This window comes from Pinus tabuliformis, chromosome 2_1, assembly GCF_031772625.1.
Source record: "Pinus tabuliformis cultivar Carrire ecotype Pingquan chromosome 2_1, CPIR1, whole genome shotgun sequence".
Lineage (NCBI taxonomy): Eukaryota > Viridiplantae > Streptophyta > Pinopsida > Pinales > Pinaceae > Pinus > Pinus tabuliformis.
The window spans coordinates 409830382-409902470 of NC_142299.1; the positions used below are offsets into that span (position 1 = coordinate 409830382).

The 72089-nt window shown below is 36.4% G+C and overlaps 1 pseudogene; it reads left to right on the forward strand.

Moving 5' to 3' along the window:
• The first annotated feature begins 27513 nt into the window (after window positions 1-27513).
• Window positions 27514-28598, forward strand: LOC149200647 (eukaryotic translation initiation factor 6 pseudogene; annotated as a pseudogene).
• The last annotated feature ends 43491 nt before the right edge of the window (window positions 28599-72089 follow it).

Genomic DNA, 72089 nt, shown 5'->3' on the forward strand with positions numbered 1-72089 from the left:
GGGACTATTACAACTACAGGTACATCAACCAGTGCAGGATCAACAGCGGAAAAATTAGATGAAGTGATCAAAGCCATGGAACAGACGAGTATCTAGGCTATAGAATTGAAAAAGCTTAAAGAACAAATGTCAAGTTTGGAAACAAACTATGAGCTTGCACAGATTTAGAATAAAGAGGAAGAAAGAAAGAACAAAAGCATGGAGGAAAGAATCAGAGTCCTGGAGAAGGACTTGACATTAGAAAAACCATTGAGAGATATGAAAGATATTTTTTGGGCCAATATCATTGATTCCATTAATGATATTTGGTGTTCTATTCAGGTTATTTTTTAACAGACTGAACTGGTCAAGGTAGCTGTGGAAGCTATACAGAAGACCAAAGAAGAGTTAGGAGATACGCATGAAGAGGCAAATCAATTGATTAATTTTTTGAACATCAGAAACTGACATCAGCTAGAGCAACTAGAAATTGACGATCGAACAGGTACCATCCTTGAGATTAAGAAAGTTCTTACTAAGAGGAACTTAATGCTTAATCTAGAGAAAAGGTGTCAGAGTATTTAGACAAACATAGATAATTTCATGTTAAAATATGGCATTCTGAGAGAGAAAGGTCTTCCAAGCCCACTGGTCATAAATGACAAGTTGATGACACATGAAGACTATATTAGGAGACTAAACAAACAGGCCATGAGCCAAGCCAGCTCTTCAGCGGTGAAAGCACTACCTACAGGAAAGGTGCTTTATGATGGCTTGGAGAACCTATTTTACATAGAACATGAAGTGAAGCACCTATTCACCATCACACCCAATTTTTCTAAGTACACAGAAGCTGATGAAGTTTACAGGAAGATGATCAGAATGAAAATACTGGACAACGAATGGTGGACCAATATAACAAATATACTATAAAGTTACTATAGTAAATCTATGGAGTAAAAAATGTTTACTACGATAAAGTCTGGTAAATACAAGTAAAGAGTATCAGCATAGTAAAGAGTATGAGTAGGTGAAGGTAAGAGTGAAGTCTAGCACACAATTACTGAGACAACTGCAAGAGGCAAATCCGAGTTCAAGCATCCAACACGTTCACAAATAGAGGGACAACAAACAATCTATTTTCCATCTGTCTCTATCTTTGTGTGGAAGATAACTTTTGTTTCCTATAATAAATCTCGTATGGTTATGAGATATTTTGTATTAATTTTTGTATAAATACTTCAGAAATTGAAGTAATTAGGGTGTATTAAAAAGTATTTCTGGAGACATTTTGTTTTGAGCTAAAGGAGCTACCGTAATCAAGGCTGGACTGGTTTACTGGATTAAATAAAGCAAAGGACATTTCACTCTTTTCATGTGCACTGTGGGAAACAAATAATTATCATTTCCCTGAGTTTGAATATTGTTTTCCTTTATGTTATGAAACATCATATGTGTTTTCTTATAAATCTTAAAAGCAAACAAGGAATAATACTATTAGAATTAGCTTAAGTGCTCTCTGTCTTAACTGTTTGCGTATTTAATGTTTTATGCTAAATTACTTAAGTTTGGGAATTCTTAATTGCTCCTTTACTTATGTAATTCATCCCTCTGTTGGCCCTTAGTACAGGATTCTTAATTGGCCTTGCTATTTTCCAAACCTCCCTACTTCATCTTAATCCCTGTTAAGGATTCTTCATTGCCCTTGGCCCTGGTTGGGATTTCAATTCATCAAAACTTTCAGATTTGTCCCTACTGTGTTAACTTTCCGTGTGAACTCTTACCTCAGTGATTAATCAAATCCTGTTAAAACTTTCTTTCTTGACTCCATGGCCCAATGACCTGAACACCTACTCTGCCCATTTTCTTCCTTAATTCCACCAAACAAATCAAAACAAATAGTTTGAGCATTAATAACTAGCCTAATATCATATCAAAACAATGATGAATCATAAAGAGAGAGCCCTCTCTAAGTATAGATTTGCTAGGATCTGTACTTAAAAGATTGGTTTGTAGTTACCTTGGATCTTTTCCTTCTTTTAAATAACTTCTAAGGAAAATCTGAGTGATAACAAGCATACTGATGTGCTGATAGAAGAGGAGAAATCAGAGCAGCATACTGAAGTGTTGCCAAAGGAAGAAGAGGCACTGAGGCCTTATGTTTTTTATTTTAATAATTTTTTGTGGGTGTAGGTTTAGTTGTAGATGCTGGAGGAAATTTGGTACAGATGAGCAGCGAAGTAAAGATGGTAGAAGAGGATTCTATGGAATAATTTAATCCATGGAACATAGATGTTCAATTGCTAGATAGAATGTTGTAAAGTCATGATTCAATGCAAAAAGAGATAATCATGAAAGAGAGTAAGGATGAAAGGAAGGCAGAAAGAGTAAGTGATAGAATTCGACAACTTTAAGGAGAATAACAATAGACTGAAGAGTTAGTGGACAACAGCAACAACCTGAAACAAAGAGAAAGAGGTAGAAGTAAGTGCCAGAGTATGGACCAGTCCAAGGACTTGTTGGAAATGGAGATTGAATAATTATGGCAGTTAATGATGAAACGGTCCATATGGAGGAGATTGATAGCAGCCGGAAGGATGATCAATTAGAACTTGAGCCTAATTGACAAGGAGAGGAAGATGAAACATAAGACATCAGACATACAACATCAGCAAAGGTGCAAGACATTTGGGCAATTACAAACTAAATTTTGGGACCCTGGAGGTTCTCTATCAACATATGAACACACATGGTTAGGAGATCATGAATATTTTCTACTTTGGGAGTCTAATGCAGGAGCATTCAGCTCAACAATATCATTGTATTTTAGTAGACATAGGGGGTCGTGTGTTTTAAGGAATTTGGTTTCCTAAGTGTTGAACTAATGTAATTATTTAGGCTTTTGAGTGATTTTAATGAGAATATGATTTAATTAAATATTGTGAGACATATTTGTAAATATTCTCGAATGGAGGAGAATATGAGAGATTTAGGATAGTTGAGAGATTGAGAGATTTGAGAATTAATTGTAAATCTTATATTAGGAGTTAGTTCATGATTTTGTGGATTAGAGAGGATCCTTAGAGATAAGGAAGAGATTTTAGGATTTTGTTGAGAATTTTATGGATCTAAACCAGGAATTGGTTGTAGAATCCTTTTGTATAAATGTAAGCTTAAAAGGAATAGTCAAGGGTTAGAAAGTTAGATAATTAGCTCGTTAGTTAAGCTAGTTAGAGTGTGACTATAAGCCTATGGGCAGATTGTAAAATAGAGGCCACTGACATTGAAGATCAGGCCAAAGAGTGAGAGACTCTTATGTAAATACTTGTTTATTAATACAAACAACTCAATTCTGAGTTTGTGTGTGTGTGGAATAATTCAATTATAATTGGTGTATGATCTTGAGCATTCTGCATAATAGAGGTCACAGGAAGATATGAGAAAAATACAGAGAAGAAGAATGAAATAGAGGATCATAATGGATCACTTGAATCCATTTGAAGGATCAAAGTAATGTTCTAGAGTGATAGTGATTAAAGAATCATGCGGAGTTAAACTCAGGAGGGAGTTGCACAGCAGAAAAACGGAAGGAAAAGAACCCTGAAGTAACCCAAAACCACAGAAAATACTAAAGGAATGGCATAAAAGCAAAGTAAAGTGACGGACGAAGAAGTGAAGTTTTGGTGCACAGGAGCCGTTGGATCTGAAGATCAACAGACAAGATTTGTTCATGATGGGCGGCCAAGATTAAGTCGCAAAGAATGGAGTAATTGGAATCACATCACAACATATCACATGAGCGAATAAACCCCGACCTCAAGCGATTTGTGATTTACGATGAGTGATGTCATTTCTGACCATTAGATCATGTGCTTTGATCAATGGTGGAGGATCATTGATAAACATTGCACGCAACATTTCAATTGTGAATGAATTAACCTTGGGCCACAAGAATATGTGAAGTGTGATATCCAATGTGGTCGGTGATTAGTTCGCATCGCAATATTCCATGGTAGAGGTACCTTGTCACTTAACAATTGCGATATGTGATCTTGTGATGTGCGATGTTGAGGTCTTGCGATGTGCGATGTGAGCGGACCCGATAAGGTATGAATGCGATTTATTGTATTTGAAGTCTAGTTGTAGTTTATTGCATATCGGATGCGAGATAAAGGAGTCTTAGGAATGTATGTTAGTGTGACCCACGACAATTGCGACAGCCGATGGATTTGATGAATAAAACCAATGGTGTGAAATGACTGTGATAGAGGAAAGCATCAGGTAATGTGCAAATACCGAGGAAAAGTGAAAAATGTAAGGTTTACGTATGTTGTCGAATATTTCTATTATAAATGAATTGTAATAGAAATAGAGCGCGAAGAAGGTTTTATGAGGTAAGTCCATAAATATAACCAAAGTAAAGTGTGGGGGTTGGTTATATGTGTGGTGTATCAAAGATTAATCAAAGTTTAATGAAGGTTTATGATGGTGGAGTATAGAGTCCCGCTGAAAGGATTAATTAAGGGACACACTAGGGTTAATTAACAATTCATTTCCACATGAGATTTAATTAAGGGGGCCTTAAACCTTAAGTATTGAAGATTTGACTTGGCAGTGAGTATGAAATTCCTAGGGCAAATAGGTTTTCCTGCATTAGTACGTTTTCTTTTTTAAGATATTAATTAAACAATCTAAAAAAAATAAACGATTTTCCAATTCTTTAAAAAATTGTATATATACAAATATGTTTCAATGACATCTTCTAAATTGCCTTGTATAATTTTCTTTTTATTATATCATCAATTAAAAAATGTATTTGCACATACTTATTTAATTATTTTTAGAATTGAAAAGACAAGTGATATAAAAATGAATTTAAAAAAATACTAATAATATAATTTGTATTTTGATTATATTAGAATTCATTTATATATATATATATATATATATATATATATATATATATATATATATATATATATATTGATTAAATCATATATATATATATACAAAAAAAATTAAAAAAATATTGGCTTTACAAAAACCATTATATCTATGTATATTTTCCTCTAACAAAAATTTCCATAACACCTGTAAATGTCTCAAATTCATATAAACCTATAATGATTAAAGAAAAATGGATGTAGAGATACATCGAAACTATTTCATTATGATATTAAATAAATTAATGTAAGATATAATGTTTATATTTATTATATTTAAAGTTTTACCTAAATACATTAAGTATTATTATAATGGTAATTTTGTATAACTCAAAATATTATTTTGACATTTTAACCTTATTCTTCATATAACTCAATATAAATAAAAACATATAAAATATAAGTAATACATTATATAATCTAAAAGAAAAGTTATATAATTATAATAATTATTATTAAATTTTAACTAAAAATATTTATATAGGAAAGATCATTTATTTTAATTTATGTTTTGATGTAAAAATTATGATGATGATGATGGTGGTGGTGGTGGTTAACGTCCACTGAGACCAAATTGGTCTATCATACCTATAATTTCCTTAGTTTTTAATTATCTAGCTCCTCGTCTTTCTTGGCGAGATTGGTGTTGTAGCTTTCCTTTTTTTCTCTACGGTCTTCCAACTTCCTTTATCTTGCATCTCCTTCATCTCTTCTGGTTCTTGGGACATTGGTGCCTTAGCTTCACGATCTATTGTGTTCGTCTTTTTGAAGATAGTTAGAGAAGAAGTTTGGTCTAGGAGATCTGCTTTGCTGTTAAATGAAGATTTATTTTGTGCTGTATTCGAATCCTCATAACTGTTGATTTGTTGGGTGAGGCTTTCTCTCTACTTGTCTTGAGAGTTGTTTCTTTCTTGCCCGATTTCTTGTGATTCAGAGTTTTCTCTAGAGTATTCTTCTTTGATGATAGTGTAGTGTTCATTTTGTGCTCCTTCCCACCATGTAGATCTGTGGTGGTCCTTTCTAGCAGAATTTTTCTCAGAGGTTTTTGGGAAATTTTTGGCTAAATGGCCTGTCTCAAAGCAGGATCGACATCTGAAGAGGACACTTTCATAATCAAGTTATATACTACATATAACATTTTATCTATTTTTGTAAATATTAAAAAATAATTATTAATAAAGAAAAAATAATAAATGTTTTTTAATTATTTATTAATTATTATTGTTATAGATGTATTTTTTAGAATAGGGTTTTTAAAATTTTAATTTAATTATCAATAGTTATTTTTAAAAAAATAACTCCTAACCAACCTAATTCCCCCCCAAATTCTACTAAACCAACCATACTACAACTCACCAAGTGGAGAAAATGCTCCTGAATATGAGCAAGCCCAAAACTTGAAACAGGTCGGTAGGGAAATAATGTCACGTATATGAATGGTCCTTTGAACTTTTCCAAGGTGTTGCACTGATTTCACCTGGTGCCAAAGTATAACTTGTGAAGGTCTTGAACACTTTGAACATAACATCATTGATTTAACCACCAAAACATTATGTTGAGAATACTATTTGCAATGACTTTATAATGTTTTATTATTTACTGAAAAATTTGCCAAGATTGAACAAAAATTTATAATTCAATAAAAGATTTGCCAAAAAATTATATATACATATTATATAATTAAAAAAATATCTTGCACATTTTTATATTTACCATGGGGATTCACCCAATTATTATACATATAATTTCGGTGGGGTTTCTTAAATTTTTCCCTCCCTTGTCCAAGTGCTTGTTCTCCCTTCTTTGTTGGTCCTAATAAAAATATGAACCAAAAGTTGTCAACTGATTCTCAGTTGCCTTTTTATCATTGATGTCTCATTTTTCCTCATTTTCCTTCATTTTTCCTCTAATTTCACTTCCATGCAAATTTGTGTCTCTTCACCTTTGTTTTCTCCTATTTTCCTTTATTTTCATAATTAAATGCCAATTATTGCCTCTTTTCCTTTGCCAATGCCTTTGTAACATCCCTTGTGAAAATTCCATGTAATAAAAGTAAATAAAGGAAAAGTAATAACCATGGTTAATGGGACACTTATTCCAAGTTGAATGTTGGGAACAATCCTAGTGATGGGGATCACTTGTGAGTGTTTATGGCTAAGGAATTTGGTAATGGAAATGGATAAGGCTTTGGAAAGGAAAAATAGCATTTATGAAAATAATGGAAATTAGGAGAAAATGGAGGTGAAAGGTCACAGGTTGCATGTGAGGGGGAAATTGAAGGAAAATAATGGAAAATGAAGAAAATAGAGGCCTCATTCATAAAAAGGCTTCTGAGGATCAATTGGTAACATTTTGTCAATTCAGTTTTGGATCTCTCTCATTATTCTCTCTCTCTCATAATCTTGGAGACTTAAAATTTTCTTGGAACACTCTTGGTGGGTGTGGCATACTTGGATTCTTAGAGAAAGACGACAAAGGAAGAGTAGGAAAGTGCAAGAGGGCATTGGGATCAAAAACTACATCATATTTGCTTGTAGGTATCGAGTTGCATGTATTTTTTCTTCACTATTTTTGGTAGGCATGGCATATGCATGTGGATTCTTGGTTATGATCTATCATTGGCATGGAGGATTTCTTGGATTGATAGTGGATTGCCTAGCCTTGCCATTTCCTAGATAGTCATGGTGATTGTGGGTTTACTTTCATTATTTGTTTTTGGTTGGTTCTCGTATTAACTTAGCTTGGGTTGAGTTATTAGTTCCTGGAAGCCATTGTTGGACAAACGCTTCAAAATATCTGTAACAAATTGGGTTTAGTAACTAGTCCTGGAATTCTTAGTTGGAAAAATGCTCTAGAAGCCCTTGTTGGGTTGAATTACTAGTCCAGGAAGCCTTGGTTGGAAAAATGCTCTAGAAGCCTAGCGGAAGTTTTGGGTTGAGTTACTAGTCCTAGAGGCCTTGGTTGGAATAAACACTCTAGAATCCCTAGAAGTCTTGGATGCAAACCAATCTGATGATGGTTTTATGATGTCTGATGCTGAGGTGGAATCACTATTTGATGGGTTGAGGTGGATGGCCTCTAGAAGCACTGGATGAGTTTTCATTGATGTTTTCTATGATATCCCACATTCATGCTTAGAATATGGCATGGGGGTGAATGACTAAAGAGAGATTTGGCCAAACCATTCTACAGTCGAGTGGAATGTGGAAGTCCCATCCCAAGTTTGGATTTTTCATCATTAATGAAAGGTTATTTCTCCTTGGATTTATATGACCATTTTGATGGATTATATGTGGTCTATATGGTTTTACTTTTATGAGTATTTATGTTGCTATTATGTTGGTTATGTATGTGTTTTATGACATCATCCATGTATGGAATTCATCATGTTTTTAGTTTTAGTTGAATTATCAATGTATTCGTAACCTAATGGATGGAATGGCAGTTGATGTATTCAATGGTTCTTAGAGATTCTCAGCTAAGTATGAGACCTCTATGCTCAAAGCTATTATTTACGCCTGTAGATTACATATTTGTGATATGTTTGACGAAATTCCTGTCATGGCTAGTAGGGGTCTAGTCAAGGTATTCAATAATTATTTTCTTTAATACTATCATTTCCATATTATTTTACTGTTCTGAAGAAATGGTTCATTTATAGGCAATGACTTGGGCTTTGGGCCTGAAAAAGTGACTCAAATCCCAGGGTTGTTGGCATAGCACTAACAAATTTAGTCTCTAGTCACTAGCAAACAAGCATGTGAGAGTGACTTTAGGTTTTTAGATGCTATCATGCCCATAGCATGAGATTGAATTAGGCTTAAGTTGTCCAAAATTTCAGTGGGACCCAAGGGGAAGTTGTATAAAGTATTGGATTAGTTCCTAAGGGTCCTGTAGATGATGTTGAATGTATGTATGGTGTGTTTCCATTGGTTCCGCTTCCTTAACATGACTTAGGAGGTTGAATTGTATCATAGTGGCTTCTCGTCGCTTTTTTACCCCGGCTAACCGGTTGATTGGGTAGATGTGGGAGGAGGGCGTTTCAGGGTGGTAGCAGAGCATGGTTCACCCTTCAGACTAGATCGGCTATGTGTTTGTCATGAATGCATGTTAGTTTCATGTGTGTCTCTCACCCTTGCATTCCATGTGCTTGTTGCATTTTCATAATGTTGTTCATGGTTGTAGCGATGTCGTCATGTGAAATTTGAGGTTGTTATTGTGGAATGCATCGCTGTGAGTGTATGAATGGTTACATGTCGATTTATGTCGCTTACTTGTATCATCGTAGTATGCTTGGTTACATTCTTGCATGTTTGGTACATTCTTTTATGCTGGATTGTATGTATCATTCTTGTAGGTTTTATTTCAAGTATCGTTCACTCATGCTTGATCATATGTGCTTATGCATTTGTGTATTTGGTTACGTATTGCTTATGCATGTTCATGTTTGCATGTGGTAAAGAGTACAATGATGTAGTGGTTGTTTTCATGAACAAGGTCATGGTGTGTGTTGTTGTTAAGGTCATGCATTGATCACTAGACCCTATCTAGAATGACGATTGCATGGTCATATGCTTATGTATTAAGCTTCTATATATTGTCATGATTATGTTATACATGTATCATGCTGATTTGTTGATATTGGAAACAAGGTATCCTCCTCAAGCTATGCTAAGGTACGTTGGTTTGTTTTGATTTGGTTTAGCTGACATGATATACCTTGTAGGAAGAAATACCAACTGGATAGCAAGATGGTTGGATACAAAGACTCTCCTTATGAATCCAAAGAGTAGTATGGTGTCAGGAACTCTTCCGATTTGGCAGTTACACTAAGAAGCTTAAAGGAATAAATAATGAGTTGTAAGGCAGATAATGACAGAATCATGTAGGCATAGGAGAAACACGCAGAGGTAAATGTAGTGATACTTCAAAGTTTTCATATTTGTAGCAACATGGACCACATTGGATCAGCTATGAGCATGAGGATAGAACTAATGGGGTATATGGTAATCAATCACATGGTGGTCATAGGTAAAATAGAGATGAAAAAATTAGAGGCGAAAGATTGTTGGACACTTCAGATAGGAGAGGAGATAGACATAAGTATTATTCTAGTCCTGGTTCAAATAGGCAAAATGATTGTCATCGTTATCATCCTTACAGGAGGAGTAATAGGGGATATTTTCCGAATGAGTTTCGGAAATCAAAGGCACAAACATTTGATGGAGATATGAATAAATTGTAGGATGCATAGGCATGGTGGCTTGGCATGAGGAAATTCTTCAGGTTGCATGACTATTTAGAGAACATGAAAGTTAGAGTGGCTACATTCAGTCTCAAAGGTAAAGCGAACATTTGGTGGGAAGATGTGAATAATGTTAGATGCATTCATGAGGAGGATTTGACTTGGAGTAAGTTTGAGCATATATTCAAAAAGAAGTATTTGTCAGAGAGATACTTTGATGACAGAGCAAAATAATTTTGTGAGCTAAAGATGGGTTCCATGATAGACGATGAGTATACTAGTAGATTCTTGGAGTTGCTAAGGTATGTGCCTTATCTCACAAAGGAAAGGGCTAAGATTCATAGATTCATTAGTGGGTTACCGATTGCATTTAAAGACGGGATTGAGTTCAATGAGCCTAGATCGTTGGAGGAGGCCATTAGGAAGCTAAGGCATTGTTATGAACAATTGAAGTAAGGAATTGAGACTAAGCCAGACTAGAGAGGTACTGCAAAGAACAAAGGAAAATGGGACAAAAAGAGAGCAAGGCCTTAGGATATAGGTAACAAGGAGAATGTTGCACCACCTAAGAATTTCAATGCATTGGATAGAGGATATGGATTCCGATAAGGAGAATAGAAAAACAAGACAAGTTGGAAGCCTATAAAGTGTTGGATTTATGGCAAGGATCATCACAGGAGAGATTGTTTGCAAAATCATGGTGGTAGACCTTAAAAATATAGTGCGCAGGAGGCACAAACTATTGGGGATGTTGGTCAGATTATTCCACATATATATGAAACATTAGATAACTAACAAGTAGATCATGATGCATATATCATTGATATGGACAATAAACTTTGTGATCAAGTTATTTCTATCTTTGTTGACCTTGGATCTAATTATAGCTATAATAGTCCTGAATTGGTGGATAAGTGTGGTTTGAGTAAGGAATTGCATGTAGATTCTTGGTTAGTGCAGTTGGCTAGAGGTACAAAGAAGCGATTTCATCATTAGGTAAGAGCTTGTGCATTTGATTTGAATAGTATGCCTATCACAAAAAATTTGAATGTATTACCATTGGGATCATACAGTATGTTGTTGGGCATGGATTGGTTGTATCTTCATAGAACCAAGGTAGATTGTTATGACAAATCCATTAAGTTTGTTGATGACAATGGAGAACCAAGATTCTTACATGGTAAGAAGAAAGCTACATTAGTTAGGATGGTGACAGCTATGCAAGCAAAGCATAGTCACATGAAAGGGTGTAAGCAATTTGCAGTGCACATTTCTAGTGATAAGGGTAAGGAAGTTGAAGATGTAGATGTGTTGAGAAGGTACCCTATTTTACAACACTTCAAGGATGTATTTACTGAGGACATTATAGAGTTGCCACCTCACAGGGAGGTAGAATTTTCTATTGAGTTAGTGCCAGGGGAAACCCTAACATCAAAAGCACCTTAGAGGCTGAGAACACCTTAGCTGGTTGAGTTAAAGTTGCAGTTGAAGGAAATGTTGGACAAGGGGTACATTAGGCGACGTGTATCAACTTGGGGCGCACCAGTATTATTTGTAAAGAAGAAATATGGTACTCTCCAACTGCTGAAGCTACTTGGGTTATAGAAGACATGCTACAGAAACTGGGTAGTTCTGTAGATGAGCTCATGGACAGGAGCCCATGAAGAATTTTGTCCTCAGGAGTCTGATGCAGGAGCATGCGACTTGGAGGAAAAAAATCTTCAAACTTATTCCAAAAATAAAAAAAAATCTACAGGCAAAGGAGTGGGGTCCTTTAGCCATCAATTTCCATGCTTTTCTAGTTTAGGATAAGGATAGAATTTAAGAATAAGATCATGTTGTAATAATCGCTTTATGGATAAGCTGTAGTAAGCTTTATGGATAATTTCTTTAATCACTCTATGTAATTGGCATGCTTTTGTAAAGGGATAATGACTGAGAGGGATTATTATATTATTTTAAAAAGGAAATAAGGAGACTTCTCTTGCTGATTCGATCCCAGAGGCATTGTGATCTTGGAAGAACTCTCTCTGCGCATTGGAACTGACGGTTCTCTATTAACTGGTATTTCAATGTGTATTTGGTTGCGATTATTTTCTTCTGAACCTTGTTAATGGTGATTCGGCACTGTTTCCCTATTAATACTTGATTTAAGCTTGTTGGTATGGTTTTTCCCTTATATCGGCATGCCTATTTTCCTTATAAACATTGTTGAGTTCCGCAAGAGGAAACTCCGTTTACATAGGAAAATCGTGAAAATACTTAGTCTGAATGAGGTTTTGGACCTAAAATCTTATTAAATTTGGCTCATATATGTATCGGGTCTGAACCATTATTGCATCGCAAAACCACAAGTGGAGCGGAAAGAACCTTTAGAACTGCCGAAGTCCGAAACTTCGATAGCTTCGATCCGAAATGCTATAGAGCAGGGTGGATAAGTTATCAGGTCTGCGAGGCTTATCGCATCACAAGATTAGAATAGGAGGAGCCAAGCCTTTAGAATATTGGATTGCTGATTGTGATCTCCGATAACACTACGTGTTATGGCATCGGAGAAAGGAGCGTTGGAAGGGCCGATAGTAACTGTCGATAGTGTTATTTGGGTATAACGCTTTTCTTTGAAGTCTTGCGCCAATAGTGTAATTATTTGGAATCAACACTATAGTGTTTTTAAAGCACCGATAGCGTTATTCCGTTCCTTTGGAACAAAAGCCGTTGACTGTGTATTTTGCGTTTAAAACACAATTTCCTCATTTTAAAGCAACGATAGTGTATTTTTATAATTCCTTTGGAATTATAGTCCAGAAGGAGGAAAACAAGCCTATGGTTTGATTTGTGCCAACAACAAGGGTTGGGGTGATCAAAGGGAGAACTCATGAAGCAGTTAGTCTAACAATAGATGACTGATACACTTGTTGTGCCAGAAAGAGGAATTCAGCTAGAGTTAGAAGAAATTATATCAAGTTTCGGCTGTTTGTCCATATCGCTTGCACCCAGGCCAACAGTTCCCTAATCTAATATCAAACCAAAAATCATATGGAGAGAAAAATTATGTCAAGTAATCTATATTAAGACATTTTCCCACCATATAAATATAATGGAATTAGGACCTAGAGTGTTGAAGGCCTTAGCTAGACCTTCAACTGAAAATATTTAGAAAGAAGAGAATTTTTTGCACAATTAAAAGTAGAGAAGATGAAGATTTACATGCATCCTCAAACCAAGGAGAAAATATTCTATAGGGAGCTATAGTAGAACCAACGGTTAATGTCAAAATTAACTTAATGCTCACATTTTGGCAAGCCCTTATTCAATTGTTTCCATTGTACTCTATAAGAGAACTCCCTTCTTTGACATGTATTTAAGAGTGTTGCATGGAGTTAAATTCCCCCTGGGATTCCTTTGAAATCCCTGATAAGTATCAAAGAAAATATTTTCTAAATAAGTCATGAAGGTCATATTTGCAGACAAATGTTATCATTCAAATTGGAATCACTAAAGAGATGGAGTGTCCTTTAAGCATATTTTCTTCCATATATAAAGTCATTTATGTTAGAATAAGGGGGAAAACACACCCCTTTTGTAGACTTTCTTCGTAATGGAAAATTCTTGCTACGATATTATTTAAAAAAGAATACCATAATGTGACTTCACATTTAGTTGTTGCCAACATGGATCCTATATAACTCTAAAAATGAAAAGGACTCGCATACTATAGATGAGAAAAAATTATGATTGAATAGTTTAGATCTAAAGATAACTCAATGTTGAGAATCAATGAGAAGACCATAATAATGTGGATCAATAATCCAAGAGCCACAACAAAAGACTTAGCCAAAATTAGAGCTCATAGCTCGAGCTAATAGCCATAGTCATAGTTGTTGCCAATAGCTAAAAATAGAGCGAGATTAAAAAGAAATAAATAAAAGAAAAATCATCCAAATTGGTTTTAACTAAACTTTTGGAGACCAAAAATGTTTTCAATAAAATAGTGTAATCCAAAAAAATTTAAACATTAAATAATGATTATATAACTTAATACACACTAACAAATTTAACCATTAATAAAAATATAAAACAAAAAAATAATCCAACAATATAAAAAATAAATAAAATAAATATATGAAATAATTAAAAATATATATGTGAATGACCCAGAAATCTAAAAAGGAAAAAAGAGAGAAAAAAGAATTATGACGTATCCCCATTACCCATATATATTTATATAGCATATATCTTATTATAAGGTAAAGTGGCATAGAATCCTACATCATAACCAAATATTTTTACAATGAAAGCAAAGAAGCTATTCAAAATTTCCCCATTTGGTTTGGAGCATAAACATGGTGTTTGTTGTCTTCTAACGGTTTGAATATTTCCTTCGACATGTGAGAATAAAATTTATCTGAAAGTTATTTTGTGTTTCGCATTGTAGCCATTCTAAACGATAGATATATTTACATAAACTAAGTTTAAAGAACACAATAAAACTTCATAAATTATCTTAAAATGGATAGGTTTTATCTATATATATATATATATATATTAAATTTTATAATTAAAATTAGTGTTTCTAAAATGGTTTTATGCTTTAAAGTTAATTTAATATATAAAAATCATATATAATTTAATATAATAAAATCATTAAAAATATTAAAATATATATATAAATATAATATATATATATATATATATATATATATATATATATATATATATATATATATATATATATATTATTATTTTAATAAAATCATTAAAAATAAATAATATATATATATATATATATATATATATATATATATATATATATATATATATATATATTTTAATTTATTTTTAATGATTTTATTTGGGCATTTTGTATATATATATATATATATATATATATATATATATTATATTTGTGGTGCAGAAAGAAAGATAGATTTAGTGTGAAGTTTTTTTGGGCATTTTGTGAGCTAAGGAATTTGGAGATGGTTGTTTTATTGGATTTGCAAAGAAATGTTTAATTGATAGTTAGCATGATTATGAGTTATAATTCCGGTGATAAATCTTAGTGTGAGTATTCTTGGTACATTTTTAAGTTTTGAAAAGCTTTGATTGTTGTAAAAGATAGAGAATGTATTAAATTTGTTTCATGTACAAAAGTAATCATTTTTTGAGAAATATAGCTTTAGGCACTATCCAATATTTGGTTGGTGGCATAAAGAAAAATTAGATATAATGTTACTATAGACGAAGGAGTTTCGATGTGATAGGGAGCTATCATTGATGTAAATGTGTATTAGGTTGTGTTGTAAGGAGAGATTTGTCCTCAACGTATTCTCCATTTTATATTAGGATAGATGAGGAGGAGTCTTTCAAAATGTACCAAGCGAATGCACCTAGCATTACATATTTATTAAGATGTTCCTCTAAATTTCTTGGCCAATTGCTTTGGAGAAGCGCAATTGATTTATAGGGTATTTAGAGAGCCAAGTCCACGTTTCATTTTCTCTGACAATGAATGCAGCTGTCATCAGATCTTTGCAATTTCAAAGATTTCAGGTTCTAGCCATTTTTAAGGAAGCTCTAACATTGTAGTTGTAGCATGTCTACATTTCATGTATTGATATGATGTTTTGTGTGGGTAGTTGTAGCATGTCTACATTTCTTGAGCGCATTCAACAGGAGCTATGAAAATGGTTGGAATTGTTCATGTCCATCAAATAATGGACAAACGCACATATTCAGGCATGCAAAGAGGCCTTATCACACAATGTGATACCTGTGCAGTTGTGGGTCAATTTTTATTCTTTACTGCATGATCTCGATCTGATGGCCTTTTATGTGAAGACATCATATTTTTTTCTTTTCTCTGTGAGCAAATTCTTTGGAGTTCATGCTTCACCGCAAGCCTAAAAATCAGAATGTGTTTTGTTCTTGGAGGAATCTCTTCTTGACAAGGATGGCAGAGATGGATGGATCTCAAGCGTGCGGGGAGTGTTATGGCTAAAAAATACTACACTCAATGAATCTGTGAAGATACATTCAGATCAGAAATGTAACACGCATAATCACAAAGTGCTTAGTACAAGGTTGACAAAAAAACAATAAGACCACGTATGACAACATTTCTGATAAGCAGAGGCCAGAACTGACATGCAGAGAAAGGCCACAAAACAAGTGCCTCAAATTGGAGCAGGCCTAGATTTCACTCGCTCTGATACCATGTTAGACACACATGGAGAAGACAAGAGGTAACACAAACATTCGTTGCATTTATTATTTGCAATAATGTACTTTTATACATTTCCTTCTGACCCTTGGTCTTCACATACTAAGAGGTCTCTTGGACTTCAGTGACTGTTCACATTCCACACCAACCCTTAGAGGATTAGGTGTCCAACATTCCCCTGTTTAATCCAAAGGGGTATATACGAGTCTAAGAAGAGAGTTGTAATACAAAAATACAACAATGAATGACAACAATAAGCTGAATGTTCTCTCTAAGATGATGGCATAAGGTAGGAGAAATCGAGGTCTCAACCAGTAGTTTTTTATGGATAAGCAGCAACATTGGAATGCTTAGTGTAGTTCATCGAACTCTTCCAAATATGGCAAGAATATGAAATCTTCTATTATAGGAAGTGTGTTGGGTCCCTATAATACTAGTGATTACCACATTAATATTGTAGTTATACCCCCTTATTAATATTGTTGTGCCCCTATTACCCCCATATTGTTATTACTGTGCCCCATAGAATCCCTCTATTGTTATTTTTGTGGCTTTATATTATTATTGTTAGGTCGGTTGGATTATATTGTGACTCCTTAGACTCCTATTTATAGAAAGGAGGTTTTGTCATTTGAATCATCCAAGAATTGTTCATTTATGTAATGTAAAGGAGGTTGCCCCCTCGAAGAGGCTGAAATATAAGGCGTTGATCTATCTTTTCTATCTTTTCTTGAGCTGGTTTCATAACATTTGGTATCAGAGCTTTGGATTCTAGGGTTTCGCTGCTCCAAACAGGTCATCGTGGCATTTTCACTATAACATTTTTTATGTGATGTTTCAAAAGTCGCAAAAAAAACCCATTTGAGAAGAAATCGTGCTAAACCTTGGGTCAGAATTTCAGAGCTTTTCGCGCTACATTTGCGGAGATATGATCTGAGGAAGTTGGTCTTTTTGCAGACCCCTGAATTACATTCCAAACAGGTGACCTGGGGAAAATCGTCATAACTTTCTCTCTGGGGATCGGATTGAAATTTCGTAAGAAGGTACAGAAAGAGGACGGACTGTAGTTTCTTATATGCATTTTTTAGATCCAAAGATCGAAACAGTGACTTGTGGCACGTCGTACAAGTTCGCTCTACGGAACTAGTCTATAATCAAGTCACTGTGGGAGATTTCGCATAACTCTTCCTTGGAGAATCCAATTTGGGTCAGACTTGTGGTATTGGAAAGAGGACACAGAGGGCTACTACAGATCACAAATTCAGAACTAGATGATTCGAAGGTACAGAGATACATCAGAGGCAATATCGAGCTCCTATAAAGTGAAAAAAGGTGTGTAGATTTTCTTAAATTTTTGCTTAAGCTTGGTTTGAAAATTTATTTTGAAGGAATTCAAAGGGCATAGTAGAGCATTATTATCGGTAACTGATGCCCGAGGAAAGAAAATGCAAATACCTAGTAAGGAACCTGAAAGCTCTAGCATGACTCATGAAGAAGAGGAAGAAATGCAACATGATATATCAAAATTACAAGACCAAGTGCAACAACTGTCCCTTACACAAAAAGGAACAGAATCTAAGATGGATGGTTTAAAGAAAGGTGTAGAAGCTAAGATTTACTATTTAAAGAAAGGCGTAGAAGCTAAGATGATTGACGTGGAAGCTAAGATGGATGATTTGAAGATAGATTTGAAGACAAACATGGATGAATTGAAAATAAATGTGAATAAGTTGCTACAAGAAATGGGCACCAAGGGTGAAAGGGTACTAAAGGAAACTCATGATGAGAATAAAAAAAATGTTAATCATGATTCCATAGATGCTAATGTGGGATCGAAGACTCACCATATTCCAAAAATCGATATGAGGAAGTTTGATGGCAAGGATCCTGCCACATGGATATTACAGATGGAGCAATTCTTCGATCTCAATAATGTGCAAAACACACAAAAGGTATGTATGGCAACTTTATATTTGGAACCAAATCAGTTTGTATGGTATCAATGGCTTTGCTCTCGTAAACAATTTATCACTTGGGCAATTTTTACGGAAGAATTGATAGCACATTATGAGGATACAAAAAGCAACACTTTTTTTAGCCAATTGATAAGTCTCAAACAAAAGGGTTCAATAATGGAGCACATTGAGGAGTTCCAAAAATTGAACATAAGGGTAAAAGATATTCTAGAGGAGCATAGGATTGATGTGTTCATAGGGTCTTTAAAGGATAATATCCAACATGATGTTCGCCTTTGGGAACCTGATTCATTAGAGAAGGCATTCAGGTTAGCAAGAAAAATGGAAAGCAAAATTATGGCAACGAGGAAGCATACCACTCACAACTATAAAGACGGAAGTGTTGTTGCCCCTAGTCTTCCACAACCTATAAGGTTGACACCACAACAATTGGAAGAAAAAAGAGAAAAAGGGCTTTGTTACAGTTGTGATAGCAAATACACTAAAGGTCATAAGTGTGCTGAGAAGAAATTATTCTACATAGATTGTGAAGAGGAAGAAGAAAAGGAGCAAGAAAGGTCAAAAGAAGAGGATATACTCCAGGAACAAAGCCTAGATGAAGAACAAATAAATCCGACCATATCTTGTAATGCATTGGCGGGAATTACCACTCCTCAAACCATCAAGATAGAAGGACAAATCAAGAAGAAAAAGGTAATAGTGTTGATTGATTCAGGAAGCACCCACAATTTTATTCATTGTAAGGTAGCAAAAGAATTGAATTGCTTCCTATATCCAGCACCAGAGTGTCAAGTGATGATTGCAAATGGAGGAACAATAAATTGCTCTGAAAAGTGCCATAATATCAAGCTATCCATGGGAGAATATGTATTGACTAGCCCAATGCTTTCCATTCCAATGGGAGGTGCTGATGTTGTACTAGGAGTCCAATGGCTACAATCCTGGGTACAATAGCTTTTAATTTTCAAGAACTTTTCATGAAATTTTCTACGAAAGGAAAGGAAGTTGAATTAAGGGGTATTGCAGGGAAACCAGGAAAGATAATCAGCTCTAATGGTATGACAAAGCTTCTAAAAAAGGAGCAAAGAGGTGTAATTGCACAATTATGCTCGCTAGATGTTTCCACATTGGAATCATCTATTTCTCCAGATCTCCAAAAAGTCCTGGACAATCATTCCAAGGTATTTGAGACTCCCAAAGGTCTCCCACCTATGCGTGATCATGATCATGCTATTCATCTGATTCCAGGAAGTGTTCCTCCAAACATCAGGCCGTACAGATATCCCTATGTCCAAAAGAGTGAAATTGAATGTATGGTTGCAGAAATGCTAGAGGCTGGTATAATTCAACCGAGTCAAAGTTCTTTCTCCACTCCAGTAGTATTGGTGCACAAGAAGGATGGATCATGGCGCATGTGTTCGGATTATAGGGAGCTCAACAAGCTCACTATTAAAGATAAGTTCCCCATTCCTGTCATTGATGAATTACTGGATGAATTGCATGGATCAATTTACTTCACCAAGTTGGATCTTCGTTCAGGATATCATCAAATCAGAATGAAGATTGAAGACATTCCGAAAACAGCATTTAGAACTCATGAGGGTCATTATGAATTTTTGGTCATGCCTTTTGGCCTTACCAATGCACCTTCAACATTTCAAGGTTTGATGAATTCAATTTTCAAACCATTCCTTAGAAAATTTGTGTTAGTATTTTTTGATGATATACTAATCTACAGCAAGTCTTGGAAGGATCATGTTGAACATGTTGACAGGGTGCTACAACTATTGAAGAAGAAACAATTATATGCAAAAAGATCCAAATGTTTCTTTGGAGTCCAGGAGGTGGAATATTTGGGTCATATTGTATCTCATGAAGGAGTTAAGGTAGACCCTAGCAAAATTAAAGCCATTAAGGAATGGAAAATCCCCACATCCATAAAGCATCTGCGAGGATTTCTCGGGTTGACAGGGTATTATCGCAAGTTTGTTAAGAATTATGGGAGAATAGCAGCACCTCTAACAACATTATTGAAGAAAGATGCATTTTCATGGACTCCGGAAGCAACAAAGGCCTTTGAACATCTTAAAGAGGCAATGTGCCAAGCACCGGTCTTAGCTACACCGGACTTCACAAAAACCTTTATTGTGGAATGTGATGCTTCAGGAAATGGAATTGGTGCTGTTCTAATGCAAGATGAAAGACCCATTGCTTTTGAAAGTCGTCCAATCAAGGGAAAGTTTTTAAACAAAGCTATTTATGAGAAGGAAATGTTGGCAATACTCCATGCACTTAAGAAATGGCGACCCTACCTAATGGGAAGACACTTCAAGGTAAAAATGGATCATGATAGCTTTAAATACTTTTTAGAACAAAGATTATCCTCTGAAGAGCAACAAAAGTGGGTCACAAAGATGTTGGGTTATGACTTTGAAATCATCTACAAAAAAGGGAAGCAAAATGTGGTGGCAGATGCACTCTCAAGAAAGGATGAGGATGTGGAAGCATTGTTGTGCACCATTTCTATTATCCAACCAGATTGGATAAATGAAGCAAGGGAGGAATGGAAGAATGACGAAGAAGTGTGGGCACTTATTCGAAAGTTACAACAAGATTCCAGTACGTCTGATACATTTAGCTGGCAAAATGATTCGTTATGGTACAAAGATCGCTTATACCTTTGTAAGAATTCCCAGCTAAAACAAAAGATTCTTATGGAATTGCACACTTCTCCCTTAGGAGGGCACTCAGGTTTTTTAAAAACTTACCACAGGGTTAAGAAGGAATTTTTTTGGGATGGCCTTAAATCAGATATTCAAAAGTTTGTGGCAGAATGTTTGGTTTGCCAACAAAATAAAGTTGAAACAATTAAGACACCAGGTCTATTACAACCTTTATCCATTCCAAGCCAACGTTGGGAGGAGGTTTCAATGGATTTTATCACAGGTTTACCCAAGTCTGAGGGAAAGAGTGTCATCATGGTGGTAGTTGACAGACTTACCAAGTATGCACACTTTTGTGATAATTCCATTTAAAGCCAGTACAGTTTCTACTGCATTTATGGAAACAATTCAAAAGCTACATGGAAACCCAAAGCTTATTGTAAGTGACAGAGATCCCATTTTCACTGGAAATTTTTGGACAAAATTATTTTCTTGTCTTGGTAGTCAGTTAGCTCATAGCTCATCTTATCATCCTCAATCTGATGGGCAAACTGAGATAGTAGACAAATGTTTGGAAGGATATATTCGTTGCTTTGTATCTGATAAACAGACACAATGGGTCAAATGGTTACCTCTGGCTGAATGGTGGTATAACACTTCCTTCCATACAGCAACAAAAATGACCCCGTTTGTGGCACTTTATGGGTATCAAGCACCATCCATCACATCATATTTAAGAGAAAATTCTAAGGTTCAGGCAGTGGAACATCACATCGAACATCAACAAAAAGTCCTCCAACTCTTAAAGGATAACCTCGTGTTGGCACAGAATAGAATGAAACAACAGGCAGACCAACTTCGCAGTGAAAGAAGTTTTGATGTAGGTGATTGGGTATTCCTACGGCTACAACCATATAAGCAAATGTCCCTCAAGCAAGCTAAGAAGGATAATAAATTATCACCAAAGTATTATGGTCCGTACAAGGTGTTGCAAAAGATTGGTACTATGGCATACAAATTGGAGCTTCCTGCAGCTTCTCGATTGCACCCAGTTTTCCATGTTTCATGTTTAAAGAAGGTTATAGGCGACAAGCTCCCAGTTCAAACAATATTGCCAGAACTTGACGAGGAAGGAAAAATTATATTGGAACCGGAAGAAGTCCCAGAAACAAGAACTCGACAACTACGAAATCGTTCAATTTCAGAGTATCTTATCAAGTGGAAGAACTTATCCGCTGAAGATTCCACATGGGAGGATGAGAATTTTATGCAGAAGTATCCAGAACTACTCAAGCGTTGAGGACAACACTTTTTTGAAGGAGAGGGGCATGTTGGGTCCCTATAATACTAGTGATTACCCCATTACTATTGTAGTTATACCCCTTATTAATATTGTTGTGCCCCTATTACCCCCATATTGTTATTACTGTGCCCCATAGAATCCCTCTATTGTTATTTTTGTGGCTTTATATTATTATTGTTAGGTCGGTTGGATTATATTGTGACTCCTTAGAATCCTATATATAGAAAGGAGGTTTTGTCATTTGAATCATCCAAGAATTGTTCATTTATGTAATGTAAAGGAGGTTGCCCCCTCAAAGAGGCTGAAATCTAAGGCGTCGATCTATCTTTTCTATCTTTTCTTGAGCTGGTTTCATAACAGAGTGCTCCTTAATGCTTTACGGAGGGATACCTTCAACGTGGAAAAGGGAGGTTTGCAACCTATAGAAGTTTAAGGAAGGCCATCAACCAAAGGAATTCTTAATGTGATTCCCAGAACTCTTCCATATCTAGTAAGAAGTTGAAGTCTTCTGCTAGAGGAAGTGCTCCTTAATGTTTAGAAGAGGGAGACCTTCAACCTAGAAAAGGGAGGTCTACAACGATGGTCTAAGGAATGCCACCAACGAAAGGAATTTTTAGGGGGTTTCTATGTCTTTGGCTACAACTCTGAATATAGGTATGACCATATATGGTTGTAGACTGAAACAACAAGTTTGGGTTGTGGCTCAGGCTCGCTTGATGTGGCTTTGAAACTTGTAGATGACAATAATTCCCTCCCCTTTCGGATACAAGGTGAGAAGATGAGTAAAACTCAACTGCAAGACTTTTCAAATCTCGAGAACAAATTCTCTAATACGAGTGAAATATGTTCTTAGTTATTGAAGCTCATTGCCAAGAAGTGATCCATACAAGGTGAATCTTTGTTATTGTAAGAGGCATGTTTTTGAAGAATCTGTTTGAATCATGATTATGCTCGCCAAAATGCTCACATGGATGAAGATCAAAATAATGATCTTTCACATGGCCAACTCTGTCACAATGTTGGCATTTGACAATTTTTTACTGTGAATGTGAAGGAGCAGGATCTAGACCAAGTGAATATGAACCCTCTTGTATAAATCCAACACTTTGAAATCAGATTCGTTTCGTATACTCTGGAATATGAAAGGACACATCCTTGTCATATCCAAGATCGATTCTTTGCTTGTTGTTGATAAAGCTCTTCCCATTGTCTGATGATGGACTGGGAAGTGTATGATGAATTTCTGCTTTTCAGGCAAATCTTCCCTTTCAATGGCTTGATTAATTTCTGGTAGCTGATGGGAATCTATCTCAATCTAAAAGAGAGGATTTTACTAAATAGTGTCAAGTTCAAAATGATAACTAATCTTCTGTTGAAGCTCATCTCGGTGGAACTAAGATTTTTGTTGCCAAAAATCAATCTTTTCTTGCGCATCTTACAAACATATTTGAATATCAAAAAGTGTGTCCTTGCATAATTTAATTGTGCTTTCAACTGTGTGTTGGGAATTTCTGGTAATTCCAAACAAAAACGAACAGAGAATAATGCTCTGTTTCACGCAAGGAAGCTGAAAATTGTTTGGGAAGAACAGAGTTTCTTACACCCACAAAAAACTTTGTATTCATTAATAAAACAACAGCTGTTACAAATTCCTTCCTCTCATAGAGGGATTACACAGGAACACTTCAGTTCCACACACAAAAAAAAATTTACTTTGTTACTTCTGGAACAATTACTCTATCCCAGCTTACAAATTTACACTGTTGTGTGTAAATATTTCTTACATCCATTGCTGTGTGAAAAACATTTCACTTATTCTTCTTTTTACTCTTCTTGAAAAGATTTACACTGCTGTGTAAAAATTCTTCATACTCTTCATGCATTCGCACTGCTGCGTGTTGCATATTACATTAGATATTCAACAAACAAAACATGATATATTTACGCTGTTGCGTATTCCTTTTTTTCAACAACAGAAATTACATTCGGGCGCTGCTGCGCTATATTGCAGAGGGATTAACACTACTACCATTCTTTTTCTATACTGCTACATATTACATGTTTCAAAACAATAAAAATCATTTCTTCATGCTGCTGCGTGCTCCCTATGCATATTTGCCCTCTTTCATTCGTGCTCTGCTGCGCTACCATTCATGGTCAACAAAACAAAAACAAATGATATTGCCTTCATGCTGCTGTGTGTCTCATTACATTTTCATCTCTCAACAAAGAAACATTATCTCTGCACTGCTGTGCATTACCAAGAGAAATTGACACTGCTGTGTAAAAATTTCTCCCTTTCCGCGCCACTGCGTTTTTTCACATTACATTACAAGTTCAACAAAAAACATAACAATGAATTTTCCTATGCCATACTCCCGTAATTAATAAAATTAAATCTTTCACCTATATTTACCAACCGCTGTAAATTCCAATAATTACTTCACTGGCAAACTGGCGGTCAAACTCAAAACTTTCACTTCACGTCAATCTTCATGTTGCAGGCCTGTACACAACCTTTGGCTTCAATCGACGGTGGTCAGCTTTGCTTTCAATCGAACCGCTAACGGCAATATCGCACAGCCACTTATTACCGAATGTTATGCTCCCGGAAAAAACTGCTTTGGTAAAACTACTATGCACATGTCAATCGATGGATGTTATCACTTCCATTTGAGGAAAAACCACCAACTCGTGAAAAGCAGTGTGGGAAGGCTCAGCGGTTTTTAGGAATTAAATGTTGCACGACAGTTGAAATTAATATTTCAACACTCCCCTTTAATTTCAACTGTTGGGTTATCAGTCATACCCAGATAGTTCCTCAAAAATTCAAAACTTTTCTGCCTATTCGTATCAGCTTTCCTTTCATCGCTTTCACCACTATGCTCAAGCACTCCAATCAATCCTAAGCCACAAAACTATGCCTGATTACTGTTATGGAGAATCAGAGTACTGTCTTTGCAGCTGGCTATATCCATTGGGGCATGATCTGCACTTGTGCTTTCTAGGAAAATCAGTGGGTCATTTGCTCTCAGCGATAATGATCAAGAATTACAGGCTCCCCCTAACTGTATGCATCGTCTCCTTTTGGCAGAGTCTTCTCAAAAAAAGCTTAGATTGGCTGGAGAGCTCAAAGGACTTTCGGACTGTATTTCCTTCCTTCTCCATACTTGTGTAACTTTCTTCTTTTGCATGGTTCTAGCTTGTGTAAGAGCCCATGTTAAGTTACAATTACGTGCTATATGACTAATGTTATGACACTTGAAGCATTCTACATTTTTCATGAATAAGATTTCATGATTTCTTCCTGTAAAATTGTTTCTTGGAGGTTGTCGGAGACTATAACATCTATCTCTATGAGATGCTTTATAGTCTCTTTCCATATGACCAAATTTTGAACAAGAATAACAATAACCAAAAAATGAACTTTGGTACCTGGGAGATGGAGGTTTCCTTGATGTACTTCTGAAGCCTTTCTGCCTTGAGATCCTTTGATGATAACCATTGCCTCTTGCCTCTTTGATATCATATACATTTCTTTTTGGAGTTGGTTTTCTACTTGGAGCAAGATTTCTTGGAGTAGGATTTCTTCTATTGTAGTCTTGATTTTTCTCCTTGCCTTTGCTGGAACTAGGAGCATCACAATTTCTTTCTGGCTTCTTCACATCTCTTTTGCTTAAAGAATTTTCATTCTTGTTTTAGGGTTCTCCTGCATACCCGAGTCCTGATTTATCAGATGGACATCTGTGATAGCTGAGCATGTCATCGAAGGCTTGAGAGCTCTTCAAGATTTTGTTCATCCCTTCAACCTTTTTCTGAGAAATTCCAATCTTTCACACTCATTATTCTTCTTTGCAAGTTGTTCCTCAGTTTCTTCCTTGCTACGAGTAGCTTCAGCTGCTACTATTTTAAGGGAGATTATATCTGACTTCATTTTGAAGATTTCTTCATTATTTTCTTGACTGCTCTCCATTTTCTTCTCAGCTTCTTGTGCCTGTTTCCTGGCTTCTTGTAATTGAGACTTAAGGGAGGAGACCTCTACCTTGTACTGACCAATCTCTTCTTCAAGTGCGTTCACGCTCTTGTGCCTTTGTTCAAGTTTACTTGACAAGGTATTTCCCTGCTTCTTTGCTTTATTCAATTGATTTGTCATGGATATGACTTCTTCATGATGCTTCCTTTTGCTTTGATGAAATTCCTTCTTAAGTTTGGCAAGCTCTTCATCCCTTTCTTGTACTTGAAGCTTGATGAGGTCAACTTTCTTCCTTGTTTGATCTTGGTTACCAACTGGAGCTATCTTCTTAAGTGCCTCATTTTCCTTTTTCAAATTGTTAATCTCTTCCATGGCAGTCATAAGTTGAGCGAGGAGTTCTTCTACAAAGTCATTTTCATTCTTTTCATCTTCTAGGTCTGCTTCAGCCTTGATGTCATCATTCTCATTTTCAACTTCTATGATGGGTTCAGGATCTCCTTCTTGATTGATGGTCATGGTTAGTGCTCCTTTTGAGTGAAGGTCATGAAGTTTGTCCCATATATCCTTTGCTGATGAATGTTTTCCAAGATTCTTCTTTACAGAATCAGGTAGCCCATTCAAGATTGTCTTTGCTGCTTTTGCATTGTATTCCTTGGATTCTCTATCCATCCTGCTATTGTTAGCCTCTCTCATAAAACAATAATAAATCCAAAAATAAATTAATTAATTAAATATTCCAAGTTAGGAATTTGTGCCTAACTCTTGGGTTGTTCCTCTAAGATAGGAATTAGTTTAGGTAACTCCTATATTGGTGTGTGTCTGGTGAGAAATTATCTCAACCAAAGGAGAAATTATCTCAACCAAAAGTGTCTAAGATAGCATGCACTATCTTGACAACACTGTCTCTCATCTATTTATTTGTAACATTATATTCAATTGTTTTTTGTGATGTATGAAAGTGAGAGAGAAGCATGAGGCTTCAGCCTTTTTCCGCCAATATTGTGTCTCTAATGTTTATGTGTATTTTTCTGTAATCTCTTTGAGTTTATTTCATTTTCATCATGTGGTATCAGAGCTAGATCTGAACCTGTGTTGTGAGGAGGTGCATCTGGATGTTAACCGAGCTATTGCAACCTGAGTATTCTGGACGGAGCAATCTGCCTATGCAGCCGTAATTTGTCCTGTGTATGCAGCCGTAATTTGTCCTGCGTATGCGTATTCCCATCTCCATTGCGGCCGTGAGCCTCCATAGAGGAATAGTAAAATACTGTGCTGCTGGCGAAGAGTCATCCAAATTCCAGTGGCCCCACGTTCACGCGGGCAAAGACTGTCATAATCAGACCCATTCTTCTTCTTCGTACTTTTGCAGAAGTTATTGTGTTAGGTATCACCGTCCGCCGCCCATGTTTAGCAAAGTCGCGACCAAATTATGAGGCGTCTTCGCTATTGACATGGGTGAACAGTGATCCATTGGAGATTGAATATTTCCTCGTTCAAGAATCTACTCTTCTGTCTCGATCCGCTGGCACAACTCACTTATTTGAATGCTCAATGGAAAGTGCTATTGTATTCATAGCCATTATATTGTTGGTTCTGCTCTCTGTCTCAGTGAGCTGGCAGATGTTATTCCTGTTATGAAGACATCTATAGGAGGCACCAGGATTGTTGGTCGTCTTTGTGCTGGGAACAAAAATGGTCTTTTGCTGCCAAATACAACTACCGACCAAGAGCTTCAACACCTGAGGAATAGTTTTCCTGATGAAATTGTGGTGCAACGTGTTGAAGAACGACTATCTGCGCTTGTGTGGTGTGCAATGATCATGTTGCTCTCATTCATACCGACCTGGACAGGGAGACAGAAGAATTAATAGCAGACGTTCTGGGAGTTGAGGTTTTCAGGCAAACTATTGCGGGAAATATTCTTGTTGGGAGTTATAGTGTTTTCTCCAATAGGGGTGGTCTGGTCCATCCACACACTTCAATAGAAGATCTGGATGAATTATCAACTCTTCTTCAAGTACTCCTTGTGGCAGGCACTGTTAATCGTGGAAGTGAAGTAATAGGCGTTGGAATGATTGTAAATGATTGGACAGTTTTTTGTGGTCTGGACACAACTGCCCGAGCCTACGATGACGCTGTGAGATACATATCTTGAGCATTGACAGCTTCTGTTCCAAATCTGCTATTTTCTTAGTTCTTTCATCAACTATTCTCTGTATTCCTGCCAATGCTGCAGATGACTCAGCTGCACGCTGCTCTAATTCTGTTTCCCTCTCCATGGCTGCCATTCGAGTAGCATTATGAGCTGCACGCTCCTCCTCTTCCCTTCTTTCAGTTGATGCCAACTCTTCACGGAGTGCCTGTATCATTCTTGCCTCTGATTCTTTTACAGTTCCAGTTTTAGATCGTGAGACTGTAAAATGCAACTTCGGAGCTGAAAATGACATCGTGACAGTAGAGCTGCTTGCAGGGAAGGAATCTTCAATGGAGACTTCAAATAGGGATAGTACTGGATATGAATATGAGAAAAATCAATCATGTACTCCAAAGTAATATTTTACTTTGCCAGTGATTGAGTGAGTGCAGGTAATTTTTGAATAAAATTTTTTCTTTTAAGAAGTTCTGGAACTTTGAGAATATTCCATGATGATGTTGTCAATGTGAAATATGATGTACTCAGTGATTAATAAAGATATCATTTTTTTTTGGTGTTGATGTGTCCTAGATCCGCCCGAAATTGAATAAGGGGATCTAAGGTACACTATGTGTGCTTGATGGCGCATGTGTTTTATGGATTCATGTTTTTGCTTATGATTTGTGTCTAGTTTTGACACATAAATGATCTCATTTAACACACATAAAGTTCAATGCAAGCAGGCACAACACATGTAACAAAATAGCTGCAAGGAAGGATAATTAAGCTCAACACATGCATTTGGGTCACTACAACAAATAATCAAAGTTTTCAACATCGACATTCTACCTCAACAAACAATTTCACTCAATACAATCAAGTTCATGAATCTGCGAACTCCAGCATTTCAAAGCAAAGTCTACATCACTACATTCAAGTTAATGAATCTATAAACTTCAACGTTTCAGCGCACAGTCTACATCAACATTGTTGAACTTGTAATCAAACTCAAATCACATTGAATTGTAAGGGTGCATTCTCGATTGAAACCGACACCCATGTTTTGATTTGATCAGAAGTCAAGCACGTCAATTCTCTTCAACTTAGTCAAATTAAGACAAGTGAATTCCTTGTTTTATGTGAGTCATTAAAACCATTGTAAGCTTTTTTGGGTGCATTTTCGACAGTGTTCGACACCCTTCCTTTAAGCAAAATCAAGTGAACACACGAATTTTAACTCTAAATAAAACAAACAACAAAGCGAGCGTGAATTTCAGAGTTTAAGCAAGAAAGTTCTACAACTCTAGCAAGTGTTCTCAGCAAGTACAATAAGCAACAAATCAAGCGAGCATGCCATTCAAGTCCCATATCAAGCGAGCCTGTCATTCAAGTAACAAAATCAAGTGAAACAGTTCAAAGCACGACAACTACGACAAGAGAGCCTGATTTCAAGTAAGCAAGTTCAGATGGCGCAACATATTCAGTGGTTAAACATTATTCATAGTTTGATCATCTCCAGTGATGAAGACATGGTGCACATCAGCAAAGAAACTCTTGCTGATCTTTCACGGCATCTACAACAAACACATGAAACCATTGAGTTTCTTCACCTAGAGTCGCAACTACAAAGGGATGAGCTGCAACGAAAGAGTGCTTCTTCCAAGTCATTCAACCATACAGATGAAGATAAAGATGTTGATTCCAAATCGCTCATCCAAACAACTTCAAGTATCGAATTTGTTCATGATCAAATTCAAATTTCTTCCAAACCCATCATCAAGCCCTGGGAATAAATTCAAAATAACAAGAATCGACGAGGCTTAGGATATGTCACTGATGACACCAACTTACATATCCCAGATTATTCCAAGCCAATTAAGTTTGTGAGTGCAGGATTTCTTGACCAACTCATCTCAGAAGGTTCTGAGAAAATTGCAGACAAACAGAATTGCATGCAACCTGAAGTTCATGTTCAACCGAAATGCTCTCATTGTCAAAGAGCCGGTCATATGGAAGATCAATGTTTGATCTCCATCCGTGTTGCCATTGTGGCAAGCCCAATCATTCCTCAGAAAAATGTCGCAACCAACAAAAATCAGCTAGATTGAAGATACATTATGAATGGATCGATCCTTGGGAATGGTCATCCACAGTCAAACGCTTGTCTCAGTTCTACAACCGACTGCAATCACACATAGTGCAGCCAGCAGTGAACCGATGATGGTACTCTCATGCAGTTGAATGAGGGAGTACGACAGTGAAACTCTCCTACACCTGAAGGGGGGGAGTTCAAATATATTTTGCAGAAGATTGTCTCTCCTTTCAGCTACCAAAGGGGGGAAAATGTTAATGAAATTGACAAGTGGTTGTCAGACTGAAAGTCTCGACAAACATCAGCGAAGCAGCCAGTGGGCATCTTCATCAACCAGTGGGCATTTGTCATCAGCAGTGAGCATCAGCAAATTCGCCAGTGGCGATCGACAACCAAAGCAGCAGTGAGCAGCTTTCATCATAGCAAAAGCAACATTGAGTTGTTTTTCGACATCTTCAGCCAGTGGGCAATCATCATCAGCCAATACGCCAGTGGGCGTTCATCAAATTGTGTTAGTGGACACTGGATGCTGTTTTCAAACAAAGGACAGTTGGATCCTTTTGCGGCTTGGCACGTGATGGAGTTGTCAAGCAACATTCAGAGATGAATCAGGCATGCAGCTGATTCATGTTCTCTTCAAATTTGAGTTTTTTCCAGCATCCAGTTTTGGCGGTTTTTTCAGGCAATGTTTTTGAGGATCAACATGAGAACTTGGAAGATGGTTCCTCATTCTTATTTTGGATTTATCATTGAAGGGGGGAATGTTAGCCTCTCTCATAAAACAATAATAAATCCAAAAATAAATAAATTAATTAAATATTCCAAGTTAGGAATTTGTGCCTAACTCTTGGGTTGTTTCTCTAAGATAGGAGTTAGTTTAGGTAACTCCTATATTGGTGTGTGTCTGGTGAGAAATTATCTCAACCAAAGGAGAAATTATCTCAACCAAAAGTGTCTAAGATAGCACGCACTATCTTGAGAACACTGTCTCTCATCTATTTATTTGTAACATTATATTCAATTGTTTTTTGTGATGTATGAAAGTGAGAGAGAAGCATGAGGCTTCAGCCTTTTTCCGCCAATATTGTGTCTCTGATGTTTATGTGTATTTTTCTGTAATCTCTTTGAGTTTATTTCATTTTCATCAGCTATCATCAATCACTGATTCCCAAATTTCAATCCCTTGAGACTGTAAGAAAGTCCTCATTCTTGCTTCCCATATATTAAAGTTCCCATTGAGCCTTAGAGCCTCATCAAATTGATTGACTTCTATTTTAGTAGTAGAGGGAGACACATCCTTAGGAGGATTGGAGACTTTCTTCCTTGACCTCGCCATTCTTGCACTCTTAACTGTGCTTCAAAATACTTGACTATGTATTTAAAATAACTGACTGTCCTCAACAATAACACAAAAAATGACTTGAAAAATACCTTGGATTTTTCTTGACTGAGTCTTCACTTTGCTGAAGAAGCTGCTGTAGCAAGAAACCTTCCTTCAGCTTTTTCGACACCTTCAAAGAGCCTGGACAAGCTCCGATACCATGTTGGGAATGTCTGGTAATTCCAAACAAAAACGAACAAAGAACAATGCTCTGTTTCGCACGGGGAAGCTAAAAATTGTTTGGGAAGAACAAAGTTTCTTACACCCACAAAAACATTGTAATCATTAATAAAACAACAGCTGTTACAAATTCCTTCCTCTCATAGAGGGATTACACAGGAACACTTCAGTTCCACACGCAAAACAAAAATTTACTCTCACTTCTGGAACAATTACTCTATCCCAGCTTACAAATTTACACTGCTGTGTGTAAATATTTCTTACATCCACTGCTGTGTGAAAAACATTTCACTTCTTCTTCTTTTTACTCTTCTTGAAAAGATTTACACTGCTGTGTAAAAATTCTTCATACTCCTCTTGCATTTTCACTGTTGCGTGCTGTATATTACATTAGATATTCAACAAACAAAACATGATATATTTATGCTACTGCGTATTCCTTTTTTCAGCAACGGAAATTACATTCAGGTGCTGCTGCACTATATTGCAGAGGGATTGACACTGCTACCACTCTGTTTCTCTGCTACTGCATATTACATGTTTCAGAACAATAAAAAACATTTTTTCACGCTGCTGCGTGCTCCCTATGCTCCCTATGCATATTTGCCCTCTTTCATTCGTGCTCTGCTGTGCTACCATTCATGGTCAACAAAACAAAAACAAATGACATTACCTTCACGCTGCTGCGTGTCTCATTACATTTTCATCTCTCAACAAAGAAACATTATCTCTGTACTGATGTGCATTACCAAGAGAAATTGACACTGCTGTGTAAAAATTTCTCCATTTTCCGCGCTGTTGTGTTTTTTCACATTACATTGCAAGTTCAACAAAAAAACATAACAATGCATTTTCCTATGCCATACTACGGTAATTAATAAAATTAAATCTTTCACTTATGTTTACCAACCGCTGTAAATTCCATTAATTACTTCAGTGGCAAACTGACGGTGAAACTCAAAACTTTTACTTCACGTCAATCTTCATGTTGCAAGCCTGTACACAACCTTTGGCTTACTTTGCTTTCAATGGAACGACTGACAGCAATATTGCACGGCAACCGAACGTTATGCTCCGAGAAAAAACTGCTTTGGTAAAACTGCTATGCACGTCAAAAACCACCAACTTGTGAAAAGCGGAAGGCTCAGCTATTTTCAGGAATTAAATGCTGCACTACAGTTGAAATTAATATTTCTAACACTGTGGACACTTTAAAGTTCTTAATAACTCTAATAAATGATCAATTTTAGCCATTTAAAACTTTAAAAATATGTCGTAACTCCACCTTAGGTTTCGAGACAATATTAGTTAATCCACTCTTCTTGAGTAAAATAATTCAAAGACAAGAAGAGGGAAGAATTCAGTGCACGAAGGTTTATTTACACCATCAAATGAGACTAATCGTTTGAGCAACGATTTCAGAATGATCAAAATTCAGTAACTTACTGTTATCAAGATTGTAGGCCTCTTCGGGTCTCGAGGACACAACTAAAGGAATGGATTGTTTTAAAATGACATTATCGGTCTCTTTGTATGGTTGCTTGGCCTCGATGCTGGAATGATCTCTTTCCTTCTCAGATTATTGGAAAATGAACCAACCATAATAATTTTCAAATTAATGGTAGAATAATCATTAACCTTGACTCCGGATCTTTCAAACCTTCCTCTTCATAAACTTGTAGTAGACACTAGACGATATGAGAAGACATGATCAATTGTCTCTATGGACATGTTGAAAAGATAACTCCTTGAATTTTCTAACAACTCAACCACCTATTAAGCGAGTAGAATAGTTTTCAAATCCTCACGGTCGAGAGAGCAGTAGCTTTGGAAGGTGTGAGAAAGACGCAAGAAGTGCAGAATATAGATATTGTGTTGCACTCGACTCGCGTTATCTATGCGTAGAAATGGAACTGCTCTCTTATGGAACGACAACTTCAGGTTTGCAACACATTCAATACGACATAGTTGACTGAAAAAAATACCTTAATCAATGCAGCGTGATGAACAAAAGACACCACCCATGTTAAAAGGCCAATGAACCAGCTTATACAGTCTTCAAAACTCATGATATTATGTTACCATACATTGTTTCAATGTAGAGAAGGAACATTATGAGGTGCACATATCAAGAGAGGTCCTTCTAAATAATGCACAGACGCACTGTCAAACGTAGAGAATGAGCCACACGACATCTAATATGTACCAATGTCTTTAAATATTTAAATGACGATTCAACGAATGTTCCACAATTCTGATAAATCAATTCAACGCACATGCCAAGACTACTTCAATGGTGTTCGCAGTTCGGCTTTACAAGTCAGTGAGGAACCATAGTTCAGGGCCAGCATTCAACACTACAACACTTCCGCGTACTCGAACTTCTCCATTGGCATAGTGTAAACTTCGAACGAAAAACCATCAAGAACCACATTCATAACTAAGTTGAAAGGTCTTTACTTAGGTTCAAGTCCTCCATTTCTTTCATCGTCGTCCTCAACTTTATCCTCTTCCACAGGTTGCCGAAGGAAATTGCACATTAGAGCTTGAAGGCTTATAACTTTCTCCCACATAAATTCCCTTTTCTTTTACAAATTTTAGTTCTCTTCTTGTAAAAGACGTTGTCGGTCTCGAGCTGCTCGTTGAGGTTGTGGAGAACCTAGACGTGGGTTTTTTTAGAAGAGATGCGCATTCACCATAGCTTCTTGAGCACATTTAACAGGAGCTATAAAAATCACTGAAATTGTTCATGGCCATCGAATAATGGATGGGCGCGCACCATTCGAGCATGCAAAGAGGCCTTCTCACAGAAATGTGATGTTTGTGCAGTTGCAGGTCAATTTTTTATTCTCTGTTGAATGATCTCGACCTAATGGCCTTTAAGGAAAAACATCATAATTATTTCCTTTTCTCTGTGAGAAGATTCTTTGGAGTCAGTGTGACACCGCATTCCTGAAAATCAGAAAGGGTTATGTTCTGAGAGGTGTTTCTGCTTGACAGGGATGGCAGAGTTGGATGGAGCTGAAGTGTGCAGGGAGAATTACGGCTGAAATAGAGTGCACTTAACAAATCTGTGAAGATACCGTGAAATCATAAAGGTAACACGCATAATAACAAAGTTCTTAGTACCAGGAAGACCACAAAACAAGCAGACTATGTATGACAACAATTCTGATGAGCAAAGGCCAGAAAGATAGGCCACAGAAAGAAGTGGCTGATACCAGTTTAGACACACAGAGCGCGGGAGAGCATGCGTCTTTCCAAAGAGATTTAGACACCTGTACACAGTCCCTTTCAGGTGCTTGGACACTCGTCGTGGTTGGGCTTCTGTCAGGAATTTATGCGGTCAATTTTCTGGTCATAAGACTGTCTACAAGCTCCCGCTACCTTCTGTTTTCGACGGGGTTCCGTGCATGCTTTTACAGTAGCCTTTAGGCATTTGGACACTCGTTATGGCTAGGCATCTGGTGGGAGTTTGACTTGGCTCGCAAGACTTCTCACAAGCGTTAGCCACCTTGCGTTTTTCTTGCGTTAATCTTACAGATGATTGGCTTAAGAGTTTTGGGTGGGTGTCAGCTTTCAAACATCTATCTATAGTCTCCTACAAGTTTTCAATACATGCATGGACACCTGGAGCGGGGTTAGATGGTTTTACGTTGCTCCCTGAGCACATAAATATTCCTTTGGTACATCGTCCCGTGTTTTCTTCACATCCGGGGCCTTGCGGCTTTTGGCTGTTTCAACCTGGACTGTTTCTGGGATCTCTTATCTCTGGTTTCTGTAAATTTGGGTTGCTTTTTATGGGTTTCTCCTATTCTTCGATAAGTTTTCTCTCTAGAATGTTCAAGGTCGCTCTCTCCTGCTGCTCCGGTAATTGCTCCAGTGAGGTCAGTTTTTCTTTTCTCTTCTCTTGCTTAATGTAATATCCGGTTTTAGGTTAACATTTATATGGTATTGTGTATACAGGCTCTGGTTCTGAATGCTGGTTCATATATATAGAGCTGAAATAGGCCTTTTAGTGATCTTGATTTAGAAATGCTGAAGTCAATTTTTAGTAAGATAAAGAACTCCATAGTTTTTTACAGTCCCTGCTCTGATTTTCGCATTAGAATAGGGAACTGGTGGTGTGTTTTTCAACTCATCTGCTGTTGTATTGACTGCCAAAACTATCCTTTGGCATAGAGTTCCAAGCTTCGTTTCCTCTGTCAAGAGCTGGTTTAAATCTAATGGTCGGAAAACCTCTCTGGTTTAGAGTCTCCTATCTTTTCCGATGACCTGAAAAATTCAAATTTCTCGGACAGATTTTAGTCTCTGTCTATCACAGCTGCTCTGGTACTTTTTTTCCTGATAAGTATACCTGTCCTCATTGAATATGGTATGGTTTTTCTGTCCTATACTGTCATTTCTTAAGGTTATTCTCCCTAGACTGACAGCTGAACCGCCCCCATTTTCCTTTCTGGAGTTTTCTTACTTGCAAATTGTGTCACATCTCGTCGATCCTCATTAAGTCCTCCTATCTTTCTGTGTACTTTTCTCTGGATCGGATCCACGGACTTGATCTTTCCTGATCGGGATCATTTAATTTCCTTATTTCTCTGGGCTTTACTCTTTTTGGGGGTCTGTTCTGAAAGATATCGGATAGGATTGCGCCTGTACTGGTGCTGGGGTGGGTGATCCCATAGCGCCGTCGTTGGTCAGGCTGAGTCATATCATACTTTATGATGGTGGATGAGTCTGACTCATCTGCCACGAGGGCACTTGTACAGGCTGCCATCCAAGCTGAGGAGGCGCGGGAAAAAGCCTCTTCCCTTACAGGCTGGCAAGCAACGGTGGAAGAAATGATAATTAATCCAACCTGTATCGAATCGCACCGGTCTAATAAGAACTCCTTCAGAAAAGTTGGCTCCCCCTCTCGTCTATTCAACAAATCCAAGCATCCTGTTAAGACAGCCCCTCCTCCGAAAGCTGTCTCTGTAGACGGTGCCACCCTATCTGAAAGAATCGACAGCCTGAAGAATCTTGCTCTAGTGGAAAAGTGGCAATTTCCCGAAATGGACGATCTGGTTATGAGAAAATGGTTGTCGGACAAATGGTCTCCCTTGCTAGGGTATACTCCTATTATCTCTCGGCTCATGAAGGAATGGTACTCATTCCATTTCCTAAAAGCAGCCGACCTTGAGCTGGTTCTTAATAACCCCTGGGTTTCTGGAAGAAGTTTCCTGGCTCTCTCTCGCTGGTACACTGGTTTCGACCCATTAAAGAACACCCCATCAAACAGCTTGATATGGGTGAAACTCCCGAACCTACCGCTAGAACTATGGTCAGAGGAAACCCTTTCTATGATAGGTAATTCGATTGGTAAGTTTGTGTATGTAGATCCCTGGTGCAGAGGGGAGAAAGACAAGCGAATAGCCTGGATCTTAATAGAGAAGCCGTTTAAAGGTGGATATCCGGATCATTTGGAGATACTATGGGGTAGCTCTAATATCCATCAAAGGTTAGACTTTTGGGGCATTCCTTTCAGGTGCTCCGGTTGTCATAAAACGAGACACTTGATCAAAAATTGCAGTCATCGTTTCTCCAGAAGGAACAAGAAATCATCTTTCAATCGAGACAGGATATCAGAATCTGAGCCTTCTCGGGAGTCCTTGGAGGTACGGTTGTCTTCTCTACGGAGGGATCGAAATGCTTCAAATAAGAACCTTAATCTTTCTGACCATGATCCTCAACCTCAGCCTGATCTCTGCTATTCCTTACAAGATCCTCCTGGTCGAACTGATGTTATCTCTTCGCCTCATATAACTGCTCTTATTCTGGAGTCCTGTGAGGATATCCCTGTCCCATCTCCCCGAGATATGAATCAGAGGGATTTTGTTATTGGCTCTCTCCCTATACCAATATCCTCCTCCTCTCCGTCCCTGGTCAAAGCTCACTCTGCTGACATAAAAGGGAAGAAGTCAATTCAATCACATGGAATTGATCACAGTCACATGCCCTGTTTGGAAGATACGCTCTCTGAATCCCCTGTCAATAATCCTGATAGTGACATTGATTTCCTCCTTAAAAGGACATCTCTGGATCTTGAACCTCTGACCATTCATAAACCTATCAGCCTGCCCATTCCTACCATCAGCCCAAATTCTGCCAAAAATATAACGGTCAGGAAGAAGTCTAAAGGGGGCAGCCGCCATTTTAGGGGAAGATCTGTAGTCACATCGCAAGGAGTGAGGAATCTATCATTAGTGGAAGTTCCTGTCTTGGAGTCATCTGAGTTTCAGCCTCTTAGAGCATACATGGCCGGAGACTCATCAAAATGAACTTTCTTATCTCAATGAATATCAGGGGCTTAGGCGCAGCCCCAAAATTTAATGCGCTAAAAGATATTTTCACCAGAGCACATCCAAAGGTCATTTTTATCCAAGAAACCATGCATCCCAGCTATGTGTCGATTGCATATTTTAGGAGAATGTTTCCGAAATGGTATATAGTTGCCACTGAGGCAAATGGTCAGTCTGGTGGTCTTGTTGTTATGTGGGATCCAGCCTGGATAAGGGCAGTAGCTTATAAATGCAGTGTAGGAATACTAATAACAGCATCTCTCAGGGGTCGAGCTTTTGTTTTTAACATGCTGAATGTCTACGCTCCTTATAAAAACATACTTTCATTATAGTAAAGGCTTTTTGATTCTCATATTCTTGAGATTGACTCTCTCCTGATGGCTGGCGATTTCAATCTAGCTCTGAGCTCTGACGACTGTTGGGGTAATTGCAGGAAAATTGATTCAAGGGCTGACAGAATCAGAAAAGAATTGCTGAACAGGGATCTAGTTGACATCGTTCCGGAAAAAATGAGTCCAACATGGGACAATAGCAGGACCGGGCAGGCGTACATAGCTAAGAGAATTGATAGAGTCATTCTGCATGTCGGCATTATTGGGAATATGGGAATGCCAGTCTTATCAATTGGAAGTGATCACACTTCAGACCATAGACCCATTCTCTTAAAATGGCGCGAAAATATCATCAGGCTCGAATATCCCTTTAAATTTAATAGGATACATTTGGCTGATCCATCCTTTAATGAATTAATTTCCAGCAAATGGAATTCCATCGAGGAATCCGCAATGGCGCCTTATATGCCTTTCCGTGTAAAGATGGATAGTCTGCGGGTCATGACGAAAGATTGGCAAAATCATAGGAGGAGACTGGATAAATATGAGCTGGAAATTACACGAAGGGAGCTGGAATCTCTTTCACTTTCAGCCGATCCCAACAGTCAAACTTTTGAAAGGAAAATTATGATAAGGAATTTGGAGAAAAAGAAACAATTGATCTTGCAAAAGGAGGAGGCAACTTGGCGTCTCAAGAGCAGAGCCATCTGGCTCAAAGAAGGAGACAGGAATACGAGATTCTTCCATAAGTTTGCAAATGCAAGGAGAGAAATGAACACAATCTGGAGCATAAAAGACGAAATGGGAAATATACTCATATCTCAGGAGGAGATCACAAGGGAGGCTGTGAGATTTTTTCAAACCGAGTTTAAAAGAAGGGAGATCCTCTTTCAAGATGCCATGTGGGGTATATATCTGGTTCCGGAAATGTTTGATGATGCTGCAAATGATGAGTTTATAAAGCCAATATCCGAGGAAGAGCTCCTGAGCGTCATCAAGTCTTTTAAAAAGGATAAAAATCGGGGACCGGACGGGTGGCCAGTCGAATTCTTCTCCCATTTCTTTGATCTTATTAAAATGGACTTGTTACGGATGATTGATGCCTCTAGGATGTCGGGAAGCATACATTCTGCCACCTCTTCAACCTTTATTGCTCTGATTCCAAAGAAGTACAGGGCTGAAACTTTCCATGATTTCAAGCCTATCTCTCTCTGCAACATCTTGTTTAAATTATCCTCTAAAATCATCGTAGAAAGATTGAAGCCTGCTCTAAATGCCTTTATCTCCAGGGATCAGAATGCCATCTTAAAGGGCCGATTTATCTTGGATGCGGTCGCCATGACACAAGAAGCTTTATTCTCAATGCAGTCTAAGAATACGGACGCGGCCATCCTCAAGATTGATTTGCAAAAAGCATACGATTGCGTGGATTGGGGTTTTTTAAGAATCCTGCTGGCGAAAACTGGACTAAAGTCCCCAAGTACTAATTGGGTTATGAGCTGTGTTGAAAATGTTAAATACTCAGTGATTGTTAATGGAATCCCCTCTCCTTTTTTTCAGGCGGAGAGAGGTCTTCGACAGGGTTGTCCCCTATCCCCATTACTCTTTATTTTGGTCATGAATTGTCTTAGCTTGCAGTTGAATAAAGCAGTAGCGGAGAAGCAATGCCGCCCGGTTAAGATTTGCAAGCAGGTCTCCCTTTCACATAATCTCTTCGTGGATGACGTCCTTATCTTGGCTATGCTCTGCAAGGCTTCTTGGTTATGCATTAATGATATTCTTATAAATTTTCAAAAAGCCACTGGTCTGTTTATAAACAGGGGAAAGTCCTTCTTATATCATAATGATTCAAATATGGACTTAGTTCTTTGGATAGCTGAGCTGCTGAGTATTGTTCCTGTTTCTATATCGCAAGGCTTCAAATACTTGGGATTTTCTTTAAAGGCTAAAGGAAACACAAAATCTGACTGGTTATGGCTCTTGGATCGATTCTATAAAAGGATCTCAAGATGGGAGTATAAACTTCTTTCTTTGGCTGGCAGATTTGTTCTTGTCCAGGCTGTTCTGTCTCAGCTCTCTGTTTATTGGGCGCATATCTTTTATCTCCCTTCAAGCACCATTAATCACATGAACAGGCTGATTGCAAATTTTCTTTGGGGTGGACGCGCAGTTCAGAACAAATTGCATCTGGTTAAGTTAGCGGCTATATCAAAACCGAAATCTGCTGGTGGATGGGGTCTTCTCAACCTGCGCATCTTTGGTAATGCTCTCCTATGTAAGTCTCTCCATCGTGGCTTGTTCGGTGATGGGCCGTGGAGCAGAATCATAAAAGGTAAATATCTAAGAGGAAGGGGCATCGAATACTGGTACAGGAGGAAGTCCATTGGTATTAGGAGTGGATCCTCGATTTGGCAGAGCCTCAGGAAAGTTCAGCATTTATTTATGGAGTATTTAAACTGGAATCTCTTCTCAGGCTCTTGTATGTTCATTGGTTATGATTCGTGTTCATGTGCTCTGAATTTCTCTTTTCCTCTGCCGCTGGTCCTCTATTTTCACAGGATGGGATATTTTACATGGGATAGACTGATAAAGGAGTGGTCTGGATCTTTTCCGGTGTGGAAAGAAGGGGACGAATTGCATCTGCCTCCTCCGATGGTCCCACTATGGAATTCGGCTAAAGCTAGTCTCAGCAACCTTGGTATCAAGCGATCGGGCACAAAAGACCTTCTCGTTTGGTGTATTAGTAGATCCAATCAGCCTGCAAGCGTGAAGCTCATATTCGCCGATCTGATCTCTGTCACTGGTGGGGGTTCTTTTCCGCTGTTCCCTTCCCGCTTCTGGAAGGCTTCATGTCCTCTCAAAATGATCATCTTTTCCTGGCTGTTATATTGGAATAAAAATCTTTCTTGGGAAGTCCTTCAGAGAAAGAATTGGCAGGGGCCGAGCAGGTGTCCCATGTGCCTCAACGATGTGGAATCAAATCTGCATATGTTCTTTCAATGCGCCTCGACCCTTAAAATCTGGTATGATTTGTCATTACAGTTCGGGTTTCCTTACATGATTTTTTCTTCTGTTCAGGATGCTTTTTTATGGTGGAGTAGGCAGTCCCCATCCTGGAGGTCGCTGTTTATTATAACCTGTTGGTTTTTGTGGATCTGGCGAAATGCACATATCTTCCAAGATTCAAAGGATCCTCTACATGCTGTTCTTCATAAGATTCTGGCTTTCCAAGAATCTTCTCACCAATCCGTCCTCTCGCAAAATATTCATGCTCCTTGACTCTGCGGTTGCATATCTTCCGACATCGATGGTTCTGCCGAGGGCTGTCTCTTTCCAGTTTTGTTATCTGTGGCATCATTGGACAAGCGGGCTAAAAAGATGTGGTTCATGGTTTATTTTCCTGGTTCAGTTCTTCCAGTTTTGTTATTTGTGCCAATTTTGGACAAGCGGGCTATATAGTTGTGCTTCATGGCTTTTTCCTGGTGGGGTCACTGGTCGATAGATCTATCTGTCTTTTGTTAACAAGCAATAGTGGGGGGCTTTTTCATAAGGCTTTTTCATAAAGCTCTTTCATAAAGCTCTTTCATCAGTCTTATGTTTTTCTATGTTTTCAGTCACAGGTGTTGTGAACTATCTGTCTATTGTTACTCAGCAATTTGTGGGGGGTTCTTCATAGCTCTTTCATCTGTTTTATGTACAAAAGACTTTTTATATTTTCTTAATATAAATCTATCCTGATTTTTTTTCTTCTGGACCAAAAAAAAAAAAAAAAACAAAACAAAAAACAAAAAAACATGTAAGATAAACATTCATTGCATTTATTCACTGTTATGTACATTTATACATTTCCTTGTGTCCCTTGGTCTTCACATACCGGTAAGTTTCTTGGACTCCTGTTCACATTCCACCAACTGTTAGCAAGTTACGTGTACAACAAAATTTAATATTAAAATACTTATAAATAAAAATATTAAAACTATAACTTTTCATTATTTTTATAATAAATTAATTTTAAATAAAAATATTACTTAAATGTTACTTTTATAATTCCATTTGTATTATAATTCTATTGGTATTATAACCAAATAAAATCACAACTTTTTTATCATAATTTAATTAAACAAATATATTATTTAAACTATTATTCTTAATTCCATTTATATTTTAATAGTAATAAAATATCAATAAATTCCCAATTATTATTCTTAGTTCCATTTATATGTGAATAGCAATAAAATATCAATAAATTCCCTGAGTTGCTCAAGTGCTCATTAACAGCCGAACTTAACTGCCAATTTTTCTAAATACAAATATATATGTAAATATAAGTTTAACATTTAAAAACTACTTCAAAACTTAATTTTCAAGAATTTTAAATTTCATTTATTAAAAAAATTATATTTATAAAGCATTTGATTTTTAATGAATATAGAAAAAGTCTCTTTAATGAAAATAAATGCATTTAGAATTGGAGACGCAGCTGAATACAAATGTTGCCCATGATGAACGTAAGTTTCTACATGCTTAAAAATAAGAGATACCCTCTGGAAACTGTTTGTGAGCGTAGTGGAAGTGATTGTCAGCGAAGGATGGAGCTCATAAAAGAGTTGGTCATCATAGGCTTCCTCTGAAATTTTGTGTTTACAGTATCAATCGTGTGGTCCGCACCGCGTGCTACTTAGTTTTCTTTACCGCAATAACTATTAGAACAATAAAGGCATCGCTGCCCTAATTTCACAGTTCATTGCAATCCCCCAAAAGACAGTCTATTTTTCAATCCTTTCAACATTATTTCTTTCACACCATATGGAATTCCTTGGGTCTTTGAAACAGGTTACCTTATCTTCCTTACTAGCCATAACACACAACTGCACTACAGTCCTCAAGAATATATCAAAATGCACTCCTAGAGGCTCTTCATCCACTCTAAATCTGGTAAAGAACCCTTCACAAAAGAGATTAGTTTGGTCTCACGACCGGAAATCAAATCCCTAATTGACAGGGGCTTATCAGCCAAATTCATGGGTATCAGCAACAAAATATTAGATTCCCCGCTTTCAAATCAGAGGAAATCCAACGGCATAAGGAATTCTTGGAACTATGATGATTGGATGAGAAGACTGCATAAACCCAATCCCTCCCCTAAGCAGATTCTGGCGCGTAAATGGAGGGAATATCATGGTGCTAATGAGTGGAGAAACCTGCTGGATCCCCTCGATGAAAACCTAAGAAGAGAGATTGTGAAGTATGCAGAATTTGCGTAGGAAACCTATGATGCTTTATCTCTGACCCCCAGTCGAGCACTTATGGTGGCTGGTGCATCCCATGTGGGGAAGTTAATTCATTCTTTGAAAGAGTGTGGGTTGAGGAACATTGGCTACAGGGTAACCAAATCTCTCCATGCAACTCCCAATGTCCATGTTCCCAATTGGATTTCGAAACTATCGAATTAAACCCTGAAATGTGAGAAGTCTAACTGGATGGGATTTTTTGCTGTGAGTGATAACTTGGGAAGAGATCAAAAGATTAGGTCGAAGAGATATAGTTATTGCATGGAGAGGCACCATGAATCCGCTTGAATGGGCTGAAAATCTCAAGACAGATTTAAAACCAGTTAAACTCTGTGATAATATTCATAACTCTGATCTTAACCCGAAGGTGGAAAATGGATTTTTAAGTCTGTATACTTCTCAGCAAAACAGCCATGATGACGATCATAATAATAGCACCTAGAGTGCATCTGAGCAGGTTATGGATGAGGTGCAGAGACTGTTAGAATTATACGACGATATTACCAGTACAGGGCACAGTCTAGGAGCAGCTTTGGCGCTCTTGAGTGCATACCAGATTGGAGAAAACTTGGCATCAAACTCAAATAGTACACCAGTAGCAGTGTTCTCTTTTGGGGGACCAAGACATGGAAAGCATGATTTCAAACAGAGGCGTGAAAACGTTGAGAATAGTAAATACACATGATTGGATCCCTCAAATACCAAGAATTTTTATGAATGGATGGCTACACAAGAAGTCTCATGAAATATCAAATTCAAAAGCATTAATGGAAGCAATGGAGACAATGTCATTTATTAAGAATCAATAACTTTGATTCTCCATATCTAAAAGAGAACGCTGGTGTGAGTTGTTGTCACAATTTGGAAGCCCATCTGCACCTGGTTGATCGCTTTCAAAGCTCCGGGGTTCCGTTTCGACCCAATGCAAAGCGGGATTATGCTTTCGTTAATAAAACCTGTAATTTACTGAAAGATGAACATAGGGTGCCTGCTACTCGGCACAATTTCCCAACTCATTATCATACCGATTTCAGTTCCAATTTCAATCATAGCCCTATGCTATATCCACTTTAGTTGCCTTCTGTCCAAAAATGGGCTTGGTGACTTGTACGGCAACCTTCGAAACATAATATGAACAAGGGTTGAAGGCAGCGGTAGTAAGGAGAAACCTTGCCGTTAAATTTGTGTGATATGGGTATATTCTTAAATTAGATTTAGAGTGTATTTTTTTTCCATCATAATATTTAAATCCATGTGGCAAGAAAATTAGATTTGAAACTAAATCAAATTCAGAGTGAAATAACTAAACCATTTTATTGTTTTCAAAATTATCGTTATCGTTTTAAAGTTAACAAGGGAATTCTGAAAAGACAACTTTCCCAACCTATGACACATCATTGCCCTTGTCCATGTTACAATGGATTTTTTGAGCATTTATTTTCTCTTTTTCTATTTCACACACAGAGGCTTCAACTTTTCTCTGCATCTTCTTCATCCATATGCATGCTTGCATAATGGGTTTCAATTTTATGGTCTTGTCAACCATCATCCACTTTTGAGTGGGGTTCTCCAAGCTCTTCTTTCCTCTCAGGGTCTTTCTCATATATTCTTAGATCTGCTGCTGACTTCTTTTCTTGTGACATAAACTAATGTTGCATGTCACTGCCCCTTGCACCAAACTCTGCTTCTAGGAATTTCCATGCTTCCTTGGAAGTTGTAGCTTTTGCTACCTTGCACAAGCACTTCTCATTCAATGCTTGTTTTATAGAATTCAATGCTAAAACATCCCATACTACATCATATGGGTTATTGGAATCGTACTCAATTAACTCTTTAGCTCGAAGAAAAGTTAGCATCTTTATAACCCAATGATCAAAATATTCACATATAAACATAGGAGGTGGTAGCAGATCAAAGATACACCAATCACTCTCGATTTCTTTTTTTTCTTCTACTAGACTGCTAAGTTCCTCGACTGCTTTCTAAACCTCTCTAACCATGACAATGATCTTTACCTCTTCTTTTCGATTTCTTTTCTTAATATGCTTTTGTTGCCCTTTGCAACCCATGACTATTATCATGCCTTTTTTTATAGCTACTTCAGTGATTGCATGAGGCTATCTTCCATATTACCCCAAAAAAAAATATGATTTTCAATATGCTCCCCCATAAGGCACAATCTTCACTCAAAAACTGTCATGCTTGACAAAAACCAACTAATTTTACAGATAAACAAATTTTGCATAACCCTAAATTCTCTTGCCAATAAAACCCTTTTCCTTTTTTTTATTTTCTTAAAAAAAACTCATTTTCATAAATCACTCCAAAACAAAACTTTAGAAAAACCCAAAATTTCTTCACCATGCACTTTTTAATAAAAAGATTTTATCACTCGACTTTCCACTCTTTATAAATAACTCACCCTATATAAAATCCCTGAACAACATATGAAAGGTCTTACCACCCATGAATATTTTATTGTGTGTTCATTTATTTTTTTTAATTCCAAGAATATTGATGCATTAAAATAATTTGCAAAATTTGATTCAATGATGATGAAGATTAAATTCTAATAATCGAGAGAAATATTTTCCTTGCCACTCCTCAATATTTTATTGTGTAATTGTTTTTTTTTCAATTCCAAGAATACTGATACATTAAAATAATTTACAAAGTTTGATTCAATGATGATGAATATTAAATTCCATGTTTATTAGTTAATCATTGAAACAAATTCAGACTTAGATGATAGAACGAACTTGATATCAACTTTAGTTCTTTTAAAATTTATTATTATTAGTTTGCCACAACTTTGAAAAGAAAAAACAGTTAGATTCAGTGTAGGAGACATCATCGCAGTTGGAGGACTAGTAGATCCACCTCTTCAAAGCTTAAAGTAGACAATATGATTTGCACAGTGCACTCGCAACTCTTTTTCACAATGACCAGAGCACAGAGAGAAGCGACGTTTCCTTTTGTAGGTAATCGTTCATGTTACTTCACATATTTGCATATTCTTTTGGAGTATATTATTGTAATAATCTATAGGGAAATTTTTACTTCATACACATGAGTAGTTTATCATACAACATGTAGAAATAATGACAAAATTGTAGGGTTTGGTCATTTTCAAGACTTACACTAGGTTTTATCTATTTTATCCACTTCATATTTTGAGTGTTCCTCCCCAACTTAGGAAAAAGGACATTCTCAAAATCCGATACATAGTAGAAAGGTCAATTTCTGTCATATCCCAAAATCTACAATAGTAATAAGTTCATGACAGACAGAGTGCTGACTTGACTTTGGCTCTGAGTGATGATGCTCGAATAGACAAATTTGTACGATGTGTATACATTGTAATCAAAGTTTCAAATTAACTCACATTAACAACTTTTGAAGTCATCATTTTTAAAATTACTGTATGAATTTCAGAAGAAAAAATATATGTAAACCCATGTCTGAAGAGTTTAAGTAGACAATATTTGTGCCTTTAGTCGTTTATGCATGCACAATGAATATCTCAATGCCAACTCCATCATTTTTATATTGTTGTCTGAGCAATTTGTGTTATTTTTCACAGAAAGGGAGGCGATGTTTTATTTTCTAAAGAATATCCAATTATGATCGATCTTGTCCTGTTCTATGTTTTCTCTCATAAATAAATATTGCACCAAGAATCTAAAGAACAATCATCCTTCCCCATTATGATCATATATTGATTTGAATTGCAGTGTAATGGATGTAGTTAAAATGCACTCATATGCACGCAACCAAAGACAAATACATTGGTAATCCACCTGAACCTACAGGTCAAGGCCCTAACAGAGTGTAAATTTCATAGTTAAATATTTAACCACTTAACTTACCTAAAATATTAAAATAAACATGTGGCGTCAATCAACCAAAAACATGTTGGGTAAGCATGTGGGGGCTTGCATGAAGCCCACGTGACCCCTCTGCAAATGTGCCTTCTCTTATCGATTGTTGGATCCTATGTGCATGGAGAAGGGTTATGCATATAAGTTACGTTATGAGTATGATCTTGGGAAAAATTGTCACTGCATAAATTGCACTATGACATCACCTAATGCTTGAGACAAATCACACTATGATATCACCTAACGCTTGAGGTTGTCTTATGGTTGGTACAACCACCTCTTTCACGCAGTGAGGTTGTCTTATGGCTCATAAATCTGCCTCCTTCACGCACTAGGGTGAGGCTATCTCGGCCTTTTGAGACGTTTCTCCAAGAGATACTCTTGGCCCTCTCCTTACTGTAATCTCTCAATCTCTTCCAGTCACAGAGTCTCTCACTCTTATCACTTGATAAAATCACTATCTCAAGCATAAGATCTTCAGACCACCCAACCCACCTCTATTTCTATTTATGTTTTGTTGTGCCATCCCTTAAAATAATAGATAGCCAGATGGTCTCCTTCCTAATCGAGTGTATTTGACACTCATTATTTGGTTATGTCCTCCTATCCCTGGGCAGAAAAACTACTGGGATGCAACTCAAGCGATCTAGGGACTGGCCGAATCGAGGAATCAATCTATGGAAATCCCTGCCCGAACTCGATAGATATCAATTCGAAGGAAACAAGAGAGATCGAAGTAGTCAGCAATGTAGTATTAGGTAGGCAGCAAGGGTTGAAGTTGTAAGTTGGGCAATATCAGGAAGGTAGGTCTAAGAAAGGGTCGAAGGCACTTTAAGTATTTTCTTTGAGAATTTCAAGATTTGGAAAACTTTGATTCAATTTAGCAATATATCTTATCAATCAAATATGATAAAATTGATTAACCAACCACAACATGAAGCTGCAGAGTAATGATTCAACAAAGAAGAGCAATTGTTATAATCTTCCAGTGAAGGAGACTCTGATTCATGTACGTGACTCTGATTCATGTACTAATTTACTGATATATGTACTCATTGGCTTTAAGCAAGGTAAAATGCATTACACATTAATAGAAATATTGTTATACTTTCAAATTCCATTAAGATAGTTATGAATTTCAATAATTTTGATACCCAAGGTCAAATTCCATCCAGATAGTTCTGAATTTCAATTTTTTGAAAACCAAAAATGATCTGTTATAGATACACAAATAAGCAATATTGGGTTTCAACTATGAGAAAGAAGCATTGTCAAAGAAGCTGATGAAACCAAATCAAGAGTTGGTTTTGGTTTCAAATTGGCCATATATTGGCTAGAAAGTTGAACCCATGCCCTAGCTTGCAGGTAAAGATTTTATCTGTAGGGAAACTATGTCCTTTTAAAACATGCAATAAGTATGCACTATAGTTCAGGAATTCTCTATATACAATGTTCCAAGCTTTACATCAGCTAGATTAATATGCCTGCACACGTTTTTCCCTTTCTCAGTTTGTATTGCTTTAATATTGAAATGGAGTCCAACATAACAAAAAGCTTGAAAAGCTAAAACCATGATAAAAAGCCTGAGCTAGGAAAAGTAAAAGTAATATTGTGTTTATTATGCAATAGTGGTCTTGTTGTAGAGCCAAACCAAATAAGAAAAGTGCTACATATATATAAAAAAACAATAAAAACCCAGTAAAGATGACCCTTCCCAACTATAATTTCAATCTTCTAATATATTAAAAAATAAGAAATATATGAATAAGAAATATATGAAGAAACAATACTTCACCTTAGGACTTTGTCCAATGATGGTAGAATGGGAGAACTGGAGCGATAATATCGTGAGATAAGCCCATATTTCCAAAACTCGCTTCATGCGCCATTTTCACCATCTCTTTGGAATTTCCAAGGAATTCTTTGTAGGGAGGGCTTCTTATTCCCTGTGATTCCAAATGCTTTTGTATTTTTTGAGGATTCCACCATACAAATATTATAGCTTCAACGACTACTATAATATCAAATATAGCAAATGTTACAAAACCAAAAATCCAGAATTGTCCCTCCATTATCTCAATATCTCTTCGTGCCCTCACAATCTTAATTGCCAGAGAATTATATAATATTCCAAACTCCAGAAAGTACCCTTAATTGTTGAGAACATCTCTTTAGTATAGATGTTTAAATGTTTGTATGCATATATTTTTCTTAGTGCCATTGATTTATTCCCTCATTCTCTCAAACACAGTTCAAATTTCATTGAAAATTATGATGCGACAGTAATTATTATGTAAGTGGTCGAGAGAGGCAGTGAAGTCATTGTCTATAGCTGTGGAAGGTGGAAAAAAGTGAAGCGATGGCCTAGATAATAAGCTATCAAGAGAGGCAGTGAAGTGATGCTCTATAGCTGTTGCCAGTGGACAAAAGTGAAGCGGTGGCCTATAACAGTGGGAAGTGGAAAAAAATGGTATAGTTATGTGAGACACAAATGGCACAACTGGTATAGTTATTTCAATGTATGTATGCCTTTTCACACTTTGGGTAGAAGGTGAATCTGGTTTTTTCGAACTTTTCAAACTTCCCATAAAAGTTTTTTCAGTGTATTTGTATGTCACAGTTTCAAATTTTTTCAAACTTTTAGATAGAAAGGGAAAAATAGGTACATGTGATTTTTCATACTTTGGATAAAAGTTTGTTTTAGGTGTGGAAAGTTGACAACCTCGAAATAAGGCTTCAAAAGTAATGTATTTTTTAAATTTCAAACTCGTTATCCTAAGTTTTATCAAAATTATACTATCTCTCTGGCAATAAGAGGTACAAATTGAAAGTTTGGATAAAAGTTAGTTTGGCAGAGTACTTTTTTTTAAACATTGGTTAAAGCATAGAATGTGTAACTAGATGAAATTCATTTAATACTATGTCAGCACCTATCAATCGCTATAGTCCCTGTTATGCTGAAGGCAAGGACTAATAATGACTTTCAGGTGCAAATGACAACCCCTTTTAATCTTTCTCTCTCTGAAAGTGACGCTCGAAAAGGGTGGCTTGTATAGCAACCTTTGAAATATGATATGAATTGTGACTTGAGAGTATGAATGGTGGCCCCCTTTCTTATTTACAAAACTGAACTCCTCATTACCTCACCTAGCTCTCAGAGACACTAATGTCAATCTATATAGTGGTAGTGGCACACAATTATGTCACCATTCAAAGTTGTAATATTTTATATTTTTTCTGTAAATGACAATTTCACATGTGTTTTATTTATAATACTACCTCAGCACCTATCTATAGCTATAGCCCCTATTATGCTGACGGCAAGGACTAATAACAACTTTCGGGTGAAAATGACGGCCCCCTTTTAATCTTTCTCTCTTTGAAAATGAGGCTGGAAAAGGGTGGCTTGTACATTGACCTTCAAAATATAATATGAATCGTGACTTGCAAGTGCGAATGGTGGCCCCCTTTCTTCTTTACGAAAGTGAACTCCTCACTACCTCACCTACCTCTCAGAGACACTGATGACAATCTATATAGTGGTAGTGGCACACAATTATGTCACCATTCAAAGTTGTAATATTTTATATGTTTTCCGTAAATAACAATTTTACATGTGTTATATATATGTGACTGGTTTAATGGGTATATAAGTTGAACGTGTGTATAAATATAGGAGTGGTTGTATAAAATATATTATTATTATTATTATTATTATTATTTTGTGTTTTTATTGTATGTTATATTATGTTATACAAGAATGTTTGATTTACATTATTATTATTTATGTCAAGTATAATTGGTTTCATAAACTATTTTTAGTATCGTGGACGTTAAAATATCATTTTGTATCAAAATAGGATAATAAATTTATTTTAAAGCATATAATTATAAATATGATTTAGCCAATAATTAGAATAACTTTAAACTAAAGACTTTTGTTGAATAAAGAAGTATTTTGTTTACATTTTTGACATGTTTATTTGAGAAATATGTGGTATTACCATTAATATATGGCTTTTATTATTTTCGAGGATTCAATTCTCATTATAATAATAATTATTATTTTTTTTAATATATTTAATGGTTCATGGAAATATTTTTCTATTTTCTTTCACATTGTTGCATGATTGAAGCATCTTGATTCTTCTCCTTTTAGAATCTATTATGTCTATACTGTATTTTTTTGCAAAGGCTTATTGGTTATTAAGAAGGGGAAATGAGGTTTTCATAACTAAGAAAAGTGTTCATCATAGGAGGTCTATTATCACTAAAGCAAGTATACTTTTGATGCCAATACTAGAATAGCGTCACATGTAGTGAGTGGAGGAAAACAAAATATTTATTGCATTATCTTTCATGAAGTGAAAACTCATTTCATGGTTATTATTTTGCGACATTTTCTACCCAGTAAAGAATATGGAGAGACTAGTTTTTTTATTTATTTGTTATATTTTTGAACTCATAAATTCTGTATTTTTAATGACTTTTTCTTCTTTCTTTAAAAATAAAAAATAAAAAATAAATATATATTTATTTTTTCGTCAATTTCATTTTCCATTTTATTTTTTAAAGAATTGTTCGTTTATTGAACACTATTAGAGTTTTGAATTGTGGAATAAACTGCAATAGCTACTAAAATAGTTAGGAACCAAGATGGATGTGAAATACCTACAAATAGTGAGAAAACTCCAAATCCTATAATTATTGGTTTATTTGAAACCAAAGAATTGGATAAGTATCTAGGTGTTAGAGAAGCAATGTATAAGAAAGAAAAAAAAACGATATGAAGATTCACAATTTTGAGATAGCTCATAATATACCTTATTTTCAGTCAAAGCCTCTAGAATATGAATTTCATGGAATATGAGTGAGTTGGATGTGTCAACTCCTTCTTTGAGCAAAATAACCTCTACACTTCAGGGTCACACACTTTGGGTTGCCTGTCCATCTAGTTTCCCATTAGGTATTAATAAGACATTTGTCGGGAAAAATGATTAAAACATACAAAGAGATTTGTCAGTGTATACTAAAAAACTCAACAAACATAACCCATGATATTTCTTTTCTAAAACATGGAAATGAGTATATTACAGTTTAATGAAATTTTCTATTATTATTATATATAGTTGTATATATTATCAATGATTAACCAACTTTTACAATGTTTTCTAATTTTGTAAAAAAAAATTCCAAAACTTCATAATATTTTTTAATTTAATAAAAAAATCACAAAAATTTATCAAATTCTCACAGTTTAGTAGGTTGATTTATTAAGAGAGTTTCTTAAAATTTGCTCTTTCCCAAAAAAACCAATTTTCTTTATTAAATCTAAATAAATGCTTATGTTGAATATGTCATTTTTAAAAATAAAAATATAAATGATGTAACTATTCCATTCCTAACACAAAACATGGCACTTAAAAAAAACATAATACACTGATGTGTAATGAGACGATTCATTGAGTGAAACCCACTCGTCAAAATTCAAATCAGATTGAGTATATTGTCCTAGTATATAGTATGCGGCTCAAAAATTAGTATACAAATATACCTTACCAAAATCATAAAAAACTAATATACACATACACAAACCATGCGCATTCCAACCCTTCCAAATTGCATCGCAATATAAACAACGGGTTTCATACCACCGATCAATGAAGTCCACGTTGACATAATATGCACGTACATCCCATGTTCCACATTGATGACATGGAAAGGATCGAAATGCATCCAACTTGTGCATCTCTCATGTGAGTAACCCTTTAAAATGGCATTAGTGTATTTTGACTAAAGAAAACTGAATAAGAATTTACTAGAAAGGAGATTAAAAATAAGGGGAAAGACCCTTGATGTCAAGAATTAATAATCTAATTCTAATAATGATGGGACTTGTAGTTATCGTCTCAATTAAAATGTTTAAATTGTTTTTATTTTTAATAGTTTTTTATAATTAATTATAAAATAGGAATAATAGGTTGTTGATTCTAGGATTTTCATTTGGTCAAAATAAATGTGTTTGTTTAATTTTTGGAGTGTCCTAGATAATTGAATTAGTGATACAATCATGAAGTGTATAACTATACTTTCTTTGAGATAGATTTTAATTGACTTTCTAATTTTTTCAATGTAAGACTTTGCACAAAGGCTACATTCTTAAAAAAAATTGCAAGGTTTAAAAATAATTTCAATGTTTTTTAATAAATCTTCTAAATATGACGATGTGTGATGCCATGGATATACATGAGGGAAATTTGTGCTAGGAGTGGCATAGTGGAAGGAGGTGTTCTTGATTTCAAAAAGAAAGTTATGTGAAAGTTTTGTTAATTTAAGAGATAGATTAACTATTGATTAAGAATGAGTTATTAAGATGCTCTCTTTTCTTATTTAGAGAAGTGGGATCAATGACTTGAGTAAGAAAGGGTTTAGAATAGATTTAAGTTGGATAGTTGTGGGTATGAAATTTATTGTTAAAATAATTATAAAGGAAAATAATTTTTCATGTTTTCTATAACAAATTAATTGTAAATAAAAAAATTATTTAAATCATTTTTTTTATAATTCCATTTATATGGTGGGAAGTATATTTACTTATCAATGCCTCAATAAACCAAGAAGCCCCTATTCAAGTTGAATGGGAATCTTTGGGTACTTTCCATGAAATTCATGAACATTAGCGAATAAGGAAAGGTAGAATTGGGAAATTGCTAATACATATAGGGAAACTTAGTCCATGTTACTAAAGTTAGAAATTATGCTTTGTAAAAAATTGCATAAAAAGTTATAAGTTACATTGGTTAATGCAAAATTAATATTGTCGAATAGGCAAATTGAATCTTAAAGTCTTGCATTGGCAAGAAATAATAAATTGTGATGTGAAGAGGATAATTTTGGTGGATATTAACCACTGGTAAGTCTACACGTTTATAGTTTTACTTCTACATAATTGTTGAGGAAATATAAATATGGTGGGAAGTAACTTCTCATAAGTATATTTATTTTATTTTATTCCTATCCATTTTTTATGCAAATACTTTCTTGAATTATGGTGGGAAGTAACTTATAATAAACATGTTTTTTGTTTTTTTTTGTAAGCTTGGTGGGACTATATCTTCATCATGTGCAATATATCATGCCGATCAGGGCATATAATTGAATCACTGACTTCACATAAGGAGTGCCTTAATATAACACCCTATCACCCTTTGTCCAAGAATTAGAGAATGCAGACACAAAACCAGAACTAAATACAAACACTCAGAAACTTTCTCATTTGATTGCCAAAGATGCTTTTTATACACAGTGGAGAAGTTTCTAGAGTTGGTGACGGTGGCTTCTTCAGGAAGCTATCTGACTCTCAAAACTTCCTCTTGAATTCTCCAGAAGGAACTAGACTGTGCATTTAATGCAAGTGGTTGGAATTAATGGTTTTTAACACTCCCCCTTAATTCCAACCATATCACAAATATGTTATCGCACAATACAGAAGACACTATAAACATACTCTTAATTCTCATGCCTGCTAGTCTAAGTCTCAGTTAGGCTTACAACATAATCTTGATTTTCTACAACGCATAACTTACTTCTACAAAACTCAAAGTTTGCCTTCCCAAGAGGCTTAGTGAATATGTCAGCTACATTCTCATTTGTATTACAGTATAGTAGGGCAATTTCTTGTGATTGGACATTTTCTCTTACAAAATGATATTGTGTGTCTATATGCTTTGACCTTGCATGACATACAGGATTGTTTCCTAGTTTGATGGTGCTTTGATTATCACATCTGATCATTGTGGGTTATTGTTGACCTTCAACAACATCTTAAAGTATTCTTCTGAGCCATATAGCTTCACGGATGGCATTACATAATGCTTTATACTTTGCTTCAGTTGATTACAAGGAAATTGTTGCTTATTTCTTACTGCTCCATGATATAGCTCCTGATCCTATATTGAAGATGAATCCAGTGGTGGATTTCCTGTCATCTAGATTTCCAACCTAGTCAGAATCAAAATGACCAATCAATTCAACATTACAAGCATTAGTATATTCAATACCAAAATTGATAGTTCCCTTTAAATATCGAAAGACCCTTTTTGCAGTTATCCAATGGCTTTCATGAGGCTTAGCCATGAATTGACTAAGTATGCTTACTACATAAGCAATGTCTAGTCTAGTGGTAGTGAGATAATTTACACTTCCCACTAATCGTTGATACAATGTTCCATTCACCCCTTTTGTTTCATCTTCACTTCTCAATTTGATATTTTGTTCCAATGAAGTACTCACTGCTTTACATCCATTCATATGAAATCTCTTTAGTACGTCATTTGTATATTTGCTTTGTGTGATTAAAGTCCTTCCAACATCTCTCCATACTTTAAGGCCTAGACAATAGTGTATCTGATCGAGATCCTTCATCTCAAATTCCTTTGATAACTTCATTTTTATATCTTTAATCAATTTATCAACATTCCCTGTTATTATTAGATCATAAACATATATAGAGAGTAATACTATATCCCCATTTATATCTATCTTGACATACAAATTAGGATCATTTTTTATTTTGTTAAATCCTTGCTAAAAGAAGAATTTGTCAATTTTCTCATACCAAGATCTCGGTGCCTGTTTTAGTCCATATAAGGCCTTTCTTAACTTGCATACAAGATGTTCTTGTCCCTTCTTTACAAATCCTTTTGGTTTAACAAGTTAAATCTCTTCTTTTAAGTCACCATTTAGAAAAGTTGACTTCACATCTAATTGATGTAGCTTCCAATCATATTTAGTTGCAAATGCTATCATTATTCTGATTGTATTCATGTTTGTAGCCAGGGAAAATGTATCTTCATAATCTATACCTTCTTTTTGTGAATAACCTTTTGCAACCATTTTTTCATTATACTTGTCTATGCTACCATTTGCAGTAAATATTGTCTTGTACAACCTTTTTGATCCTATAGGGATTTTATTTTCAGGTAATTTTGTTAATTCCCAACTTTCATTTTTCATAATAGATTCATATTCTTCTTTCATAGCTTCCATCCATTCTTTATGATCTTTACCTTGTTCATAATTTGAGGGCTAAAAAATAGTCATTACTTGAGACATTAAAGCATAATATTTATACCTGATAGGGGTTTGAATCCGTCATGTTGACTTATTAGATGTTCATTACATTTTGGAGTACCTTCTCCTCTTCTTCTTCTCTGTGGAGTGCCTTCATCACTTCTTTGTGGACTTTGACTCCTTGATATGTCTTTTGGAATGTCCATGTGTTCTTGAACTTGAGTTCATTCCACAACTTCTTCTTCTTCCTTAAATATTTCATAAGGAGGTTTTCATACATTATCTTCATCTTCTTTTAGTTGGTTATCTACATGCTCATGAAATATAACATATCTACTTGCAAAGACCTTGTATTACTTGGATCATACATTTTATATTCCGTTTGATCAGTACAATATCCAATAAAAGTACATTTGATGGCTTTGGCATCTAACTTTCTCCTATCCTCTTTAGGAATATGAGCAAAGGACTTGCATCCAAATATCCTTAATGACTAACTTTAGGTTTAAAACCATAAAATGCTTCAAATGGTGTTTTGTGCTCAAGATACTTAGTAGGGCTTCTTTATTAAGATATACAACTATATTCACGGCTTCAACCAAAAAACTATTAGAAATTCCTTTACTTTTTAACATACTACGAGCACATTGAACTAATGTTCTGTTCATTCTATCAACTACTCCATTTTGCTAAGGTGTATATGGTATTGTAAATTGTTGCATAATTCCATTTTGTTTGCAATATTTGATAAAAGCTCCTAAAGTGTACTCACCACTTTTATCTGATCGAACAATTTTAATGCTCTTTCATGTTTGCTTTTCAAACATATTCTTGAATTCTTTAAAGTATTCAAACACATCACTTTTGCTTCTTATAAAGTACACCTAGGTGTATCTAGTGTTATCATCAATAAATATAAGAAAGTAATATTATCCACCAAGTGACTTAGTTTGTATTGGACCACATACGTCAGTATGCACTAGTTCAAGTATTTCACGTTTTCTTCTATTTTCATGCACAGGAAATTCTTCCCTATGTTGTTTTCCTAGTGCACAACCTTCACATTCAAAGTGTCCACCCTTAATATTTGGAAGACCTTCTACCATCAATTTCTTTTGTAGTAATATTAGGTCATTATAATTTAAGTGTCCATACCTTTGATGCCAAAGCTCTATATTTGATGTGTCTATTAATGCAAAAGCTTGATGCCCATTCTTCATAACATCCAACTTGTATAATCCTCCAACTCTCATTCCTTTTGCAACAACCTTGTAGTTTTCCTGCACATCCTTTACCAAACAATGTGATTTCACAAATCCAACTTTTAAATGTTGATCTGCAATAGTAGAGACTGAAATTAAGTTCTTCTTTAATCTTGGAACATACACCACATTTTGAATTTGCTTTTCTTGTCCATTAGGAAAATGTGAGTCACTTATAATTCTAAAGTCTCTTTATCTATTATTTAAGTTACAATTTAGTGGGTAGCTCATAAAGTACCATTGTAAAAGTGACTTTCACTTGTTTATAAAAGTGAGTCACATAAAATATTTTTTTTAAGTGAGTTAATTAGATTAAGTTTTAGAAAAGGTTTTTTTTTTTTTAATATAACATTATCATTCATTTCCACACATTCATGCACATTGTTGGCATCTTCAACAACTTTTATTCAAAAATCCATAACTTCTTCATCTAGAAGTCGTTTTCAAAGCCATTTTTTATTTTTATTTTTTTTTAATCAGCCTATTTTTTCGAGATCTTTTCATTGGAACACTTATTTTCAACATCTACAACTTTGGTTTCTGTTAAAATGGAAATTCCATGCCAAGTTATTCTTGACAACACCAATTACTTCCAATGGTGGTCCTACATTGTGGATTTACTTAGAAGTAAAGGTCTTTACAGAATATCCTTAGGCTAAGAAACCAAACCTAAATATGAAGATAAGGCATCCAAATGGGAAAATAGGCAAGATCAAGCACATGGGTTGATAGGGTGTCTATTTGTCTAGACCTTAGATTCCATATTGCATAACTTGGTACCCCCTAATGAAGCAATGAAACAACTCACTAAAGTTTTTGGAATTAAAAATGAAATTAGAGCCCATCAACTTGAAAATGAGTTGCTTACATTGGACCCCAATAATTTTTCTTCCATTGAATATTTTTTGTCTAAGTTCAAGACCCTTAGACTTCTCTTGGAAGGTGTTAAGGTTAAGAAAGAATATAGTAGCCTTATCTATTCCATTCTTACTAAGTTGGGACCAGCCTACTTTGTGTTTGTTTCCACTTTCCATTCTATAAGAGAAGCCTTCATTTCTCAAGGAAAATACTACAAGTCCCCTTCCTTTGATGCCTTTTGTGATTCTTTAATAAGAGAACAAGAAAAAATATTACATCTTGGTATTCTTAATCTTGGAAACTCTTCTAAGAAAGCCTTAGCCTCCCAACAACAACCAAATTGAAACAATACTAAGAAGTCGTATCCTAAAAAGAATGGTCCTAAACCAAACAAGAGTCCTAAGCAATTTCAGTCTCAAAATGAAAAACCATTTCAACAAAATGATAAGGAAAATAAAGACAAAGGGAAGAACACTGATAGACATTGCCATTTTTGTAATCGAGATGGCCACTTAGAATCCAAATACTTTAAGAAGATGGAAGCCTTGGAAGCAAAAGTGAAAAAGCATAACATCCATTTGGAGCACTCTTCAACTTCAACTTCATCTTCACGAATAACACTTTCTGCATGTGGTTGTCAAGAATCTCGGTCTGGATATGCACTAAATGTATCTACTTCTTCTCATTCTCATGAGTGGCTCATTGATTCTGGAGCTTCTTATCACATGGCCAAAAACAAAGCCATTTTTTCTTCTTTAAATGATTGTAAAACCAAAAATATATATGTTGGTGATGATAGATATCTTAGTGTCGTAGGGACTGCAATTGTCCATATAGACAATGGTCAATTTAATGATGTATTATGTGTTCCAACCTTATCCTGCAGCCTTCTATCTATATATCAGATAACTCATTCAGGTGAAGGTAAAATCGTTGAATTTTCACCTCATGGTGTTGTAATTAATGACCTAAGAGATCTTAGACAGATTTTAGCTACTGGCATTATTGATGATTCTACAAGGTTGTATAATTTTAACAACTTTGGGTCATCAAATCTTCCCTAGGTATTTGTTGTTCATAATGATGAAGTGAGCAAACTTTGGCATGAGCGATTTGGTCACTTAAACTATCACTCCCTTCAGAATCTATGTAAAGAAAGTATGGTGACAAGTCTTCCAATGGTATCTTGCAGAGATGCTATTTGTTCCGATGTGTACTTAGAAAACATCATTGGGATAGTTTTGAAAAAAGTGCCTCTTGGCATGCCTCAGCCCCTTTACAGCTTGTGCATAGTGATTTATGTGGTCCACTTCCAGTTGTTTCATTCTATGGCTACAGGTATTTCTTAACTTTCATTAATGATTTCTCCAGACGTGCTTGGGTATGCTTCTTAAAACTCAAGAGTGAAGTACTTAACATGTTCTTAGCCTTTAAGGCCTTTGTTCAAAAACAATCTCGACATCAAATTCTTAAGCTAAGATCTGATAATGGCAGAGAATATGTTAACAAAAAATTCATCAACTTTTGCATTAAGAATGGAATTCAAATGCAACATATCGTTCCATATACTCCACAACAAAATGGTGTAGTTGAAAGGAAGAATCACACCTTAAAGGAAATGGCTAATTGTATGCTTCAATCTAAAGGACTTAGTCTTAATTTTTGGGCAGAAGAAATAAATTGTGCAAATTACATAGTAAATCGCACTCCTACTAAGGTTTTAAAGAATACCACTCCAGAAGAAGCATGGAGCTCAATTAAACCAGATGTAAGTCACTTTCATGTTTTTGGAAGTGATGCATGGGCCCATATTCCAGATAAGAAACATAAAGATTTAGAACCTAAGAGTGAAAAAATGTATTTTTGTTGGATATTCTGAAGATGTCAAATGATATAGACTTATTCCACTTAAGTTCAAAAATGTTATCATTAGAAGAGATGTAAAGTTTTCTGAAAATATATCAGACTACGAGCCTAGTTCGACGGATGTGCCACCTCTCTCTATCCCTTCTACTTTTGAAAATATTTCTTCCTCAAATGATGATAGTGAGGATGACAATCCTCCCCCACCTTCTCAGGATCTTCCTTCAGCTCCTCAACTTCCAAAATGTGTCTGTGCTACTCGGGATGCACCAGGTGCTCTTGCCAGTGATCCTACAGATTAGCAACATACACATTCTTAGTTTGATAGAGCCTCTTCTTTACTAGCTCAAGCTTTAGCGAATTATGATCCTGACACCTTTGCAGAAGCTTTAGGCCATCCAAATTGGGACGCAGCTATGAATGAAGAATATCGTTCATTATTGGCAATTGATACATAGCATCTTGTTCCTCTACCAAAGGGATGAAAACTTGCTAGATGAAAATGGCTTTATAGAACCAAGTATGGACTAGATGGAAAAGCTGATAAACATAAAGCTCGTCTTGTTGCTAAGGGTTTTTCACAAGTAGAAGGCATTGACTATACTAAAACCTTCTCCCCTGTTGCCAAAATGAACTCTATCCACCTTGTTCTTTCCCTTACTCCCTCTTTCAAATGGGAAGTCCATCAGATGGATGTTAAATCTACCTTCTTGCATGGGGACTTGTATGAAGAAATCTATATGGAACAACCTACTGGCTTTATACAAACAGACTGCAGCCTTGTATGTCGGCTTAAGAAATCCCTTTATGGTCTCAAGAAATCCCCTTGGTCTTGGTATGCCAAAATGGATAGATTTGTTTTAGAAACTGGCTTTCCTAAGTGTCATTTTGACAATATTGTCTACACCAAGAAAGTGGGAAAGTCTCTTATCATTATTGTTCTTTATGTTGATGATCTTATCCTTACTGGTAGTGATCCCAACCTTATAAACCATGTGAAGTCTAGCCTTAAAAAGAAGTTTGAAATGACAGACTTAGGACACTTTCATTATTTTCTTGGTCTTCAAGTCATGCAATCCAAGGAAGGTGTTTCCCTTTCCCAGTCCAAGTATGTCTATGATCTTCTACGCCATTTTCACATGGAAGACTGTAAGCCAACCCCTTTTCCCTTTCAGTGTGGAGCCAAACTTTGAGTCACTTGTACTTACCCTAAAGTTGACGCTACCTTATACCATCAACTTGTAGGAAAACTTTTGTATCTAACCCATACTCGTCCTGACCTTTCCTTTGTTGTTGGCCTTATTGCTCAGTTTATGCAAAACCCACATGAAATTCATTGGAAAGCAACTAAAATAATACTTCATTATGTTCAAGGTACAGTTCAGTTTGGGATTCATTACAATGCAGAAGCATCTCCTCTATTAGTTGGTTTGACTAATTCTGATTGGGCCGGTGACCCTGATGATCAGAAGTCTACTGCCACTTTATGTGTTCACTCTTGGTTCAGGACCTATTACATGGGCTTGCAAGAAACAAAGTACCATTTCTCTTTCTTCAGTAGAAGCAGAGTATCGTGGTGTCATAGAAGCTAGTAAGGAAGCCCTATGGCTTCGTCAGATCCTGTCAGAGTTTGGCTTTTAGTAGCAACATCCGACTACACTTTGGTGTGATAATCAAAGTGCCATTCAACTATGCAAAGATCTAGTCCAACATCAGCGCAGAAAACACATTGAACTGCACATGCTCTTGATCAGAAAGCTCATTCACGACCATTTTCTTCAAGTGTAATATTGTTCAACAAATGATCAAGTTGCAAACATCTTTACAAAGGCTTTCATAGAGGCGAAGTTTACTAAACTTCGATTTATGGTTGGAGTTTAGGAAGTTGTCACTAAGGGGCGATAGGCTCTAATGCCTCCTTCCTTCTCCTATTGTGTCACATGTGTACATCCTTTAATCCTATCCCAAGTTGTTCTTAAGGGGGGATGTTAGGATATTCCGACACATAGGAAATAGTTAAGTATAACTTGGTCTAGTGTAGAGTTAGGTAAAGTGTGTTTCTTTACTATGTGCTTTTATAACTTACAATCTGATGTCACGATATGTAGTGACCCGATGGTTCATTCGCTCCTCGGTATTACCGACACTTGATCCATGGCTTAACACTCGATTGCTCCATTATCTGTACTTAAAGAGCATGGAGGGTCATTTTTAGGGTAACCGTTCATGAGAGAAGCTTATGTAAATTTTCATTCTTTTATTAATAAATTGCCTAAAGTGGCCATGTTGGCTCAGGCCGTGGACTATTTCCCTCTTTGTGGGATTTAACCACGTCAAGAATACTGGTGTATTGATCTGTGATCTGTTTGTGAGCAGTGTCCTTTGGTGTTCTGTCTGAGGAACTTACTCTATAAATTCCTACAATTATCTCCTAAATAGATGTGTCCACCATTATTAATCTCATGATAAGTATCAAACCAAACTCTTTTGCATGACATGTGCATTGATGCACCAGAATCTATAAACCAAGCATTATCATCATCATTTTCTGCTGATAAAGCAGCATTGGACACAAACAATTTAAGATTACTAAAGTCATGACTAATTGCTTCATCCTTATCAACAAAATTTCCTGAATGTCGTCTTTGTTTGAATTGATCAGACCTTCCTTTCATGCAATTCTTAACAAAATGACTAGGTTTTCCATAGTAATAACACACATCATCTCTACTTGATTTGGCATTTGTCCTTGGTAAAGTTGTACCTTGAAATGATTTTACCTTTGGTGTTTTGCCTTTATTTTTCTCCCACTGTTTGCCTTTGAAGGACTACTTTCCTTTAGCCATCAATGCTAAATCTAAATTGGGAGATTTTTTTTTAATACTTCTTCTTGGCTCTTCTTCCTACATAAGTATACCTTCCAAATCATCAAAAGTAGGAGCCTTCTCTCTAGCTGAAAGACCAGTGATAAGCATCTGATAATCATCAAGAATTCTATTCAATGTCAGAGTAACCAAGTCTGTACAAGATATGGTTTCACCAATGTCACCTAATTTATCCTCTAGATCCTTAATTCTAGAAATAAAATTACGGACACTTTCATTTTCTTCCATCTTAATTGAAAGAAGCTTACTCTTTAAAGACAATATTCAATTTGTAGTCTTCATCTTGAGAGTGTCCCATGTCTCCTTGGATGTTTTGCACTCTCTAATATGCATAATATATCAAACTACACTCCTAGAGGCTCTTCATCCACTACGGGCCTCAAGAATATATCAAACCGCACTCCTAGAGGCTCTTCATCCACTCTAAATCTGGTGAAGATTCCTTCACAAAAGAGATTGGTTTGGTCTAAACGACTAGAAATAACATCCCTAATTGACAGGGGGTTAGCAGCCACATTCATAGGTTCCAGTCCTAGAAGTCCTAGCAGGAATAGAATATTAGACTCCCCTCTTTCAAATCAGAGGAAATCCAATGACATAAGCAATTCTTGGAACTATGACAATTGGATGAGCAGACTGCGTATACCCAAATCCTTCTCCTAAGCAAAATCTGGTGGGTAAATGGAGGTAATATCATGGTGTCAACGACGGGAGAGAAATTTTGGATCCCCTTGATGAAAACCTAAGAAGAGAGATTGTGAAGTATGGAGAATTTGCGCAGGCAACCTATGATGCTTTTAACTCTGACCCACTGTCGAGCTCTTATGGTGGCTGCTGCATCCCACGTGGTGAACTTAATTCATTTCTTGAAACAGTGGGGTTGAGGAACACTGGCTACAGAGTGACCAAGTATCTACATGCAACTCCAAATGTCCATGTTCCCAATTGGTTGGCAGAAATATCAAATGATAACCTAAATTGTTAGAATTCTAACAGGATGGGATTTGTTGCTGTGGGTGATAACTTGGAAGAGATAAAAATATTAGGTCGGAGAGATATAGTTATTGCATGGAGACACACCATGACTCCACTTGAATGGGCTGAAAATCACAAGATAGATTTAAAACTAATTAAACTCTGATAATATTCATCACTGTGATCTTAACCCGAAGGTGGAAAATGGATTTTTAAGGTTATATACTTCTAAGGGCAGCAACCATACTGGCATTCATAATGATAGCATGAAGAGTGCATCTGAGCAGGTTATGGAAGAGGTGCAGAGACTGTTAGAATTATACGAAGGCAAGGAGTTGAGTATTACCATTACAGGGCATAGTCTAGGAGCAACATTGGTGCTCTTGAGTGCATACTAGATTAGAGAAAACTTGGAATCAAGCTTAGATAGTACACCAATAGCAGTGTTCTCTTTTGGGGGATCAATAGTTGGAAACCATGATTTCAAACAAAGGCTTGAGGATATCAACGTGAAAACTTTGAAAATAGTCAATACCCATGATTGGATCCCTCAAATGCCAGGGATTTTTATGAATGAATGACTACATAAGAAGTGTCATGAAATATTAAATTCAACAACATTGGCGGAAGCAATGCAGAGGACGTCATTTACTCATATCGGTGTTGAGCTGAGAATCAATCACTTGGATTCTCCATATCTAAAAGAGAATGTTGGTGTGAATTGATGTCACAATCTGGAAGCCCATTTGCACCTGATCGATGGCTTTCAAAGCTCTAGGGTTCCATTTCGACCCAATGCAAAGTGGGATTATGTTTTGGTTAATAAAACCTATAATTTACTTAAAGATGAACTTAGGGTGCATGCTAATTTGTTATGAAACCAACTCAAAAAAAGATAGAAAAGATAGATCAACGCCTTAGAATTTAGCCTCTTCGAGGCAGCAACCCCCTTTACATTACAGAAATGAACAATTCTTGGATGATACAAATGACAAGGCCTCCTTTCTATATATAGGAGTCCAAGGGGTCATAATATAATCAGAGCCGACATAACAATAATAATGTAAGGGCACAATAATAACAATAGTGGGCTTCTATGGGGCACAATAATAACAATATGGGGACTACATGGGTACAACCATATAATAAGGGGGTTGTACTAATAACAATAAGGGGTTACACTAGTAGTATAGGGGCCTTACATAATTGGCACGATTTTTCAACTCATTATGATATTGATTTCAGTTCCAATTTCAATCATAGCCCTACGTGATATCCACTTTAGGTGCCTTCTGTCTTAGAAGGGCCTCGGTGACTTGTACAACAACCTTCGAAACATCATATGGATAGCGACTTTTGGGTCCAAATGGCACGCCCCTTTTAATATTTCTCTCTCTCTGAAAGTGAGGCTCAAACATGGTGGCTTGCAGGGAAAATTTTAAGAACCCCCTCTAAATTTACATGTATAATAAATGGACAAATCTCCATGGTATATAGGAAAAATGGAAGGCAATTTTATCAATAATATGATATGTATATATAATTTTTTGGCGAATCTCTCACAAGGCATGGTGAATATTTTACTCAATTATAAAATCTTGGTTTATTGAATACACAAATGAAATCATTGCATTTCTTTAAAATATCTTTTGAAATCAAAATTACCGAAATTAAATATCGATAACCTAGTGGGTGTAGGATAAAATTCACCCGTGCCATTCATAGAAAGCATGAGAAAAAATCTAATACTATATATAAAACCAAGAAAAATTCAAATTCATCACTTCTAGGGACCTCGTAACCACCCTGCCAATACACAAGTATGTTCCTCTTTGCAATTAGAAAAATTACCCAAATTACTGTTGGCATTATGTTTTCTGGTATGACTGTATGTTACAGATGTTGTACTTGATGGCAACTCTAGTGGCAAGGCTCTCAGTTTGTTGAAATTTAAGAAGGACGCAGGAAACCAGTTCAGGAGGTGCGTACCTGCAGGTACACCATGCAGGGTCCGCGTCCAGCGACGCTGGCCAGCCGTTCAGGGGGTGCGTCCACCCAGTGCACACATTTCAAGGCAGAGAAAAAGCATGTGGGGGTTTCTTGTGTGGTATCTAGCCGACGGTTTTGTGTTTCTATGGTGTCGGCTCGTGGTATTGTTCCATGTTTTGGGGAGGAGCTTGCCTATATAAAGCAAAGGAGTTCATTTGGATTGAGCATCGTCTTTGGTTGAATATCTTATTTGGTGAGATCTAGTCCAGATCTAAGAGGGCGAATCTTCTAATGGACTGTGATCTCTATGGCGCATGATCAGATCTGTAGATCTGGCTGTTTGGGTTAGTCCTGAAGTCTTCATATCATTTATATCTGAAGGGATGCAGGTTCAGTGGAAGAAAAGCGCGCCGGGACGCAGTGCAGAGTCTGGAGATCTGCGTGGGGACGCACGGCAGACGAAGTTCAGGTGCGTCTGGGACGCAGCGCAATGACTGTAGATCTGCGTGGGGACGCAGAGCAATCAAGGTTCAGGTGCGTCTCTGAAGCAAAAGACGCGGCGCGATAGTGTGTTCAGGTGCGTCTCTGAAGCAAAAGACGCGGCGCGATAGTGTGTTCAGGTGCGTCTCTGTAGCAAAAGACGCGGCGCGATAGTATCTTTGGGTGCGTCCTTGAAGCAACAGAACGCAGAACAGTTAAAGGAACAGTGCGTGGGCACGCAGCGCAGCGGAAGGATATCTGCGTGTGGACGCAGAGTAGCAGAAGGTTTACTGCGTCTGGTCGCAGGCCACAGAAGGAAAAATGGCGTCTCTGTTTTAAGATGTTCTGTTGATTGAATTTCTCTGTTGATAAGGTGTTCTGGGTTAGTTCTGTTATTGCTGATCTGATATCTGTAGTGGTCTATATCAGTTATGTACTTGTTGATCATTTGATGCTTTATGAAAAGAAGTAGGGGGTTGTAGCTCCCTTCCAGGAGTAGACTTGAAAACGAGAAAGAGAGAGAGTTGTAGCTCTCTGCAGGTTGCAGCCTGCGTACTGGTAAAGGACTGCACCAGTACAAAATCATTGTAAAAGAAGTTTCTAAATTGAAAGAAGATAGAGACATATTGCAGCAGGTGGTTTTCTCCCACATTGGGTTTCCACCTTACATCTTGTGTTCTTTGGTGTGACTGTCTATTTTCTTTGTTCATGCTCATTATTTTATGGTACTGATATGCAAGAATAATTCAAAAGATCAAATAAGGAAGATTTGTTAAATTGCTAGATAATACTGATTCACCCCCCCTCTCAGTATTATTTCCAACAATTGGTATCAGAGCAGGTCCTTCAGAGAAGCTTGATCGCTTGAAGGTAGATCGTTCATCATGAGCAACTACGAGAGAGAAGCATCAATCAGGCCACCGATTTTTGATGGGACAAACTTCAATTATTGGAAGGTAAGAGTTACTGCATATCTTCAATCTCTTGGTACAGAAGTTTGGGACATTGTAGAAACAGGCTATGCTTTTCCTTCAGCTACTCCTACAGATCCAGCTGAGAAAAAGAAGTATGAAACAAATGCAAAAGCAGTCAGTACTCTATTAGGAAGTATATCCCAAACAGAATTCATGAAGGTAATGCACCTCAAATCAGCAAAAGAGATATGGGACAAAATGGTCACGAGCTATGAAGGAGATGAACAGGTAAAACGAGCTAAACTTCAAACTCTCAGGATTCAATATGAGACTCTCAAGATGTATAATGATGAAAGTGTGGCTAATTATTTTCTTCGGGTAGATGAGATTGTTAATTGTATGAAAAATTTGGGTGAAGAAATAAAAGAGGCTATAGTAGTTGAAAAGATTCTAAGATCATTATCCCCCAAGTTTGAATCTAAAGTATCTGCAATAGAAGAAAAGGAAAATCTTCGTGTTCTCACTATGTCTCAGCTACATGGAATTCTAACTGCTTATGAAATGAGAAAGGGAGGTCCAACAGACAGAAGGGAAGCTGCTTTTAAGGCATCAGGCAAAGAAGATTACTATGAAGCAAGCCATGTTCCAGAAGAAGAGGAAGAAGAATCAAACTTTGTCAGAAATCTTCAAAGGGGTTCTGGGAGGTTCAGAGGTAAGCTACCTTTTAAATGCTTTGCTTGTGGAAGAGTAGGTCATTATGCTGCAAAATGTCCTTATAAGGATAAAGGAAAGGAACCTGCTAGATGGAATAAGAAACAAAGTACAAATAAGAAAAGCTACTACACCCATGAAGATAGTGATGGCTTATCAAACAGTGATGAAGATGAACAAGGTAATAAATATAAGCTGTTAATGGCATTTGAAGATGATGATTATGAGGATGCTGTAGATGTGGATAATATCTATGATGAAATTACTAGACTCAAGAGATGTATAGAAGAAAAGAATGTGATCATTGATACTCTACAATTTCAAATTGATGAAAAGGAAAAACATCTTGAAAAACTAGAAGGTGAAATTATTGGTCTCAGAAAAGAAATTGAGAAAACAAAAGCTATTAATCTTAAGTTTGTCAAAGGATCTGAAACTTTGGATGAGATTATCAATGTGCAGCGGTCTCCTCTAAACAAGACAGGTTTGGGCTATAATGGAGAAACCTCTCAAGCATCCACCTCAAAAAGTTATCTTGATGCAGCAAGAAGAAATGAGCAGAAGAACAATGAAGATAATCAGGTAAAGCAGGGACGAATTACAAACAAAAACTATCAGGGGCAATCCATCTTAAGGGTGAACAAAAGCTACAACCAGCCACAGGTAAAATCTTCTCAGTTTGGTTCAAGAATAGATGAAAATAGAAATTACAATCAGTTGGCTGGTAGATTCAATAACCGCAGAAGCTTCTTCAATGGACAATGCTTTTCTTGCCATAACTTTGGTCACAAAGCAGCTCAATGTGTTGCATATAAAACAATCATGACTAGGGAAGCTCAAAAACAAAGAAGTATGATAGGGATTACAAAAAGGACCTATAACAACTTTTCGGCTCTTGAAAATGAAGTTGAATGTTCTATTTGCAATAATTTTGGTCATGAAGACTCTGAATGCAGGAGCAGGTTTCAGGAGAAAAAGGAACAAGAGCGGAAAAAGGAACAAGCCACAAGCACCAAAACATGGAGAATAAAGGAACCTCAAACAGAAAGATGTGGGATAGCATTTTATGCAGAAGGACAGGAAAATCTATGGTACATTGACAGTGGATGTTCGAAACATATGACAGGTGATAAAGAAAAACTTGAATCTTATTCTACTTTAGAAAAGGGAAAGAAAGTTTCTTTTGGAAATGATACTCCTGCAACTATAAAAGGAAAAGGGATTGCTCCTTTAAAAGAAAAGGTCAAGGCTGGAAATGTTTTGTATGTTGATGGATTGAAGCATAATCTTCTAAGTGTCAGCCAGATGTGTGATCAAAGAACCGAGGTTATTTTCAGATCGAATGGATGTCTTGTTCGTGATCTTGATACAGGTAAAACAGTACTCAAAGGCAAAAGAACTCCAAATAATCTGTACATATTTGAAGAAGGACAACAACAATGCTATCTGAGCAAGGATGAAGAGCACTGGTTATGGCATCGAAGGTTGGGACATCTAAGCTTCTCACAAATAAGGAAAGCATGCAAATATCAGGCAGTTCGCGATCTTCCAGATATCAAAATTCCTGACAACACCATATGCAGATCATGTCAGTTTGGAAAACAAACCAGGACTAACTTTCCAGAGAAGGAAGGATCAGCTAGCATGCCTCTTGAGCTAGTACATACAGATACATGTGGTCCATTCAGGAAAAGAACACCTAGAGGAGAGGAATACTTGATATTATTTATTGACGATTTCTCCAGGTTTGTCTGGTTAGGACTTATGAAGCACAAAGATGAAGCTTTCGAAAAATTCAAATCCTTCAAAGCCTTGGTTGAAAATGAATCAGGTCACAAAATTAAGTGCCTCAGATCCGACAGAGGTGGGGAATTTACTTCAAATGAATTTTTCGATTTCTGTGATGAACATGGCATAAGGAGAGAATTCTCTACAGCTAGAACTCCTCAGCAAAATGGAGTTGTTGAAAGAATGAACAGAACAATCCAACAAATGGCTCGTGCTATGCTTGATGAATCAGGAACTCCCGCAACTTTCTGGGGTGAAGCTGCACATGCTGCGGTTATTATTCTCAACAAGACAAATGTCCGGGTGAACAGCACTCAAACTCCTCATGAGCTCTGGAGTGGTAAAACTCCTTCAGTAAAGCACTTCAAAATCTTTGGGAGCAAATGCTATATCAAGAATACTGATGAGCAGCTTGGCAAACTTGAACCTAGAGCAGATGAAGGCATTCTTCTTGGTTACTCTCCACATAGCAAAGCATACAAGTGCTACAATAAAAGACTTGGCAGAATTGTTGACAGCATTGATGTGGTGGTTGATGAGAAGGGATACATTCCTAGGCAAGTACATCGGGAAGATATCGAAGAAGATGAAGGCTACCCTCAAAGACAGAATGATGAAGAAGAAGAACCTCAAGAAGAACCAGAGGAGCAGACAAGAATAGAAGAGAAAACTCCATCCAGATATGTTCAGAAGAATCATCCAGAATCTCAGATTGTGGGGCAGAAAGAAGCAGGTGTACAAACAAGAAGAACAGTTGCAGAAGCCTCAAGCTATTTGGCATTACTATCCTCTACTGAACCACAAAATGTGAAAGAAGCATGCAAAGATGAATGTTGGGTCAAAGCAATGGATGAAGAACTTGAGCAAATCGAAAAGAACAACACTTGGGAGCTGGTTCCTAGACCAAAGGATAAGAATGTTATCGGAACAAAATGGGTCTTCAAAAATAAATTGAATGAAAATGGAGAAGTAATTAGAAACAAAGCCAGACTTGTTTGTAAAGGGTATGCGCAGCAAGAAGGAATAGACTTTGAAGAAACTTTTGCTCCTGTTGCAAGACTTGAGGCCATCCGAATGTTCCTTGCTCTCTCAAGTTTTCAAAACTTCAAAGTATTTCAAATGGACGTGAAATCAGCCTTTCTGAATGGAGACTTGGAAGAAGAAGTGTACATTGAACAGCCAGATGGGTTCATTCTTGGAAATGATCCAAATCTTGTATGCCGATTGAAAAAGGCTCTCTATGGTCTCAAACAAGCTCCAAGGGCTTGGTACTACCGGTTGGACAAATATCTTCATCAACAAGGTTTTTCAAAAGGTTCAGCAGATAGCAATCTGTATATAAAAGTTGAAAATGACAAATT